Genomic DNA, 63,115 nt, shown 5'->3' on the forward strand with positions numbered 1-63,115 from the left:
TACATTCTAGTCATGGCATCAAAAGATTTAGAGCAGTTTCTAAGGATGATGAGAACCATCAACTTCAGGCATAACGTCGAACAGACAAGATTTGTCATCTTCCCGGGAGAGACTCCTAACATGTCAGTTCTTGTGACAGTCCTAGAGTCCATGGGCATTGAATGGGACATTGCATATTATCATTGCAATCCTGTAGTACTACAAGGTATGTGTAATATTAAAACTGTTATATATCGTGTGCATCATTCCCTTGTGCAGTGATTTTTTTAATTTTCATACTTATGAAATCACAAAGAAAGAAGAATGGTTGTATAAAGAGAAAGTTATGAAGTTTTATGCATCACATGCTTTCTCCAGTATAACCTAAAATGCTAGCATATCAGTAAGGTGCTCCATGCCATCAGACCTTGAATGCCATACAACCTCATACTGTGAGCATTCATAATTTGTGTTGTTTCTTGCAGAGAGCTGTTCCTTGACAAAGTCAACACACCCTCTCATTTGACAAAAACATGTCAACCAATCAAAGGAGATGACCTATTCACGCAGTCTGCAGATGAGTTCTTTGCAGAAAAAGACACTGGAATCACCCACCAAAGGCAATTTAAGCCAGTTAAATTGTATGTAAAATTGCTAAACCTTTTTGTACAGGACAAAACTCTATATGTAGTTGATGCCTGCGGAGGTTCAGGATCATATGTGCCTTAGCTTGCCAAGAACTTGGTGTAAAATGCCTAGTTCTTGACAGGTCTGCTATTAAAGTGAGATTAATCCAGCAGAGGGAGGGCTAAATAAATCAGGTAAACCCAGCAAATACAGTATGTACCTGACAGTAGTGATCTTAATATGTTGTTTTTTTTGAAAGTGTGTATGGTAGAGTTGCTGTTCATTGCCGTACCAGCTTCTATGTTAAGCTCAAGAATGTATTTTATTAATGTAATTTATTTAATTAATTAATTATATGATTAATTGAACAATTTCCTAACAGTTAATATTGTATTGTTATATTGTAATTATTATATTGTATTATTATATCATAATATTGTATATTTTCTCTAAATCAGGCAAGGCTTCGAGATCTCGAAACCAGGCAAAGGCTTCGAGATCTCGAAACCAGGCAAAGGCTTCGAGATCTCGAAACCAGGCAAAGGCTTCAAGATCTCCAAACCAGGCAAAGGCTTCGAGATCTCGAAACCAGGCAAGGCTTTCGAGATCTCGAAACCAGAAAAGGTTTGCTTTGTGATATTGGACATGCTGTAAATCAATTTTCCATTATAATTGTGGCAAATTTGCCAAATACCACACTGTGCTGAATCAATCTTCATTTTAGTGGCAAAATACCTCAAAATAGCAAGATGATTAATGTATCTGCCACGTATTTAAATAAAATGTGTTTCATTAACTGTTTTTATCATGTATTATTATATGGCCTGCTAAATGATGAGATTTTTTATAATTTATCAATAGACAATTGGTACAGTTTATGCAATTTGGGGTGATTTTACATCATATTGACCACTAACAGCTAGCATTGTATTTTTTTGTGGAAATTAAAAAAAATAGCAAAACCTTCAATATTTAGAACTTAGAGAAAAATTGATAAAACGTCCCAAGTTAGCAATGCAAACATTCTTGTTTTGTAAATTTTACACGTTCTGATCAAATTCAACAACAAAATGTTTTTTTTCTTGCTGTATTTGGCTTTAATGTGGCATTTTGTTAAGAAATGCACTAAACAGAATATCACACTTTACTCTGGAACGTGTTTTAAACGGTAGATAAGTTCAAAATAGAAGGCAAGTCTATCGTTTGATTCAACAAGCAAACTAAATGTTTTTTACCTTAATGCAAAATACTGTTTACAACTAAATATTCAGTGCATAATATTCAAGTTGACTCATTCAAGAGAGATGTAAGAGTGTTATTCAATTTTGACTTATCGGCCGTTTAAGCTAGCTAAACTGGCTGGATACAACCGGCCCTGAAAAACATTTCTCGCGTTTGCAACGCTACAAAACTCTACAAGTAAATTCATTGCAATATTTAGGGCCCAGACCAAGGTGACAGACCATAGTGTGGGGTCTCCCCCGATATTTAGCTTTGTTGTGATGAAGAGTATTATATTTCGTTTAAGAGGAGATATTTGTCTTTATGTCTATTTCTATGTTTAAGTCAAAACTCCAGTTATATCTTCATGCAACAGCACTAAAATTTTCAGCATTAAAAATGTTTTGCAAACCTGAAAAGCATCCGCAAAGTATGTTTACTGTATAATCTCAAAATATTGTGAAAATGAAAAGATTTCTCGGGATACGCCGAGAAGAAAATGACACTTGAATCGAAGCTTTTTTTGTATTCATTTCAGTTATAGCCCTAATCGCGTTGACATTATAACATTGTTGATAGCCGCATTATATTTTGTAATAACTCCTATGTTTGGTGTTTTGCGTTCACCAAATACAGTTTAAACTTAGTTCACAACATAATGTAAAGAGTATAGGTAAAATAAATTAATTTTGAGCGGTACGCCGAAAAGATTTTAGGTTTTGAGCGTTTTCCCGCCAAAATACGCGACATAATAAAAACTCTCCTCTTAATATTCAAAATCAACAGGCACCCTAACACAATGCACCATTGAAAGTTCATATAACAAATCAATATACACGCACATCTTAACATTATTAGGTAAAATTATTAAGTAACTCTAGTAACATTACTAGCTAAATTGATTGGTTTTAAATTTGGTTGCCGTTAGGCCCTCGGACACCTGTCCTGTCAATCCCAACAGCATTTGGTCAGACAGTTGAAATTTGCTCACCGAAAACATTCTTTGCAATTTATCAGTTTGTTCTAAAGGTTAAATATTTTCACTCCAAGAATTGTAGCTATTTTCATCATACCTGCTGAGTGATTTTTTGATTCAGGCAGATTGCTCTTTGGGTCAGGTTTTGGAGGTATCTACATAAACAAGACCATGTCGCGTTAAACTCGTGCAATTTTCTTCCCAGAACACTCTTGCATTACACGTTATTGGTATATATGCATGCATGCACAACTATAACGGATAAACAGATATTCTAAAAATATTTTTTCTAACACTGAGCATAATATAGCTTTGCTTTTCAGTAAATATAAATCCATGGTCTCTGTGACAGAATTAAGCATTTAGTTAATTTATGTAATTTTAAATTGGGCTTAATTTACTCTTCTCCCAACTTTTTTAATTATCAGTCTTTTTGAAGCAGGAAGCGGCAAAGTATTTTCCTAAAGCTTGTCTTTTTTTTCTAATTACTACGTACTACAGTATGGAGTCGTAATCATTGTAAGACTACAAAATTTAGTGGAAATTAAACGTGGACTGCAATACCACAAACAATATATAAAACAGGAATATGTGGGTTTATAGGGCGTATTTTGTTGAATTATGTATCTTTAGAATTCTTTTCTTACCTGTTTGATTATGTACATATGTATGAACTCGGGGTTACTGAACATGCTCCTATTTTGATCATCGTCAGATGTTTTTTGCAGGGCCTTGCTGTTGAGCTCACATCGACCTTTACCGCTTCCAGAAATTTTGTAGTTAACCGACACGCATAATCCATGAGCAACGCAATGCATACCGCATTCTAACTCGGTTTCAGCGTGTTTTGTTTCGATGACATGATTCGCTAAGTATTTGCCATCATTTTTGCGGAATAAGGCTTGGACGGTTGGGCATTCTCCCAGCAGGAATAGTCTTGATAGAAAGAGTAACGCACATATGCTTGAGACAGCCATTTTAACACTAAACACACAAGCCTTCTACTCTTCTTTTAAGTTAGCAGATCATTAATTATGTAATGTATTATGGGTATTGTTCACCGTTCTTATATCAATGTACTTCGCTGAGCAATCATTTGATGGCCGTGTATAAATTGCATGCCTATAGCTATAGGGTAAAGAGATAAGAATGTTTCCAGATTGCCATCTTTGTCATAGTAAGTGAATTTCCTTTTCTAGATCGATTTTGAGGCTTTTCTTCTGTACTTCAAAAATATTTTTTTTATTTAGACAATGTTGCTCATACATAGACATGCAAATATTTTAATCGCGTTTGCCACCTACGCCTTTTGACGAAACTCGTAGTCGTTTGGCTTTTGAATACGAAATTAACCAACCAACTCCTACTCAAAAGCTCGTCGGCTACGAGTTTTAGCAGATGGCGTCAGCAAACAACACGCAAGAATTACGAATCATTTTGTCATGAAGGTACTGCCCCTCTGCTTTAGCAGAAAGGTACGAAGCTACTGTTATGGCTCAATTCCTTGCAGTTCAATCCTATATAATTTTGTAGTTTGTGTATTTTGATTCGTCCATACCCGAGTATAGAAATTCTAACATTTCTTTTTTAAGTTTTGCGGGGTTATAAGTACCACTCGTATACTTTTCTTCGAATTTCTTATTTATAACTGCGGACAAAAGTCAATACTAAAGTCAAAGTTTATTTGCTCTCCACCGGCACACTTGTTGTTGCTATACGTAGTTATCTTTTGCAAAAGTACAATTAATTTTCAACTAGGCACTTAATTCAATAAATCACATTGACAGATGTGCAAATTATTTATGGTTATTTGTATATTCCATGTCTGCGATTTCCGGCCATCTCGTGCAGCAACAGAGACGTTCAAAATGTTTCGTGTTTATGCCGTAACAAGCTCTCAGTTGCGACCTGAATGCAATGATTGGAGCATATTTCCCCACTTGCGAGAGTGTGGTTTGCCATCCAATACCAACCCCATAATGCTGCTATTGTCATACGGCGCTTTCCTTTATACGAAAAACGGCCAAACCGATCCCGTTGAATTTCAGTACATGCAGATAACTGGTATTTTAAGGATTTAAAAACTTTGTATTCAAGTATATCGTTATTTATACATCTGCCTAACAAGGTAAATACAAGTGCACCAATATATTTTTAACGAAATGCTCTATTTCAATTTCAAACATAACGCGTTTGACCATTTTGGCCGCTTAAAGGAGAACGCCCATAAAATGCCGTCCTTCGCTAAACACCTTTTGGTTTTGTATTAGAAAATGAGCTCAAGCCCTCTCTATGATAGACAACGAAAACTTGATAATTCTTCCTCTCTCTCTTAACCTCACTCAATGAGTGATAAAATTGTCTTAAATTGCCAGATCATTATTACTGAAATCCTTCTGTTTATGACCTTTTAGTGCACTTTCTCCATGCAATTTTGTAAGGGCGATTATATTCGAGGTAACATGCATTTCATTAACATTTAAATTCGAAACAGAGAAAAAAATTTTTAACATGGGAATGTTTTTTTAATTTCTTCTTCTAGAAAAATAATGGTAATTTTTCTGCATACCAGCATGTATGTGCGGTGTGTGCGGTAATGGACTCCCTACTCTTGTATTTGGGGTGATAACTGAGATGGGAGCTGTCTATTAAGGTATGTAATAACTTTTAAACAATGACTTACACGCTTGCACGAAGGTAGATATAGACACGCTGCAATCTTTTAAAACTGAAATATTGCAACAAAAAGTAGAACTTCGTCCTTCTTTGACAATATTTTTTGGGCCCTGCCATTGTACATTCTCTTGAGTACTGCATGCATGTATAAGCATCACCCATTTTACATAATTATATGTTCTACTTTTGGCGTACTTACAAAGTATAATTATTTACTCGATATCTATCAAAGAAGAACAGAGGGGGTTAAACTTTCTCGCAGAAATGTCAGTAAGACTTGCATAACATTAGTTGTTATAGGTTAGGGAATTTTAAATTTTCGTGATCGAGTATACCAATCTCTCCAGCCATAAAAGTGATTTACCGCAGAGATTCACATAATTCGCAAAGAGGCTTGCTTTATATTTTTGATATCATTTTTCATTATTCTTAATCTTTTATGGCATTAATAGAAACCTCTTTTGATTATCTTTTATCTCATATTAATATGTTGTTAATGAGTTCGCCTTTCCCACTAGTAAATCTCTTGAGCAAAATGTAAAAGTACTTTCAGATCATTCTTCGCCGAAAGAAACGTCCATATTACTCACTACTCACTAGCCCATCGACGGTCGATTCCAGTAAAAAAGTTATAAATAATGACAAAAAACTGCAAATTACTACTTCTTCAGAAATCGGTGAATACGGTTATCTCTTAAACTTTATATATTGCAAGAGAAATTTACATATATGCTTTATTAGTTTAACCGTACTGACAAGGAATAAATATTTACTCTATATGCATCAAAGCGAACAGCTAGAGGGCGGTTTGACTTCCTCGCCAAGACCTCCACAACATTCATAGGTTAGAAAAATTTAAATTTTTGTCATCAAGTACACCAATCTTTCTAGCCATAACTGTAAATTTAACTGAAGGATTCAATATTGCAAGGAGGTTTCTCAGTAACGGTTAAAAATCTCTCTCCCGACATCACGAACCCCCTAATGTGCGTCATATGTGCATGTTTACTACCTAGAAAGCTCGTTCTAAGTCTAGTTTCAGTCATCTACAGTATTGACAGTTCGAAAAAAGCAATATGCAGCCTCAAAGTTGCAGGCGCTCTAATGTAAACGACAGTAAATCTGTCTTATTTAATTACTTTTGTCAAACAGACTTATTTTTAAACCTACAAGACAATACACAAGTACATGTTCATACAATTTCATGAAAGCGTTAAGGAACCTGAGGCATCGGGTGTTACTTCTTAACCCCAGCATCGTAATTTCCCAAGTGTATAAAAACCATATTCATCTTCATTGTTACCTAAAGATATACCAGTATCACCAAATCTTAGTTCAGCAACAGGAAGCGTGTTCTTGTCCGTAAGGTATCCACTGTCTTCACGTAATACTGCGTCATCTTCGTCACAATTACATTTGTGTCCACCTACACAGCTGTATGTCATTCCACAGGCACATTTTCCACTGTCGACTGCCGCTCCACCCCAGTAATTCATCTTTGAACCTTGACGTGATACCCACCAACTCTTTCGTTCACCCTTTTGTACGAATGCGCTTCCATAACACTGAAACTTTATAAACTGCTCACAATTCTTGGACTGGTTCATAATGACAACGATTTGCTCCATGGGAATTTCATATTTCATGGTTTTGTAGTAAGCACCTGGAGCTTCATATCCGTCCACAAGTGTTGTTAATTCACTATCATGTCCAATCTCTGTCACACCAACACCATTTTTTGAAGTCATATCGCAAAATAATTCAATCGACAGATTGAGTCCATTGGGCTTCATAGTGTACATTCCACTGACCGCTGAGTGATTTTTCGTACGTATAGCCGTGCAAGAAGTCTCTATTGAATGTGATTTGTTGCCTTGATTCAAAATACCTGTAGAATTAAGGAAAGTATATACACTTACTGTTGCCTTCGAGGGAAATAGTGAATTTTGTTTGTTTTGTTATATATCAAAGCGGAATAACAATAGCGTGCCGCGTTGTGGAGGTATATGAAGTCTGACACCCTGCGTATTAGCCAACATAATTGACAGAATACTTGGAACATAACGCCAAACACGCCGAAAAGTGAGGATTCCAGATCAGGTATAGGCCTGGTTTAGGGCAGAAAAATAACGTTCAAACCTAACCCTAGACGTAATCCAGCTAGGCCAGGTCGAAGCACTTAGTGCATGTAAAGACAGCTTAAGAGACGCTGGTTATGGTTGCATGCTTTTAAAACATTAAAAGTAAAGTTTAAAACATTCAATGAAAAGAAGAACGTTGAAGGCTATTTAAAAGGGGATTGGAAACATGTAGATATAGGATATTTCCTTTTCTCAAAAATACCTTGGAAGACAACACGCATTAAGTTGTTTAATAATCCGTATTTCATTGTTGTACTGGGTCACTAAAGAAATGTTACTACACTAGAAATACATGCATGCAGTTACTTATCGCTAATTTAATCCAAACAACCAATTACCTAAGCTTATATAAGCTATAATACTTAAGCTATATGATGACATGATAAAAAATGAGTCGGCAACTGATTTACTGTTATTCGGATTTCGGAATAAAATGGATAATCAAATATAGTCATAGGACTGAAGTTGACATCAACCGCTTTTTAGCTGCTTGAACCTGGAAATTTATTAGTCTATGCCCCAGTTACAATTTATGGACTAGCTCTTACAGCTTAGTAATGGTTAAAACTCAACCTTCAAAACGTCAAAACAGTACAAAATCTTCAGACACTAAACGTCCAATGTTATAATTTGAATATGCTGCGAATATTTGCAGCCAACTTTAAAAGCTTTGTTTTATCAAAAATTCAAATTTCAACTTTAAAAAACCATTTCCAAGCTGAAACAATAGTGTGATAGCTTTTCGTAGTCGGTTTTATCTTTAAAACAACATACAGTATCAAGCTCATTATATAGCCTAAGTTTTTTTCAATACAGCAAAATCATATTTTCAATACAGAAAAATAATATGGAATAAACAAAATAGACGCCTACACCGCTACACGCATGTTTAAAACACTTGATATATAGCTGATATAGATTATATATCATTTTCCTTTAATTGCTCAGTCCTAAATTTTATCCCTTTTTTAAAAAAGTATGCATGAACAAAAAAATGTGCTCATTTTACTTTGTGAAATATTTTTACAAAATAGTTCGGGAAATGACAGTTTGCAAATAAATACCAACATTCCGCCTTAGCCAAACAGGACGTTGCTGATTTCCAGTCTACTCGCCTAAAATTTACGCATGCGCACCACTTACAAAATCATCCAACGTCGACCGTCTCTAGCTATGACATAGAATTTGGACAACTTTGGATTCCGCTATGTTCTGTCAAAATACCCGGGTGTATTTAATCTCGCAGCGGAGTTAGTACCGCATCATACCTGCTGCTTGATTTTTTGACTCCTGCGCCGAATTGCTTGTTGGGCCTGTTTTCGGTGGTATCTAGTGGAAAACCATGGTGCATAATGTTAAGGCTGCTTTCCAGTCACGCGTTTTTCATTCGCACGTACACGCACGTAAAAGTCTAAATCCTTATAGATGTTATCTTTGAAAAAACTAAGTAAATAAATCGAAAGAACTTAGTTTTCCGCATATTTTAGTATGCACTTGTAGACCTTGATGTTAAATAATAAAAATTTAAAAGCATTTAAAAATTTCCGTGCGTGTACGTGCGTATAAAAAACGCGTAACTGGAAAGCAGCCCTTAATAGACACATGGAACTCTTCTTCCCAAAACCTTATATTCATCATACATGCAACTATATTAATTAAGGACTCGATATAACCAGGAAGCAGCGTGGCAGCGTCTTCAAACAACTTAGCATCAAATGTGGTATAACAGCTGCCTAAAATATACAAAACATTTCGACGTTTTGACCTGAGGGCCTTTGTCAGGAGAGTTACTAACTATATTAAAGACTGCTTTCCACCGTACGCACGTAAAAGCCTAAAACCTTCTATGTTGTTGTATAATTCTATACTAGAAAAAACACCAAACCATCAACAGAATCTAATTATGCCAAAACCCTGTGCATCTATTAAATCGCTGATTTCATAAGTATAATTTAAATGATTTTAATATACGTACGTACAGAAAACGCAACAGTGGAAAACAGCCTCAGACGTGGACACACTATAGACGCGATTCGCCAACGCGACGCGAATTTCCAGTTTTTTTAAGCAAATAAATTCACTTCAGGAAGGAAATTTTGAGAGTTACGCGCCCCATACAGACATGTGGAAATGTGCCATTCTTTAGTATTTATAAAGAACATCATAACATGATCAAACGTAGTTACTTTTGAGATGTCAAAAAATCGTAAAAATCGTGCGTTGCGATGGCTAAATAATACCAACCTTCTTGAATTACCAGTTTCATTGAACAGAGAAACAGTAAATGAATGGTAGTAAGAGTTTTATAAGAAGTATTTTGTTGACGAGATTCCCTCTATTACACAGACGCTAAAGAAAATTCATGCTCCTCACCTGTTTGATCATGTACATGTATCTGAACTCGGGATTGCTTAACTCACTCCGTTTTCGATAATCTTGAGACGTGTCTTGAATGGTTTTGTTGTTGAGCTCACATCGACCTTTACCGATTCCCGCAATTTTGTAGTTAACCGACAAACATGTTTCATGGCCAACGCAATGCATACCGCATTCTAACTCTGTTTCAGTGTATTTTATTTCTATGACATGATTCGCTAAGTATTTGCCATCATTTTTGTGGAAGAAGGCTTGGACGGTTAGGCATTCGCCTGGCTGGAATATTTTCGTAAGGAAGACTAACGCACAAATGCTTGATAAGACAGCCGCCATTCTGACAATGAACATACAAGGCTTTTACCTCTGTTTTAATTAAGTTATCATGCAGATCATGAATTATGTAAGATGTGGGTTTTATTAATGCACTCTTTATTAGCCAGCCTGATGATTTTGTCGCGTTATGTAAATTTTGAATTATCACAATTATTCATGTATTTACAAATTTTTGTTTCACTTAAACATGAACCAAAATATTAGCATAGCGTGACAAATTGGCTACGCGCTACTGCGATTTTGTGCATTTTGACTCGTCCATACCCGAGTATATAGAAACGTTTGTCTTAAGTTATGCGATCCGGTAATGAAGAACACTCATACTCTTCTTTATATTTTTTTCATTGAAATTACAGGCAAAAGTCAAAACAAAAGCCAAAGTTTATTGGGCAACACTTTGTGTTGTTGCTATAGCAACGTTACAATTATAGGCACATCAAAAACATTGAATCATGGTTGGGCCGAAATAAAATTTCTCAACTCATTACACTAACTCTTATATAGCAAAACGTTATAATACTCGTTATAGCTTTTATGGTGTTAAAATTATTTTAGCAACCAACGAGAGATATACTTGCATTAAAAGGCCACCTGTTCGTTGCTAATAATTAAATAGAGACAAAAATTACGTTTATTTAGACAACGCGTTTGCGCTAAATAAGACAGCTGTAAGAGAGGTTTATTGACGTCCAAAACCTAAAGGTTAGGCAATGCAAAAGGTTTTCAAAGCTCGTAAATATTAATTTGTTTTTTTTACCTCTCATGCAGTTTCATTATAATAATGCTGATAACATATTTTTCTGTATTAAGACTAAATTACTTTTTTCCAAAAGCAATGACATGATAAAGAGCGAGGGTATAACAAATGTCAATACTCAATAGGATGATTTTCTTTGTTAACGTTTGCAATTATGTTTTCAACCCGCCACGTTCGGCAATTTCTGCTATAAGAGCACATACATAAGAACCACTTTTATATGAGCGAAAATAAGCTGCGGCTTAAATAAGCCCTAGATCATACGGTAATGAAGAACACTCGTACTTTTTTTAATATTTTTTTCATTGTAATTACAGGCAAAAGTCAAAACAAAAGCCAAAGTTTATTGGGCAACACTTTAAGTGTTTTCGCTATAGCAACGTTACAATTATAGGCACATCAAAAACGCCGAATCATAGTTTAGCAGAAATAAAATTTCTCAACTCATTGCACTAACTTTCTTTTATATAGATAAACGTCGTGCAAAACGTTATAATACTCAGTATAGCTTTTATGGAGTTAAAATTATTTTAACAACCAACCGGAGAAATTCATGCATTAAAAGGCCCCCTGTTCATTGCTAATAATTAGATAGAGACAGAAATTACGTTTATTTGACAACATTTGCGCTTAATAAGGCTGCTGTAAGAGAGGTTTATTGACGTCCATAACCTAGAGGTTAGACAATGCAAATGGTTTTTCAAAGCTCGTAAATATTAATTTGTATTTTTTTACCTCTCATGCACTTTCATTATAATAATGCGGATAACATATTTTTTCTATATTAAGACTAAATTACTTTTTTCCAAAAGCAATGACATGATAAAGACCGAGGGTATAACAAGTGTCAATACTCAATAAGACGATTTTCTTTGTTAACGTTTGCAATTATGTTTTCAACCCGCCACGTTCGCCAATTTCTGCTATAAGAGTACATACATAAGAGCCACTTTTATATGAGCGAAAATAAGCTGCGGCTTAAATAAGCCCTAGATCATACGGTAATAAAGAACACTCGTACTTTTTTTCAATATTTTTTTCATTATAATTACAGGCAAAAGTCAAAACAAAAGCCAAAGTTTATTGGGCAACACTTTAAGTGTTTTTGCTATAGCAACGTTACAATTAGAGGCACATCAAAATCATGGTTTGGCAGAAGTAAAATTTCTCAACTCATTACACTAACTTTCTTTTTTATAGATAAATGTCGTGCTAAACGTTATAATACTCGGTATAGCTTTTATGGAGTTAAAATTATTTTAACAACCAACTTGGAGAAATACTTGCATTAAAAGGCCACCTGTTCATTGCTAATAATTAGATAGAGACAAAAGTAACGTTTGCGCTTTAGCTAAATAAGACAGCTGTAAGAGAGATTATTGACGTCCAAAAACCTAAAGGTAGGCAATGCAAAAGATTTTTCTATTTTTTTACCTCTCATGCAGTTTAATTATAATAATGCTGATAACATATTTTTTCTATATTAAGACTAAATTATTACTAAATAAATTACCTTTTTTTTGTAATGACATGATAAAGAGCGAGGGTATAACAAGTGTCAATACTCAATAGGCCGATTTCCTTTGTCAACGATTGCAATTATTTTTTCAACCTGCCTTTAAAAATGACTTACATGCTTGCAAGAAACATGAATGATATTATACGAATTCGTCTTCGCTTTTTAAGGTTTCATCCCCTTAGTGTCCCCTAGCTTTCTCCAATTTTGACGCATTTTTTGTGATAAACTCGTCCGTTTCCTACAATATTTTTTGGACTTTGCCCTTCAACATTCTCTAGAGTACTGCATAAGCACAGCCTCGTTCCCAGGCTCTTTGAAGCACTTCGCGTAATAAACATATATGTTCTGGTTTTACCGTACTTACAAAGAATAATTTACAAAGAATAATTTACAAAGAATAATTTACAAAGAATAATTTACTCTATATCCATCAGAGACGACACGTTGAGAAGTTGCTAGGACTTATATATCATTAATATAGGTTAGAAAATTTTAAATTTTCATCATCAAATACAACAATTTCTCCAGCCAAAAAAGTAATTTACCGCAGTGAGTCACATAAAGCGGAAGCCGGGGGCTTGTTCTCGGTAATGATTTAAAACCAATTCCCCGACACCACAAGTACCCTCGGCACGCCCCTGATGAACGCCAATATGGTAGTATTTTTCGTATAATCTTAGCAAAAAACATTACAAAAAACATTAAAATGATTTACAAACGTTTAACTTACTTCAATATATTTTATGAACACTTAACTATTTCATATAGTCACTCATTTTTCGTTTAGTGGTTCACTCTTCTTAATCGTGTTCAAAACAATCTTTGTATTCACCAGCACTGTTATATTTTTTTTTCAAAAAAAATCCCAACGATCGCAAATCTATATTTTTTTCAAATTCAACCTTGTTTTGCCGATGTTTTTTGTCCATAATTGAGTAGAATTTCCTCCATGACCCGCGTCAAGGTAACATTTGTGGACAAATATGGGCAAAACCAAACTGCTCCGAAGTAATAAGTTTGTGCTCATGTAAATACTTGTTGACTGTGGACAATGCGCTCCATAATTTTGTTCAGTTTTGAGTAGCCATTTGCCACTTTTTTATCCACATATAACTTTGCACGACAACTTTAGTGTTCAACAGTTTTATTCACTGCAGTAATACAAGACAAAATTACATCTAAATACAAGCGATTATACATTATAATATATTTGGGATGGATAACATTACATTTTACATTTGTGTCACCATATTTGGTTTACCATTGGGGAATCATTGCTACACTTGCATCTATGGAATCTATGGAATTATTGATCAAATTTAAATCTATTTACAGTTGATTGATAGCACTATAATAGAGCATACTTTAACAAATTTTGCTTAAGATGGGTAAAATAGTGATAGGTCTATAGTTGTTGGGTGCTTTTGGATCGTTGAATTTGAAGAGGGGAATAATTTTTCCTCTTTTCCAAACATCTGGTAATGTGTGTGAGAGTGATTCGCATTCACGGAATCTTGGAAGTACTTAGATTTAGCGAGCTTGATTTGGTTATTAACATGGTTGAGTTCACGGAAATGTTGCCAATGATACCCGAGTTAGTTTTATGTGCTAGATTTTGATGATAGTCTCGTTCGCGCATTAGCTCAGTAAGTTCAGGTGTGATCTAATGGGATTTACTCGTACATTTAATTCGCTTGGTTTTGATAGGAGCATGCATATGTTCGTCTGCAATTTTTGAAAATTCATTGCACCAAGTGTTAACAGCATTATTGAAATCAGATACGGAATCTGTGAAGGACCAGTCAACATTCTTAAGATCGTAATTGAAACTTTCTACAATTTTCTACAATTTTTCTACTTGGGTCAAGGTACAAATCAACGTTTTCTTTCATTTTTAAACCTATAAGACTACATACAAGAACATGTGTACACAATCTCATCACAGCGTTAAAAACTATCAGGTGGCCCGTTCTACCTCTTATCTCCAGCATCGTAATTTCCCAAGTGTATAATAAACAAGCTCCTTTATGGTGGTACCATAAACCACATCAGCATCACCGAATCTCAATTCAGCAACAGGCAGCGTGTTCTTGTCTGTCAGGTATCCACTGTCTTCACGCCATGTTTCATCATTCATGTCACAATTACATTTGTATCCATTTGCACAGCTGTTGTTCACAGCACATCCGCATTGTCCACTGTCGATGGCCGCTCCACCCCAGTAATTCATCTTTGAACCTTGACGTGATACCCACCAACTCTGTCGCTCACCCTTATATACAAACGTGCTTCCAAGGCATTCATTTTTTATAAACTGGTCACAATTCTTAGACTCGTTCATAATGACAACGATCTGCTCCATGGAAATTTCATATTTGATGGTTTTGTTGTAAGAACCTGCTTTTTCATATCCGCTCACCCGTGTCTTGATTCACTGTCATGTCCAATCTCTGTCACACCAACACCATTCTTAGAAGTCATATCACAATATAAGTTGAACGACAGATTGAGTCCACGGGGCTTGATAGAATACATTCCACTGTCAGCTGTAGGGTTTTTCATACGAATGGCCGTGCAGGAAGACTGTATTGGATGTAATTGTTTGGTATGATTTAAAGTACCTGAATCGAAAAGAAATTTACACTTAATTCATGCCCGCAAAAAATAGTATATTTTATTTGTTTTGTTATACAGGGTGTGTAAAAATAAACTGACACCTTTGAAATTCAAATTAGCTGCAATGTGTCTGTAATCGGCTGTAATGAGACAGAAGTTGCCTAAAATATCTTATGGGTATACGAAGCATACGAAATAAGTGAACCAACTTGCCTGTTATATATGTATATATATATATATAACATATATATAGCATATATATATATATATATATACACCCATTTGCAAAAACGTTGGCCGCAGATAGATAGATAGATAGATACTCGAAGTCTAATTAGAATTGCATATGATTACATTTGCATGGGATTTCTATAATATTACACAACATATGCAATTCTAATTAGATTTCAAGTATCTATCTATATATCTATCTGCGGCCAACGTTTTTGCAAATGGGTATATATATATATATATATATATATATATATATATATATATATATAAATATATATATATATATATATATATATATATATATATATATAACACATATATATAACATATATATATATATATATATATATATATATATATATATATATAACACATATATATAACATATATATATATATATATATATATATATATATATATATACATATATATATATATATATATATATATATATATATATATATATATATATATATATATATATATAACATATATATATATTCCATCTATAGATAGCGCATCTTTAACGCATGATAACAAAACCGTTTTAATAAACTTGTAAATAGTCTCTGACGAAGGTCGCAGGGAGCGGCCGAAAATTTAGTCTTTTAACATTTTAATAAATTTTTCGACCAGATACAAACCTAACTATATATATATATGAGCAGAGTGCTTGATATACCAAATAAAATACAGTAAACTTTAATCACTGAAACTTTGATCACAGTGATCAAAATTTTTAAATAAAAAAGATTGAATATAGGTCTAGACGGACAATGTAGTGACTTCTTCTCATTTAATTGCTAACAACCGAAGGTGTTACTTTTTACGGGGGGGGGGGACTTTTTTAGAGCCCCTGTATAAGGTATTGAGCACACTCTAGTATTTTGTTAACCAAACGACATTATTATTTCTCGTATGTATTTATTGTATGTATTTATATCTAATAATTAAAGCCAAGCGAAACATGACATAATCGGCAAAATAACATAATGGGCTAAATTCCATTCCATTCCATTGTAGATCTAACTCACAAATTCAAATTACATACAAAATTCGAATGTCCAATTGCATTTATTCTAAATTAAGTTGCTGTTTGGCTCTCGGACACCTGCGATGTCAACCCGAACGACATTTGGTCATTTCAGTGTAATTTGTTTTTTCTTCTACTTAAAGATTAAATCTTATCACATAAAGAGTTGTATATGCATCATACCTGCTGAGTGATCTTTTGATTCCGGCGGGTTACTCGTTGGGTCAGGTTTCGGAGGTATCTACATGTAAAAGAGATGACTATGTCGTTAATATACCCATGCAACTTTCCTCTTAGACCACTCTTGCAGGACACGTTATTCGTATTGGCCATATATATTCATGTGCCATGTACAACTATACTATAACAGATGTTCTAAAAATACTCGTATAACACTGTCACTAAGCATAGCTTCACTTTTCAGTAAATATAAAACCCCGGCCTCTTTGACAGAATGGATTCTTTCCTTTAATATGAGCAATTAATATCAAACTCATTTGCTATGGAACCGCGGACATTTGCTCAGGCTTCGTGCCAGTTTTCCAAAATAATTAATTAATTAATTAATTAATTTAACGTTTTAAATTTCAACATGGCGCAAAGACCAGCGAGGGTGAAGAAAATCTATAGACTATGTTAAAACATAAAATATCATAGCTCATTTACTTGTTGATTTTAAACGTGTAAACAGGTGGTGTAAAGTGTTTCGTTTGAGTGCCTTTCGTTGCCTTCCTCTTCCCATACAGCTTCCATACTTATTCAGCATGCAATGAGTACAAAATTAATAAAGTTTTCGAAGGCCTTTTGACGGGCCTGGAATTTGCATAAACCGGCAGTGTTTAGCATCAAAATGTTCGAAATTTATTGTGCTGTTCAGATTTCGATGTATAAATTGGCTGTAGATATTGCCTTGGATGTGTATTACTGAAGAAATGCCCCCAGCACAAGCGCTTTAGAAATTTTCTCACCTGTTTGATTATGTACATGTGTCTGAACTCGGGGTTACTGAACCTACTTCTCTTCATATCATCGTCAGATGTATCTTGAAGGGTTTTGCTGTTGAGCTCACAGCGACCTTTACCGATTCCAGAAATTCTGTAGTTGACCGACACGCATGATCCATGAGCAACGCAATGCATACCGCATTCTAACTCAGTTTCAGCGTGTTTTGTTTCGATGACATGATTCGCTAAATATTTACCATCATCTTTGCGGAAAAATGCTTGGACAGTTGTGCATTCGCCTCGAAAGAATATGCTTGACATGAAGAATAACGCGCATATGCTTGATAAGACAGCCATTTTGACACTAAACATACAAACCTTCTACCCTTGTTTCAAGTTAGTAGATCATTAATTATGTAATAGGTATTATTGTATAGCACTTGTCAAAGTTTTGTTTTCGTAGCGTTTCATTGGTCGAGAGCGAATCACGCGAGAGTGACGAAATTTTGATGTCGCCAGCGCGACCCCCTGCAGAGTGAGATAACGTATTATCTCATGGGAATAACAACTTTATCCATTTGAATTTATGTCTTTTATGAATAGATATTTCGTTGTTTACCTTGTAGTTTGGTTTTTCTTTGACAAGTGGTATATAATAAAAAACTTATTTACTGAGAACTCAGAAAGTGTTAATTGTTCACTGTTGTTATATCAATGTACTTTGCTGAGCAATCATTTGATGGCCGTGTATAAAATGCCCTGCCAATAGCAATATAGGGTGGATGGATAAGATTATTTCCAGACTGCCATCTTTGTCATTGAAAGTGAATTTCCTTTTCTAAATCAATTTTGAGGCTTTTCTTCTATCCTTCAAAGAGCCTTTTTTATTTTGACAATGTTGCTCACATACATAGACATACATATAATTTAACCGTGTTTGCCTACGCTTTCTAGTTTAGTTTAGTTTAATTTAGTTTAATAACTTCATCATCAAAAACGAGTTACAACACGCAGATGATAGGTGAGCAGACAGAGCATAGCCCCATGCAATTGAACCTGCCTACCTCAATTACAAAGTTACGTGCGAGTTACATTAACAATACAAATTAGCAACTAAAGTTCAGTAAAACATTATGGAAAATACAAAAATACAGTTTCTGACGAAACTCGTAGTCGTTTTGCTTCTCAATACGAAATTAATCAGCAAACTCGTACGGAAAAGCTCGGCGACTACGAGTTTTGGCTAATGGAGTAATGGCGTAGACAAACAACACGCAAGAATGATAAATCCTGTATTCGTAGTCGTGCACGATCGCATAGTCGTACTTGTACTCACTGCTAAAGCTCCCTATACTAATTCAGCACGATACGAAGCTACTGTTATGGCCCTATCCTGTGCAGTTCAATATACGCCAGTTATTTGGTTAAAAATACTTAAATAATTTCGAGCTTGTATATTTTGACACTCGATTCCCGAGTATAGTCTTTAGAACATTTCTTTTTAAGTTTTGCGGGGTGATAAATATATCACTCATACTTTTCTTCATATCTTTTCTCATTATAATTACGGGCGAAATTCAATTCAAAAGCCAAAGTATATTGGCTTTTCAATATTTTTGTTTCTTTTTCCAACACTTAGTGTTGTTGCTATAGCAACGTTAATTTGGCTTGTCAATGTTATATGCACGTCCAGGCACTTCAAAAACCTCTAATGATGGTTTGGCAATAATAAAATTTCTCAACCCAATACACTTAACTTTCTTTTAGAGAAACGTCGCGCAAAACGTTAAAATACTCGGTATAGATTTCATGGGGAAATACTTGCATTAAAAGGCTTCATAAATAGATAGAGACAATAAAACTACGTTTATTTGGCACCGCTTGCGCTAAATAGCACGGCTCCATGTAAAAGTGGTTTATCGACGTTCAAAACTTATAACAAGTGTCAAGAGGCCGCTTTCCTTTGTTGACATTTGGAATTATGTTTTAAACCTGTCACGTTCGGCAATTTCTGCTATAAGAGCAAATACATAAGGGCTATTTTCATACGAGCGAATATAAGCTTAAATAATTAGGTCGCAAACTGTCGTATATAAAAACGCTCCATTTGTTCGCGACTAAAATAAGCCGCGGCCTATAAATTAGGCCTGGATTCAGAGGTCGTCGCGTAGTTCTCCTAAAAACTGTTACTTGCATTAAACACCATTTGTTAAACAAAAACCGTCTCAGTGGCTGTAACCTGCGTCTTACGACATTCTGGTCGAGATATTTCAATTCGTTGAGTGCCGACGTGCATGTGCATGACCAGACATTTTTTGCAAAATTTTGCATCGAGAGAGGAGATGTAAATATCCATAATGTTCCTAATTCTTCTGTGAAAATTCTTAAATCACGTGATAAAAACCACTCCTTGCGTTTTTTTCATTATTGATATCGACAAAAGTCAACGCTTATGGATCTTGCAGTAGCGCACTCAGCGTCAGGAAGGTTAAGTTGACTGGTCAAAGTGAGTCCATAATTTATAAACGAAACGTCCACAATGATTGTTATGAAGAAAAAAATTCTCAAACCATTTCACAATAACTTTCTGATAGAAACATCTCGCAAACAAATTGTGATTCTTATTGTATAGTTTTCTGTTTGGATCATATACAGGAACTAATGGGAGAAATTCTTGCATTAAAAGACCACCTGCTCAGTGTTTGTGTATAAACAGTGATCAATAAGCTACGTTTGTTTCGATCGAAACGCTGACGCTAATTAACCTGCTTTGTTAATTTTACTCGAGTTTTACTGGCGTCTAAAAGCTTAATTAAGATTAGGGCGAGAACACGACAGGTTTACCTACCTTTACGATCATGTGATAAAAACCACTCAAACCTCCCTTGAATTTTTTTCGGTATTAGTGCAAACAATTATGTCAATACAAAAATCAACGTTTATAGGCTCTGCACCGTCAAACCAGTCAAACCCAGCGCTGTTGTTAGCAGCATTGAGTTTGCTGGCCCAAGCCCAATTAAAGATACACTAAGTACTCCCAGGAACCCCTAATTCATCTCAACGCCTAACTTTCTTTTGAAGAAACCTCGCGCAAAACGTTATAGGATTCTCGATCGGTTAATTAAAACGTCGCATTTTGGTACAATGCAATTCAAACAATATAATTGCAATAAATAAAGGCAGCTATGACAGCCTGTTTATTATCTCATTGTTGTAGTATTTAAGAGTTATTTCATGTCATCATTTGCTGGTAAAGAGCGATAGTCTAGGACCTGTAAAGGGGTTTGTATGCATTTATTTCATTTAGGACAGACTATCTCAACTGTTTTAGGGTAACATTAGCATAACCACACCCAGAAATGGCATAGTTTACATAGCTCTAAGTCCTGAATCAAAGCTACAGTCTTTCTGAATTGTTTATATGGTTCAGAATGGTTGCTTTTAGGCGTGGTCACTAACTGAACCATGAACTTAGTCTAAGTTTCATACTTTACAACAAAATGAATGTTTATCATTCCAGCTAAACTGCTAATTATGCATAAACTGATTACAGATTCACCTGGCAAAGTCTAATCTTTCCTATTCTCTAAAAATTTTTGTCATATGATAAAAAAATGTTAATTTTAGTATATTTATTATAAATTTCCTACGAAATAACAATATTTTGTTGCGTTATTTCACTGACCCCCCGCCAGAACACGATTTCAGCCAATTTGATCGCCTTTTTTTGCCGTGCATCGCAAACAACATCGAATTATTGTACTTTAAAACGATTCTCGTTGACTAAAGAATTATTCAACCAATTTTCGATGTGTTTTGAAGCAGTGCCATGTCAGGAAATTTTAATTTGTCATCATTTATTCCGAAACCTTAGGTAAAAAAAGTTACTATTTTTATAACTGCAAAGTTACTATTTTTTTGAAATTTAAACTTTTGTGGCAGCGTTGATCACGTGAAGTTTGGTGTTCAACACATCAACCCCAGCATCGTAATTTTCCAAGTGTGTGATAACCATACTCATCCTCTTTGGTACCCTTACGTACATCAGTATCACCAAATCTCAGTTCAGCAACAGGTAGGGTGTTTTTGTCCGTCAGGTATCCACTGTCTTCACGCCATACTTGATCATTTTCGTCACAGTTACATATGTTTCCACCTACACAGTTGAAGTCATGTTACAAAATACTTGAATCGAGGAGTTTAGTACTTGGGGCTTTATGGAATAAATTGCACTTTCAGCTGAAGTACTTTTTGTGCGTATAGTCGTACAAGATTTCTCGATGACCATTGGATGCGATGAGTTAGTATAATCTAAAATACCTGAAGAAATAACAGTCTTTAGTACGGAACTCGATTGACCTTGCACACGCTCGATTTGAACGCGTTTGTTTCACGCTATTCAGTTTTCTCTTATTAAGAGAAAAGTATTTAAAATACTTTAGTTGTTAACGACGAAGTATAACCTCGTTTCTTCAACTCCTCATATACCAAAAGGTCTTCGTCCAGTGTACTCTAAAATACGTTAGTATGTTAGTAGTTTGGCGAGGATCCATACTGAGTAAGTTTGTGTATTTATCGAAACGCGTCAAAACCAGGAATCCTTCAGTGCGTGGTGTTAAAATGACTTTTTTTTGGCGCCAGCTTAGAAACGTTTAGAAACGTCACAGTTTCCCCTAGCAACGTCAACATATGGGCGTTAAACGTGTATGTTTCAAGCGTTCTAAGCACGAAAGAAGTGTGTTTCAATCGCGAGTGCAATTAAGGTCAATCGGGTTCCGTAGTAATCGTCACTGCCATACAACGATTCAAATATGCTTGCAACAATTTTACATTGCAGATCGACCATTAATAAACTCTCTAATAATAAACAACCATGCAGTTTATACTTTATAGTTATAGGTACACTATGTGACTTAAGCTTTGGGGGAATAAATGATTGCGGTGAACCCAACCCACATAGTGATAATGTAACATCTTTACAGGGTTAGAAGCATTTCACTTTAATGATATATGAATGTTCCTTTTCTAAAACAGCTGCTAGCTTTAATTAAAAATAATTTAAAGCAGGCTTTATACATGTATAATTCTGTAGGATATCTCGACAAACGTTTATTCTGTTGATTCATGCAAGGTCTTCTTTTAATGCCTAAATTTTACAATAATTACCTTTGGATGTCTGTGAAATGGTGCTTGTTAGATCTAGTTTTGGACGTTTCTATAGAAGGAGGAAGAATATATATCAACCCTGTACAACTCGAACGTTATTTTTATATGTTCCAAATAAAGGTGAACTATGCAAGTTCAAAGAGGGAATTGACCTACCTTATTTCCTACGTTGTCAAATACATGAAGATGTTCATACTCGGGGTTACTTATACTTCCATCGTCGTCAGATAAATCGTGAATGGTCTTGCTGTTGAGCTCACATCGACCTTTACCGATTCCAAAGACTTTGTAATTAGCCGAGACACATGATCCATATTCAACACAGGACACACCGCATTCAAATTCTGTTTCAGCATGTTTTGTTTCGATAACGTAATTCGATAAATATTTGCAATCGTATATACGAAGGAAAGCTTGGACGTTTGAGCTTGCTAAGGCGGCCATTCTGTGACTGAATATAGAAGTCTTTGCAGCTTCTTTAAAACTGCTAGTATACTGTAATTATATGTGGCATAAAATAATGTATTGATATATAATGAATATAAATTATTAATATTATATATTAATATAATATATAGGCCAATATTATTGTATTTTTATATCAATTATTTACGCCTACTCGTCGTGCACATCCCAATTAAGATATTTTTATTCGAGACTATTTTAATTTCACATCAAAATGTCGTTTCAAACAATTGTTTCAAATATTTTTTTAATTTTCTCTACCGGACAACGTTGTATCTTGGCTTATTTTACAGTGCAAAAATAACACATGCGGTTGCGGTTCGGTTCCAGTCGGCTGATAGATATCGCAGACCATCCATGCACTGTAAGGGGAAAAAATACAATCGCGGAATGTTATGAACTCTGAGAACGACAAAACAATAATCAAATCGAAAACGTCTTAAGAAATGTCTGTCTGACCGAGGTTCGACTGAGGTTCAACCGCGGTTTTTGTTAGGTTATTTCTGGACAGTATTGTATTGTATTGTTGCAGTATTTTATTTTTCATTTTGACCTTTTTTCCTTAAACGAAGAAATTAATCTTTCTATTGGTTTAACCTAAATTCAAGGTATTGATCAATATAACAATGCTAAAGTTCTCGGTCAAGCCACACGGACAAACTCTTTACAAGAAAGTCCGTTTCATTTAATACTGTTTTGCTTATCATACAGTTAGTCTGATATTGAAAATTAAGTTTTAGGTCTTAACGCATTAAATTGGATAATCAGTATTTTTAAATAAGTCATAATTTAATATCTATATATTGTTTAATAATAACTGACCGTTCCTTAATGCAATATGCCAGCTTTCAATATTGATTTAATCTGCAAGATATACCAATCATATACCAGGGAAAATTATGAGACTTGATTCCCGTTCGTCTTCATCTGGCGTAAACATGGAGAATTCAAAGGACATTGCATAGAAATAAAAATTAACTTCGCCTTATTTTAAAGAGACATTCATGTTGATACTAATTCATCGATAATGTTATTTAATTTACTCATAGGCTTGCTATACAACAGCATTCTATTCGTATTAAAACGATTCCCGCGCGTTCATAATTTTTTCCCTGGTTGTGACGTCATTTAATTAGATCTAATTATAAGACAAGATGGCGGACAGCTCGTTAATTCCAACCTATTATTTCAAGAACTAAGCAAGATATGAAAAATTGATGATAAAACTCATTATTATATGGCACGCGATCTCGTGATTAAAATGGCGTGCGCTGATTGGTTCTTTGTCGGTCTGGAATCCCCCAGTATTAGACCGTTGCCGTAGTAACGGTCCAACTCTCATATTTTTGAACAAAAACAAGCTTGCACTTTTATTTTTGACACGAAAAATTTCGACGAAGAATGGACGAAGAAGAGCATTATTTGGTACATGTGAATATTATATTTATTTATCTTTGATTTTTGTTTATATTACTGTATCATTCTTATTTAACGAGTAGAAAAACAAAGTTTTGGAAGCCACTTCAGTGCTTGCTTGGCGACTGGCTGGCGAAAGAGCTGGCAAGAATGCAGCGCATTGTATAAATAAATAAACTAAATACTGTATGCCATATAATGAATCCCTTATTAACCGAATACGTTCGGTCCGTACTGGAAAAATATCAGACCTCGGTCTTTTATGTACGGACCTCGCTATCGCTCGGTCCGTACTATCAAGACCTCGGTCTGATATTTTTCTAGTACGGACCCAAATTCGGTTAATAAGTGGTATATATGATTATATTTTTCGGAGTTCTTTTAAATAATGACAAGTTAATTTTTATTGCCAATATCTTTTAAAAGGCCGTAAAACATGGGTCTATTGTTCCATAAAAAGCCAAGAAAATTTTGACACTACATAATTATATAAAACTATATAACATGTATTATTTAACATACCTATAGTACGCGCGTGCCGATCGATTGCTCGAGAGGAATGTTTCTTTGACTATATAGAATTAAAAACGCGAAAAATTTCCTGCATCGCAGTTTTAAATTTAAAAACTTAAAAAATAGTGCTTGTTTATACATTAGAACTCAAGGAACCTCTGAAAAGACTCCCTCGAACTAGACTCACCATCGCGCATTCACGAAGCACAAAATGTAATGCATCGTTCATGTATGTAAATAATGTTATGATAATTCATAAATAAACCAAAATTTGGGAGTTTGTAAGAACTCGAAAACGTGAAAAACATGCAATCGTAAAGGTGACTCGGCAAGCTTCAAACGCGCTACCGGCACTACGAGACAACATGCTTCCCGGCAAAGCGGACTAACTGCAGGGTGAAGTCGCTTCATGTAATTGGACCCTAAAAGTGCTCAGTTGAAAGCTGAAAAGCTGATAAGATTGAACATGGGTCAACCTAAGTCCCATTTTAATCTCATTGCTAATAAATCAATGAAAAAACGATGATGGAAACAGGATTGATCTTTAACACGTTAACGATTATTTTACCATTTTTGCATGAGGCACTTTTGTGGCATGTGACTACTAAAGCTACTACTCTCTCAGACAGCGTGATCAAAGCAGCGATCCGGCATAGTTGTATTTTGACAATTTGTTTAACTATAATATATCATCAGGATAGGAGATGTGTAAGCCGAGCCCAGAGTCATCAGGCACCCAACCGATTGGGCAATAACTGGCTCAAAATGTTTAAAATTAATTTGAATTGGTTTGCTGTATGCTCTTCATGCTGTGGGGAGGTTAGGGGAGCACAAGCCATTGAAAACAGTGCTATATAGAACTTATAAACAAAAAAATCGTGTATTTGGTGACAGCGTTAACCACGCGAGGCTTGTTGTTCAACTCCTCAACCCCAGCATCGTAATTTACCAAGTGTATGATAACCATACTCATCAGCCAAGCTACCTTTATTCAAACCAGTATCACCAAATCTTAGTTCAGCAACAGGCAGCGTGTTCTTGTCTGTCAGGTATCCACTGTCTTCACGCAATACTTGATCATTTTCGTCACAATTACATTTGCGTCCACCTGCACAGCTGTTGTTCACTGCACAGGCACACTGTTCACTGTCGACTGCCGCTCCACCCCAGTAATTCATCTTTGAACCTTGACGTGATACCCACCAACTATTTCTATCACGAGCATATACGAATGGGCTGTCCAGACACTCATATTTTATAAACTGCTCACAATTCTTAGACTGGTTGATAATAGCAACGATCTGCTCCATGGAAATTTCATATTTAATTGTTTTCCTATAAGAGCCTGGATCTTCATATCCGTCCACAAATGTTCTTGATTGACTGTCATGTCCAATCTCTGTCACACCAGAGTCATTCTTTGAAGTCATGTTACAAAATACTTGAACCGAGGATTCGAGTCCTTCAGGCTTTATAGAGTATATCCCACTTTCAGCTGAAGTATTTTTTCTGCGTATAATCGTACAAGATTTCTCCATCATCATTGGGTGTGATGTGCTAAGATGACCTGAAAAAAGGTCTTTGTTACTGCCACACACATTTTGTATTTAAAGCAAGGAGACTATGGAGGAGAACTATAACATCTTTTGTTATAGTATATATAGCTATTTCAATGAAGATGGTTTTCCACAAGCGCGAAGCGAGATTTTACTTTTGTTTCAGAGCTCTCAACTGCAACCATCTGGAAAAAATTGCTCAAATACAAAAGAATAAAGTCGCTATATATAGTGCGGAAAATATCGCCCGTGGAAAACCGGGTTTAGTCATGCACCGACATGTGCGAGGATTAAACTCCGCCCAGAGATTTAAAATTACATCCGGGTTGCTCAATTTAAAGTGGGCAAAATCCTATGTCATTTTGTCACCTTTCTGTAAAAGCTTTCTTTGACGATATGTACCAAAAAATGTTTAAAAACAAGAGTTATGTCTAATGATTTCGATAGAACAAATGTCCTTAATAGCTTTTAGAGACGATCGACTGCAAATAAATATCCCACAAATAACACTTAGCGATTAGTTTTCATGAATTTTTAGTGTTTTGATGGTTTGAAGCCTGGAATTTAAACATTTACTAAAGCTATACTTAAGAGTCAACTGTCTTCTCGATGGAGGGAAAAACGGGTTGTGTTTACTCCACTTTAGTTAATATTTTTACCGAATGATAGAAATATTAGCCACCAACTTATTTGAGTCATTTCATAATATAAGTTTAGGACTGGCTTGCTCCGAAAATTGTTTGCTTCGTGTGAAATGAAATATTACCGGAAACCTAAAGTTCTTTTACAGAATGATTGAAAACCTGCCGTTATTTGGAGTTCTGGTTGAACTATTTGTGTTTTTTGTTGTCCCAATAATGCGAACGTCATATACAGGGTGAGTAAAAAAACACTGGGCGAAAAGCTGCGTATTCCCAAGTATTCCACTCTCTATACGGGTCGGAATAAAATACATATTCCAATACCGTATAGCGAGTCAGAATACGGTAAGAATATCCATAATATTCCGTAGTATTACCAACTACTATACGGTTTGGAATACTGATGAAATTCTGTGGTATTCGTTAAACGGAATACGTCTAGAATACAACGGCTTAATAATCCAGAGCCGGTTGTTCCAAATGCACTTAGATTAAACGGCTAATAATTTGGCGATGCCGCGATGGGTATTTACACGGTTGTTCCAAGGTGTGTAAATAAATTTGGGGGATGAGCCATTTTCGTGTGCAGTCTGTTCGCAGGTTAATTGTTCAACGTATTAGGCTTTAGTATATAGCTAAATCGAAGCGAAGACTATTTTTTTGCAGCTACTTTTTACTGCTGTAAACAATACCCCAAGGTAAACTGAAGGTATTTAGAAAAAACTGGCTTGAAAGCAGCAGTTCTGAACTGATTTGTTTTCTGGGCAAATTAGAGGCATGCAACTAAAATAAAACAGATCACATTTTTGGATAAAATAATGGCAATGTGCTAAAGCACATGCCGATTTAATTAAGTCAAAAGTAACAAATTATAGTTAATTGTTACAACGTTCGTATTTTAATACAGCACAGAAAAGATGGGGTGATAAAAACGCCCACACCAGCATAACTACATAGAAATTATCGTAGCACACCACCTATAGAAAGAGAGGGAGGGTGTGGGGAAAACTTTCGAATTGCTTCGACGGCAGCCAGATATAAATGACCTGGAACTCTTCGGAACGTTTCAGTTTATATAGGTACGCTGACCTTGCACTTGAAACATGCTCAACGCACGTGAGGGGAATATTACTTAACTGTAGCAATGAATCGCCAACGAAGTGCGAATCGCCTTGAAGTTTTTAATCCTGCTAGGAATAAATCAGGAGAGCACGTTCTCCAAATCGTAACAAAATTTCCCTGTACTTAAATCTTGATAAGCAAGTTGCTCTAGAAGTGGGCTACTATTAAGCAAGTTGCTCTATAAGTGGGCTACGTTAGCTTCGAATAACTAATCACAATGCACGGAAGCAATAAATTAATTATTCGCTTCAGCAAATCTCTCTCTCTTTCTATATATATATATATATATATATATATATATATATATATATATATATATATATATATATATATATATATATATTTTAGTATGCAATTGTAGACCTAAATAATAAACATTTAGAAGCATTTATAAAATTTTTCGTGCGTGTGCCTACGAAAAACGCGTGACTGGAAAGCAACTTTATGCATGTGGACTCCTCAGCGGGAAATAGGGCTGGCTCTGGTCAATTTCACTTACAAGTTTAATGCTCTTTGAATGATGACAAACAAAGCGACATCAAGGCATCTTTGATAAAAAAATTCCTTTTTGCTAGGAGTTATTTAATATATGTATATCATAATTTACCTGAATTCGTGTACACGTGTGTATAGAGGACCAGAATAATTAAACAATAACCTGTTTTAGGCTGACTTATTTACTATAAGTTGCATGGTGATAGCCCGAATTTCCGCATCCGGTAGATTAGATGTTCATAATTATTTATTTAATATAGTGCTACAATTGTGACCTATTTAGCGGACAGTGGGGCATATACAATCTACAAAAAATTACCTACTTAACTTAAGCTTTTCCAATGAATTCTCAATCTCATGCATATTTGGCCTATTTAGTTCTGAAATGTTCTTACACGAGTGATAAAGTGAAGATAGTTCCCTATTTTCGAGACTGTGGCTGACGACTTTCATTAAATATCCAAATGAATAAACATCAGTGCGTACTGTTTGTTTCCCTCCACCTGATTTAAGTTCTGGTGCCAAGTATGGGTACTTCCTCTCATACTTTTCTCGCTCCTTCTCGCCAAATTCTGGGTAGCTCTTGCCATTGTTAGCTGCAGTTGCTTTGCCAAAGTCAATGAGAACTGCAGTAAAGCATTTGCCGTGCTTCTCTATGACCACGTTATTCGTCTTAATATCGTTGTGAATTATATTCTTCTCGTGAATATAACAAATGGCCATAGAGAGGTCGTGCAATATGGCCAACCAGTGTGGACGAAGGTCGGAACTTACAATGTTTTCAGACAAGGCAGTGCACATTGTAGTAGATAGTAAGGCGTCTTCAGTTTCGACACTGTGGTAGGTTGTAATGATGAGAAAAGGACTTTTCTGGAAACAGACGCCGAGAAGCAAAGGGAGATTAGGATGACGTAGGCTATGTAGTATCTCAGCTTCTCTGGTGATTTTCTCGTTTAAACTTTCGCTCTTTATTTCTTTGACTGCCACTTTGAGAGATCCATACTTTGCCAAAAAACAGTTTCCAAATGTTCCTTCCCCGACTTTTCCATCTACATGTAGATGCTTTCTGTCAAGTTCTATTAATTTTGGTTGGCATTTCGTCTTAGTTTCCTCTTGGCTTTTTTTCCATCGGTAGTGGAAGTACACTGCATGCTTGTGCAGACGACTGTTTTCCTCTTCTAGCTTTTTAATGTTTTCTAAATGTGTAGGATTTTCACCGCTTGTATGCCTAACCTCGTTCGCTAAACCAGTGCCAATGGTATCATTCGAAATGTTGTTTGTTTGTTTGCTTCCTTCATCCTTCGCCAATTTACGCAATTTTCTTTTTATTTCTCGTCTACGACGAGTATTTTCCCTCCTATTGCCGAGAGAGCGCTTATGATGAGCATTATTTGATTTGTTTTTCCTTTCCATTGGATAAATGTCACAGCCTGCATGAACGATTAAGTTCTATCTTCACAACCATGCATATCACAATTTAATTGCATGCATATGGCACAATTATCACAATATAATTGCAAAATCATGGCCAATTTCCGCTTAGGTGTAAAGTTTGGCTAATTGGATTCAGTCCTTTCAATTTTAGGGCCTGTTTATATGGAACGTGTAATCCCGACTAGGCGAAACAAACACACTCTGTTTATACACTATACCCGATTTGCATGGCCATGACATCAAATTAGCCATGTGAAGTCATGTAAAACTCTCCTTAAACCTTTTTTGCGTTTACCTTTGGTTGATATAAACATATAACATGCACCTCATACACGTCATAAATTTTGACAGATAAAGATGCAACAGAGTGTTGATACATCAAAACACCATGTTTATAGCCTTTGATTATGTACAAATCTTGTACAAATTGATTTATAATTCATACTTACGCCTGTTGGCGCTTTACCAAAGGCGGGCACATTTTATCTAAAGGACCGTTTACACTACACGCAATTTATTGACACGGCACGGCTAAAACGGCCCAATTTTATTGTTGTTCAGACTACCAAAACAAAGACCGGGCATATAAATATAAATAAATTAAGAGTAGTGTAAACTTGGGCTTAGGTCGTGTATAATTTGTTCCAAACATTCATACAGATATCATGCGTCAACAAGAATTTTATTGGCAGAATACTGGTTTTTTGTCAGCATACATATAATGGATAATTTCATGCATAAATTATACTCTATAGTAGCTACAATCATAAAATATCATCCAGTTTGGTGTCATTTAAGCCCGATTCACACTACACTCAATTTATTGGCACGGCAGGACTAAAATGGGTATCCGTGTCGAATTAATATTATTAGTGTCCAGACTACCAAAACAAAGGCCGGACACTAATAAAATGGGTACCCATTTTAAATCGTCGTGTAAACAGAGCTTTAAAACAAGAAATGTTTTTATTCCTGCAATATGCAGATTCGTGTACATTTTGCTTGAATACTATTTTCATGGAACATTTCATCTTTCATGTGTACAAATGAAAACAGACATAGCAGTATGAAAGCGATAAAAAATTCGCATCAAATAACAAAATAAACCGAAAAATATATATCTACGTTTCGATTTAAGTCGACCCTTTTAGATCAAAACATCCTAGAGTTTTTTTTTGTCTATATTAAGCAGTTGTTTCACTACATTTGATGTTAATTGTTTTCAAGGTGTTATTGAAAAATTATTATAATCACCGATAATCAGGTTTGCGAGTTCTTTAATACAATGTTTCCACCAAGCAATGCCGGGTAATGCTATTTTTTGCCACTATTCTAGTATTATTATTCTATGAGTTCTGTTCCTTACTATTCTGCAGCCCACTTCTGTTGTAAAGGATTAACAATTAAAACATTCTCGAGTTGGTTTCCGAGGAGTGGAACTTTACCTTGAACAGGACAGAATCTTCCAAAAATTCGTCCAACAGGTAAAAATGATGCTGGACCCGAATCTTCAAACATATCTCTACACCATACTTCCAATGGCGACTTGAAATAGTTTTTTTTTTCGTGGTCCTTAAACCATGAAACACATGCCAGAAGATACGTTTCTTGTTTTTTCTCACCATTGGCGCGATTAAATTCAAGAGTGTGCTTTAGGAAGAACCTTACTATAGCTGGCCGGAAATGTGGGTCACTACAAAGAGCTATATTGTTATCATGAAACCAAGACGCCGTGACGTGGTTAGCTCTTGGTGATTTACAGCATGATGAGTCGTAAATTTCACCATATATTTTCATTCTTTCCACTTGCAGATAACTGGAAGACACATAAATCTCGTCAGTTTCTTCGTTTACGGGTAAAATAGACTTGTACATATTCTTTAGGTCCTCGCAATCCTCTTCGTCTAAGACTTTGGTTTTAAATGGCGGAATAGGTTCCTGAGTTGCGTTATCTTCTTCCCACGAGACGTCGCGTGGATGAACCTGGCTTATGTGGCATCTCGTTTGGAAACCTGCGCTAAAAACCTGTTTTAATGTCCCTGAAAGCTTTTCATTTTCACTGCTAACCAAGTTTGCAAAGTGCTTCAAGAACATCGGATATTCTTGGGTGGTTGATGCTGACGAAAGATAGTCTTCTTCTAAAAACTTTTTCATCATTTGGACTGGAACCGCCTTGTTGTTATGCTGGTATCCACCAAGAATTCCGTTATACCTTTCGAAAGAAAAGCACCAAAAAGCATAAACTGGACCGTAATCCTCAATACATTGCGCGAGGTGTCCATGTAGATGCATGTTTGGGGTCACAAACTCCTCGGAATAGAGGCTTTCGGCCTTGTTACAAAATGCAAGTAAATTCTGATCCGCTTGTTTTAATTCACTTCGATTTATCGTTCTTGCGCACATCAGCCGACAAGCAGAAACAAAAAGCATCCAACACTCATAATGGGCTTTAGGCAGAAAAGTGGACAAGATGTAAGGTGAATACACCAATGTCCAATTCTTCCACTGGTCAGCAGTCATCCCAGAGGAACCAGATTCTATTTTGTTTGGAATTCGTCCTAAATCTGGAGGGACAACGATTTCATCAATGTGGACTTGGATCTTTTTCAGATCATCCTGCTTTAACAGTCCTAAATCTACCCATTTATGGAATAGACATTTTGCTGTGCCTAATAGCAAGTTATGCATAGGATCTATCACGACAAATCGTACACCATCATAGTACGGTAGTCTTAATAGTTCAGTGTATCGACTACCAAGAGAGCTTTCAAGTTTCTTTCGTTGACTGGATGACGTACATTTCAAAGTTTTTTTCGCATTTTTGCGATGAGATCTTGAGTCCCGTTTTGGCCAGGAATTTCTTTCAAAGCCCGAATAATTTGGTTTTGCACCGAAGTGTTTTACAGGGAACTCTTTTAGGCACCTCGAGCAACCACGGGTAGCGTTATGTGCCATAAACCCCGCAACTTTTCTTGCTGCCGGAACATCGCAGGCAATACATAGAAGGGCGACACGTACAAAAAAGCATCTCCAGCCTTGGTGAAACATATGTCCTTTCCAAAGCGTCAAAAGTTCGTCAACGGCTGGCTTGAGAATGGAATTTAAATCGTGTTTGGGTTCACCTTCAATGAGACCGAGTAACACTACATTTTCTCTCTTGTATCTTTCTTGTCGCGGCAAATTTGCGAAAACACAGTAAATAGCTCCTACAGATCCTGGTGCATGCTTGAATGGGTTAAACCAGTCAACATTCATGATTAATGCGAGGTTGTTCCGATCTTTTAGAAAAGGTTGTTCTTCAAAGGTCTGAAAGTCCTTCCAAACTTTGCCGTCATGAATGTCACACATTTCTTCTAATTCAACATCATTTTCAGTCTGCCTCCATTGATTACATATTTCGAAAAAGTTCTTTCGAAATATAAACTTTTTTAGCGAGCTGAACAGGCTTCGGTACACGTAGACTTTTCGAGGATACCAAAAAACATTTCCAGTCTTTCCTCTCACTTTCTTCATTAATTTTTCTCCGCATGCATCACGTTTCCGTATCTGTGGGTGATTTGGCCACTGTACATGCGCACAGGAGTTGCTAACTACACGACCATCGGGCAACGTTTTTGTACAATGTTCTTTGGAGTACAATGTGTAACATTTTGGACAGGCAGTGTAGACAGTGAAGTCATCAGTGCTAGCCCCAACTAAAGCGCGAACAGTTGCCAAACTTACTGGAAATGATTCCGCAATATTCTTTATAATTTCTGAACCACTTACATCAGCGAGAATACCAATCAGGCTTTTTAAGAATTTCAGAAGCACAACGATTGCTGACCCAGAAATGCCAAACGAAGCTTGCCATAACAATAGAAAAAGGGACATGGCCCCAATTATTGACGTTGTAGGCAGGGCACATGATTTTTCTTCGGGCGCGTTGTCTTCCCTGTTTTCAGTTGTATCTGGTACATCTTCAGCCTCCCAGATCTCTTCATCCGTGCTGCTACTCTCAGATTTGCTATCATCATTGCTGCTAGTGTCGTCTGCTATGTCATTTTGTTGTGTCCCTGCTAAATTCTCTTGGAATTGGAATTCCACTTCATTCTCAATATCTTGCAGGGCATTATCTTCACATAATGTTGAAGATTCCCCTTCTCCAAAAAGTACTTGAAATTTCGAACTTACTGGAAAATTTACGGAACCTTCGCCTATAAAATAGAGGAAGGAAATTTAGGGGTGATTTCACTGATGACATGAAACTTTCCAAACAAACATGCATTATTTCATAATTTTCATTTTACTCCCACTTTATCAAGAGTGCATATCATTGTTCACAACTGACTTCAGAGTAAAACAAACAACCTATGTATAGGTTTAAGGTTTCTAAAACTGATTTTACTGATAGCGCTAAGGTTTGTCAATGCGAATGTTTATGCAATATGCAAGTTGAACATCATAAATTATTATAAAGGTATTATACTGGGTTAATTGTGTATGCTAACTGGCAAGTGGTTTTCTTCAATCCATCATAAAAAAACAATGCTGAATTATATACTACATATATACGTACCTTCATATACGTCATTGATGTTAGAACTATCCACTCTCCACTTCCCTCTTTGATTATCAAAAAAGCGCATTCGGTGTTGTCGATATGTAGAGTAGCTAACATTTTGATTACAATGTGGACAATGCTGCCTTGCACGTACCTTTCCCATGAAGTGTTTATTACTAACAGTATATTATGACTATTATCGCAATAACTCGTTTTTACACACGCTTTATCGGTAATGCAGTAATTCTATCGCTTTTTTGCATCCGAAGCTTTGTCAAGTTTGGCTTAAAAGACTTGCGTGATATGTGAAATCTATAATCCGATTTGTTCATTGCGCGCTGAAAGCGCTCTAATTATTGATGAATTTCAGTGAGTTTCGTAATTTGATAAACTAGGTGTACAATTGATAAAAACAAACCGTACATTTCATTTTTTGGTCGAACACGCGGGCTTGGAGGATGTTATAAGGCTTTATTGGGTTTTGACTAGGGCCAAATGTATAAAAAGTCCATTTTTGTATAGGTATAAATAGGGTTAGGGTTGTTGTGATATTGGTATGTTTTGAATGATATGTAAGTTTATGGACACGGCAGCAAAGTTCGGTTTTATGCAAAGTTCGGTTAGGTGATTTTGAGTATATTACACATACTTTACCCATTTCTTAACGGTGTACAATTTAGATATGAAAACATGCATATACACTTGTCACTATTATAATTATAAGAACATGCGTGCATGCATGTATAGGGAGGCAGCGATGACAAAAATATCGCCCTTGTTTTAAGTGGTATTTTTGGTCAGTCTCCAAACCTCGACATCCGACAGGTGGTTCGTTGCAACCCAGAATATCCGCATGTTTGTATATCAATTAGCATGAATGCACGGATAAAGGCATGTCGCTTTAATGAATATATATATATATATATATATATATATATATATATATATATATATATATATATATATTAAAAGGCTTAAAACATACAAACTCAGGTGCATATAACCCACCTGTGAAGGTTTTTAAAAACTGTTATGTCTATGAAATTCATATATATCTGCGACAGTTTTGTACGAGCAGATTATATGACTATATAGGACATAGCTATACTGTTGGAAGTGATAAATGATAAAAGCTGGCACACCGCCCTGCCTACGGCAAATTTATTTCGTTACACAAAGTCACAAACACATTTGAAATCGCTTCAGTTGAGTGTTGCTTACATCGCGCTAAAGGTTTGAAAAAAACTGCTCAGTGCTAAACCGGTTTGCCTTTAAAATAATGTCGGATCAGTCAAGCGAACAGTCTGATCATGATTCAATTGGCAATGAATCTATTTCAAATGAGCATACAGACGATGAATCAATAGTTCCTGATGATTCTGTTAAGGAGAGCGAAATGTCGGTCATTTTTCGAGGGATCTTGGAGCAGCAAATGGCAATGAATGAGGTATGTATAGGCTATAAGTAAAATATTGTACAATAATTATTAATATATATATATATATATATATATATATATATATATATATATATATATATATATATTATATAATATATATATATAGACTAAAACCTGGTTTTGTTAATCCACGGGTGTGTGCTTTCTTTTTTTAACAGAAGTTGGACAAACAAAAAGAGGAGAATGATCGTATGCGCGATACTTTGGGAGGCCTGTCTAAATCAGTGGTGGCTATTGAACAGCGCCTCAAACAGTTTGAGGAAAAGAACAATACAAGTGTGAAGCGGAGTCGCAAAGCTAAAGTACCTGCTGATATAAAGGTTGGGTTTTATTTTAAAAATAACTCTCTTTAAAAGGGGCTATTATCCGGCATGCAAAGTTTGCATGTCAAAAAAATTCTTGTCACATGCATGCCTCAGGTGAAATTTGAATTGAATATATCTTGAATATATCATGCATCACGTGAAATTTGAATTGAATATATCTTGAATATATCATGCATCACGTGAAATTTGAATTGAATATATCTTGAATATATCATGCATCACGTGAAATTTGAATTTGTATCGAATACGTCGTGTTTCATGATTAAAAGGGAGCATTAGCTACATATGTATAAACTGTGCTGTATCATTATACAACATACAATCATAGATTATGTAAATTTAAGAGCGGCTTGTCTGTCCGGTACCGAATGGAATGAATTTCATACCAATAATCACAAAGAAAACATGCCAAAGCTCACTAATTTTGGCTTGAAACTTGAACGAAAATAAAATGAAACATTTCGGCATTGACGAACAAGCGCATGATATCATATGGGATTAAAAAATTGCGTGACTATCATAATCCATTTTATTATTAATCGTGCAATAATCAATTTAGAGCACTGTCAGAACAATAATTAAGCAAAAAGAAGACCAAGACGGTTTGGAAACATTCGACGTGGAAGAAAGGTATTATGTGTTCACTTTCTGTAATTTTAACGCTGTGGTCACCGTATACAAGGAATAAAAAGGAAACTGTGAACCTAAACAAAAAATGGGAAAAATTGTGTTTGGTTATAGCCTCCGGCTGCATGCATGCATGGGCTAAATTTGCCAATTAAGTTATTTTTCTATGCTATGTTTAGCACGGTGATTATATATGAACTACAGGGATACAACCAAACCAAAATCTTTCATTATAGCATTGTCATAGACTAAGTCCCATTTTTCAATGCAGTTTTTTGTATTTCGTATAACAAATACCCCAAATACCGACTGTATCGAAAGCCATGCATGCATTTTAATTATCGCGCGCCTTGAGTCAGTTGAGTGGCTATATTAATTTGAAAATATGCTTTGTATGTACTTTATCATCAATACATACGTATACGTATATTACAAGGAACAAGTGTATATTATATTATAAATATAGAAAATGGTTTTAGAAAGGCAACAGGTTATGCTTGAATACAGTCAGTTGCGTATAAGTGACGCATAAAGTGATTACTAATGTTTCAAACCCTTTTCCTAATTGATGTAGATTTCCTTTCATTTTTGATTTCAGAGCAGACTCCCCAACGAATCAGATGAAGATTAAGAGTCTCGCAAGAGAGGTTTATCTCGCAGAAAAAAACTTGGGAAAAAAGACTTCTTTTGAGACGGCAAAAGGTTTGTGTATGCAGTTTTTATACCATGCATGCAATAATTGGGAACCAGGAAAGACAGCAGATTAGCTAGATATTTCATTAATACGTGTGCTTCTCCTCTACCCAGCTCTTTACAAGGTGACCATTACATGATGTATATATTAAGTATTTCAATTTGATAAGCGCGAACGTAATATCTGCACTTCTCTATAGGATAACTAAATTGTTATGGAAAATCTGGCTCGTGTCCTGATGTTTAGTGTGAATGCACAGGTTGACCATTACATGATGTATATATTAAGTATTTCAATTTGATAAGCGCGAACGTATATATCTGCACTTCTCTATAGGATAACTAAATTGTTATGGAAAATCTGGCTCGTGTCCTGATGTTTAGTGTGAATGCACACAGGTTGACCATTGCATGATGTATATATTAAATATTTTAATTTGATAAGCGCAGAAGTATATATCTGCACTTCTCTATTATAGGATAACTAAATTGTAATGTGAAAATCTGGCTCGTGTCCTGATGTTTCGTCTGAATGCACACAGATTGATCATTGCATGATGTATATATTAAATATTTTAATTTGATAAGCGCAGAAGTATATATCTGCACTTCTCTATTATAGGATAACTAAATTGTAATGTGAAAATCTGGCTCGTGTCCTGATGTTTCGTCTGAATGCACACAGATTGATCATTGCATGATGTATATATTAAATATTTTAATTTGATAAGCGCAGAAGTATATATCTGCACTTCTCTATTATAGGATAACTAAATTGTAATGTGAAAATCTGGCTCGTGTCCTGATGTTTCGTCTGAATGCACACAGATTGATCATTGCATCATGTATATATTAAATATCTTAATTTGATGAGCGCAGAAGTATACATCTGCACTTCTCTATAGGATGACTAAATTGTAATGTGAAAATCTGGCTCGTGTCCTGATGTTTCGTCTGAATGCACACAGATTGCCATTGCATGATGTATATATTAAATATTTTAATTTGATAAGCGCAGAAGTATATATCTGCACTTCTCTATAGGATAACTAAATTGTAATGTGAAAATCTGGCTCGTGTCCTGATGTTTCGTCTGAATGCACACGGATTGATCATTGCATGATGTATATATTAAATATTTTAATTTGATAAGTGCAGAAGTATATATCTGCACTTCTCTATAGGATGACTAAATTGTAATGTGAAAATCTGGCTCGTGTCCTGATGTTTCGTCTGAATGCACACAGATTGCCATTGCATGATGTATATATTAAATATTTTAATTTGATAAGCGCAGAAGTAATATCTGCACTTCTCTATTATAGGATAACTAAATTGTAATGTGAAAATCTGGCTCGTGTCCTGATGTTTCGTCTGAATGCACACGGATTGATCATTGCATGATGTATATATCAAATATTTTAATTTGATGAGCGCAGACGTATATATCTGCACTTCTCTATAGGATAACTAAATTGTAATGGAAAATCTGGCTCGTGTCCTGATGTTTCGTCTGAATGCACACAGATTGACCATTGCATGATGTATATATTAAATATTTTAATTTGATAAGCGCAGAAGTATATATCTGCACTTTTCTCTTATAGGATAACTAAATTGTAATGTGAAAATCTGGCTCGTGTCCTGATGTTTCGTCTGAATGCACACAGATTGATCATTGCATGATGTATATATTAAATATTTTAATTTAATAAGTGCAGAAGTATATATCTGCACTTCTCTATAGGATAACTAAATTGTAATGGAAAATCTGGCTCGTGTCCTGATGTTTCGTCTGAATGCACACAGATTGATCATTGCATGATGTATATATTAAATATTTTAATTTGATAAGCGCAGAAGTATATATCTGCACTTCTCTATTATAGGATAACTAAATTGTAATGTGAAAATCTGGCTCGTGTCTGATGTTTCGTCTGAATGCACACAGATTGATCATTGCATGATGTATATATCAAATATTTTAATTTGATGAGCGCAGACGTATATATCTGCACTTCTCTATAGGATAACCAAAATGTAATGTGAAAATCTGGCTCGTGTCCTGCATGATGTTTCGTCTGAATGCACACAGTTTGACCATTGCATGATGTATATATTTATAGTCTTTCACATGATCATGATCATGCCTGCAGGCTACTTGTTTTCGTGTAGAAGCGGTCAAGATCCACTTTCAATCCCGAAAGAAATTGGCGCGCAATCCCATCACGCCAAGGAAAAAGAGAAGAATGTGCATGCGAAGCAGAAGGGAAAGGGTATGTCAAAATCGTTTTCCAGAAGAAGCAACGATACGTTTAATATAATTTATTCCGTTGATAATGACTTTTTTGTTTTGTGTGACTTATTTAGTTGTTGGAAAGGCGATTAAAAGTTGTAACAGATGAAGAACAGGAAGAATTTGGCGCAATTCTGAAAGTAGGGTACATGTCAGAGGATGAAGATGACACTGATGGGGAAGGTTGGCGCCACTTGGAATTGCCTTGGAGAGCGAACAATGTGACGCAGTTCCTTAGGACTTTGGACAGTCGAATTAAGGATACGAAGAAAGAATTTATGAAAGAACGGACAAAGAGAACCAGTTCTGGGTTATCTTTTAAGAAAGCGCCTAAAGATGCTCCTACATGGGCTGTGAAGCAATCTCTGCGGACAGAATTTAATAAGTCAGCCAGTGCATCTCGTGGGGGAACTGCGTTACGGACGCGAGGAGGGAGGGGTGTAAGAACGCGCGGAGGTGTGCGACGATCTATTTCGTACTCTGCAAAAGACGTACTTAGCTCTTTTACTGATTAATCTGTATATCTGCAAATTAAATGGCAAAAAATTACTTTAGAAAATTATGTGTTTACATGCATGAATTGAGGTTGCAACAGAATAATATTTCGGGATTTTTTGTATACTATTTTTGGTTTACTAGTAAGTAATTTTTGAGTTAAGTGCATGTTCATCATTATAGCTTAAGATTTGATTTCCACTACAACTACAGTATAAGTATCAGTAATCGATTGATTTCGTGATTGCATAGTTAGTGTGATAGAACTATCGTATTTGATTGCATGGTTTCCTTTATTTTTGTGGTATGGTAGTGGATTGCAAGTCTAAACCGTGCTTTAAATGTGGTAGGTGCTGTTTACTTTAAATGTGATTGATTCATTCGTAGTCACATGACTTTCAAAAAATGCAATGTTTCCCGTCTGGGAAACAAGTGAAAAATTTTTGCGTGCATATTGTCATAGCAACGTTTTTTGAAAAGAAATTGTCGTTATGCAAAACTCACTATTTCCCTCTGGAGCATACATTAAGTGTATATTGTGTATAGGTGCTGTATATTATAAATGTGATTGGTTCATTCGCAATCACATGACTTTATATAAATGCAATGTTTCCCGTGATGCAGGGAAACAAGTGAAAAATTGATGCCCGTATATTGTCATAACAAAGTTTTGTGAAATGAATTGTCGTGTAACATGAATGTTTTTTCCTATGGCAAAACACTTAATGTACGCTACACCTCGGGAAATAGTATGAGTTTTGTTTTCCCTCGAGTCTTAATTCTTTAAACATTCAGACTCTTGGGAAAACAAAACTCACTATTCCCTCGGGAGCATACATTAAGTGTATAATATACAGAGGGTGGTAAAAAAAGAAGCCCCCAACGAAATGTAGCACACATGTATCTTTTCACCATTAATCTATAAATGAAGGTAGCAGAAATAAAAATTATGTGTTTGAGCATAATATATTTCCTCATTATTATATTTATTATATTATATCTTTCTATACTCATTATGTTTCATCTGGGTAGGGAATATCTATCAGTCTGCCAAGCATTTTTATACTGCTTGGACTTTAAATTCGTATAATCAATTTCTTTAAACTTGGTTGATTCGGAATAATTTTTCTGCCCGCCTGTGTGCATGATCATGAATCGTTTCCCACCAGCTTATATATATAGTTGATTCATAAACTGCGGATGATGGACAATACAGTAACGATCAAAATGGAGATAAAGACCTTTCAAAGTAGGATACCTATTTCACCCATTATTACCCCCTTCGGAAATTTCGTTATGAAAATTTGAATTCGCGAAGAGAAATATTACTTCCAAACATAATTTCGTAATTAGGGACAGACTTTTACTAATCAATGATATTTGAAATCGGCCGGACTCGGCGAGCTTTAATCGCTAAATTTATCTACTAGGTCTTATATGCCTCTTTGCGTAGAACGCACAATACATCGGAGGTTGCAGAAGGCTCGGCGGCAGAACTTCCATTCAACATTTACAATTCTTCATGTTATATGCTACTTTACTTACCCTTTGTAACATTTCGAGTTTGGTACTTGGTAACATTTTTTGCAAGAGCGCCTGTATCCATTTGTCAATGAAAATGCATGACAATATTTATCTGAATATCAGAGAAATCTTGTACACTTTATGCACCCAAAGATAATCTTGCTCTATACGATTATCAGGGCTATTGGTCATTTATATAATGAAATGAAAGTCTAATAAAATGAATGTACAAAAATTTTGTACTAATTCAAGTGAATCACATTGTAACTAACATGACGTGCAAGGCTGTATTTAGCAAAATATACGCATAACTCAACAACTGCTATCCCGACGATATTCTGCCACGGAATATCAGGTGTATTTTATTCCGACGTATTCTGCGCGCAATACTACCAGTATTCCGGAAATATTCCGAAGGAATACCCCAGAATATCTAGGAATATCAATAATATTCCCGATCATATTGCGTGGTATAGAGGGCGGAATATGCGGCTTTTCGCCCAGTGAAAACTGACACCTTTGAAATTCAAATTAGCTGGGAACTTATGGCAGGAGTATGACAATTCCCATGTACACTCAACAAAAACGATTTGATAAACTGTTCTTTTGTATTTACAGAGCTTAGAATGCATTTTAACTCCCATTGAGAACAAACTTAATGCTTTAGGTTAAGTAATATGATATGCTTCGTATACGTATGAAATATTTTAAGCAACTTCTGCCACATTACAGCCGCTATGCGACTAATTTGAATTTCAAAGGTGTCAGTTTTTTTTTACTCACCCTGTATAATTACCTCGAACGTCATATATAATTACCTGTGGGAATACTTTGCGATGATACATGTAGGTTGCTGCTTGTGAGTAGTGTTGTGGGATCTAGTTTCGGAAGCACCTACAATGAAGAAAAAGTTCAGAGATTTGATTTATAACAAAGATTTCGGTTAGTGCTTTTTGGTTCGACAACAATTATGCCCAGAAACTCGGCATTATATTTCTCTCGCTTTCTCGCGCCATCCAAGCGGCCAGTGTCAAGCGAAATTTATGACTTACTGCTTCAAGGTAACAATGATTATATTTAGGTATATGTAAACAGTTACACAACAGTTCTCTGCGTTGTATTTATTTGGTTAATGTTTTAAGGAAACATGGTAATCATTATACAAGTAAAAATATTTTTCATTGCTTGACTATTTTTCATGTCAGTGATGTTCAAATAATTGCTTCAGGCCAAAATTTTTTTAGTATAATTAAAAAAGGTGATTATTGAAAATTCTGGTCTCGGATTGGTCGATCGACCTTGGATTATTACGCGATACTCAGTACTGAATCACCTTATTTTGACGAGAATATCGTACCTGAAAGAGCAAAAGGAGTGAAAAAATTAGGCATAAAATTATTTTCAAGGTAACAACTACTTTGTAGAACGCCTTTCAGCTTTATTTCGAAAACATTTTAGTTTTATTTAAATTGCCGCAATACCGTCGAGATATTTGTTTACTTTTGTAAAACATGTGTATTTTCTACAACAGATTCATTTTTTCAAAAATTTACCTTTGTAACTATACTAAAACAATCATTCACCTCAGGCTCCTGAATATCGGCGAATAAAAAAACCTCGACTTCGTCTCGGTTTTCATTTAACGATATTCGTTATTATTATTTTTATTATTTTATTTCGCCCAAGAGAAAAGAGAATAAAATTTGCATTTTTAATAAATAAAAGGATAAAGGCCCTGGGTTTATTATTTTAGCTATATAAAAACACGTTACAGTTCGAGTGTTTGTAAAAGTCTTTGTAAATTATGTTATGACAATTTATTACTTTTTTCCCTATATGTTTCTATGCACTTAAAGAAATACTTGCAACTAACGTGATTATTTCGAGTTCCCTGATTACTTACCATGTATATGGAAAATGTTTTCTGTTTCTTATTTATCGATTAGTCTGCTATATGATATAATGCAGCAACATTCCCAGAGGTAATAAATTAAATAGTTGAAAGTGGACTTTCCTAGGCCTCAGTTTTTCTTCAAAAATTTAAACTACTACCATACCTTTTCAATAACACGAAGGTGTTTGAACTCGGGGTCATTTGTACTTTCATCATCGCCAGCTAAACCTTGAAGGGTCTTGCTGTTGAGCTCACATCGACCTTTGCCAATTCCTGAAATTTTGTAATTCGCTGACATACAAGATCCATGTTTAGTGCAATACATACTGCATTCCAACTCAGTTTCAGCATGTTTTGTTTCGATGACATGATTCGCTAAGTATTTGCCATAATTTTTACCGAAGACAGCTTGGACGGTAGAACAATCGCCGGGCTGTAGTATTCTTGAAGTGCAAATTAACACAGCACAAATACCTGCTAAGACAGCCATTCTTATAATGAATTGAAACGTCTTTGAGGCTTCTATTAATATGGTAGAGTTTATATTTGCTTGACACGCATATTAATGAAATATCAATAATTAAAGCATACTCTTCATCGTGAATTAGGATATTTTGATTTGAGACCACTCTTTAGCATAGTTTCCTTTCACATCCAAACATAATCTGGATGTGGAGGGTAATTTATCAAACTTTTTTTCGAATAATTCATTGCACGAACATCTCCATCTCACGCAGTTTTGCTATGCAAAATTGATATTCCTCTTTACGTTCCCTGCATGCATGCAGCTAATTATTGATGTAGTTCAGCAGTGTTGATGCATGACATTGTGTGATATTAATTATAACAGCGGCGAGCGTACTTGTTTTAATGAAAATGTAAATTGAAGGTCTCGAAGAATATTCTCGAAAAGAGTCGAAATATTTTTGTTTTCCAATATTACAGAATCCTTTAGCAGGTTGTGCCTTACGATTTTCGTTCACGTACGAAGCATGAACTATTTGATATTTGAAATTTTTAATGTAATGAATTTTGATCTAATTGTTTACCTTTAAACGAAAAAGTTCACACATTAAAATATCACTTTTTATTATATACTTTTTACTGGCGAATCCGCCATTGTGAAAAGCGATAATAACACGTGTGCGATCCATTAATCAGGAGTCAGTTAGGTATACACTGGGGATAAAAAAATTAAAAAAAAAACAGTTTCCAGTTTTTTTATTATAATTATGATAAAAACAAAAATACATGGATGTTTCATTATATGGAATTTATTTCTCGTGTTGAGAATAATATGTTACTTGTTCGCTGCGCTCACCCGCTCAATACTCAAAATAGATAGAGTAAATTCCATATTATCGCACTACCGGTATACATGCATTATTCTAAATATAACCTTAACTAAATGCCACATGTTGATCTTCACAATTGGTCTAATCTACATATTAATGTATGAAAGCAATAAATGAAATATCAACAATTTACGCACAATTATCAATTTTTTTTAATTATTAATTTTTCATTTAGTGGAGGAGCAAAATCTAAATTTAAAGCAATTGTTTTAAAACTTTTTTTTTCAATTTCCAATTGCATAACCACGTTTATAAAGCGTTTAGCAGTGCATCACCTGTTCATGTATTATTTCTAAACGTTTAACAGCGTCGAGTGTTTTAGTGCTAATAGTGCAATTGTGATAATAACATTCACCGAAGGCGTTAAACGAACGTAAATTTAGTTATGTTCGCGTTCCGTACGTAAGCAAGCAAGCGTTCAGTTCTCCAAGCTGGAAAATTTCGTGCGAATAAATTAAGCCGAACGTTATTAAACGTTTGTCCAATAAGAGCTTGCTATTCTACGGATTCAGCGCTGTTAGCCAATGGGAAACTGTATTTTAAAGGTTGTTTCGATGAGACTTTGCGTTCGTTTAACGGCTTCGGTGAATGTTAACTAATGAAAATGTTAATTGAAATGATGTCTCCATAAAACATTCCCAATAAAGGCTTTCAAAAAAAGATACAATTTTGACCGTTAAACTATAATTCGTCCGAAAATGCAAGGAATATGTCCACAGAAAAAGTTTTCCTAAGCTTGCGGATTTTTCGAGACCCGCTTCCATGCGTACTGAAAACACAAATTGTCAACATTTCGTTACATCAGAGATGTTAAATATAGTGGTAAGCCTTCAAAATGTGAGTGTTAAAAATGTCCATGGAGTGTTATAAGCACAGAAGATTCATATTTGCTAAATTTATATCTCTCAAAAATAAAATTATACTGCAAGTTGCATAAAAAGTTGCACCCGGTAACAAGCCTAATATTTGGAAGTTATCTAAATTCGGTCTTAAAAGAAGGTGTCAAACTTTTGATTGTAACTAAAGTGCATTGCATTTCGCTTGGATGTTCTAATCGTATCTTAATCTCAAACACCCCCGGAGGATTGTAACTTTAACATAGCAGAATCCTATTGACCGCCAGTGTGGGAGCTGCTTCAGATAATGAAAAATTGGAAAGGCTGAAAGACCAAAAATATCATGCTAAAAGTCTCCAAAGTTCTGTGGTCAAAATTCATATAATTCAGTTCATGCAACTGCAAATACAACGTTGTGCAAAGAAGAATCTAAAAAAAGGCGGAAATATCTTGAGAATAGTCAGGAACCGTATAAACAACACACATGATATATCTACGTTTACCATTTAATATAATATAATTAATATAATATAATATAATATAATTTATAATATAATATATTTACCCTGTAGTTTCCTAAAGTAAATCATTTAATCAATTTTAAACATAATTATTATAAAACACGTTCCCACTCAAGTGCATTTTAAATCTGCGAGGGATGATAAAGCCTGGTTATCATATGTCGTAATTAATCCAGGATATTCTACGGTCCATGGTCAGTTACCAATGAAGTAATATTTTTTTCGATAGACCAATGGCGATATATGAGAACCAGGTCTAAAATTGTACTCGTGCAGAGGAATTTTCACTGGCGACAAAGTAATTGATTTTTAAATCAATTACTCTATTTTATATGTGAATTGCTTAAGCAACTATTAAAGGTGCACAATCTGAAGCAAAAATTCCAAATATATTGATCTAACTCAAAACCTCCATACGTATTATGGTGTCTGTTTAGTCTATCTTAACCCCAACAACGCAATTTTCCTAGGGTGTGATAATCTTTCTCAATACCAGGGTTAAAATTAACTAGTATTCGCAGCTCAGTAACAGGAAGTGTGTTTTTGTCCGTCAGGTATCCACTGTCTTCACGCCATGTGTTTTCATTCGTGTTACAATTACAGTTTCCTCCACCTGCACAGCTGTTGGTCATTCCACAGGCACATTTTTTACTGTTGACTGCCGCTCCACCCCAGTAATTCATCGTTGAACCTTGACGTGATACCCACAACCCAAAATATTCAATTGTGTAGCTCAAAAAGGACTTTTTGTGGAAGCATTCATATCTTATAAACTGCTCACATTTTTTCGACTTCTGTATAATGGCAACGATTGCCACCATGGGAAGTTCATACCTAATATTTCTTTGGTAAGAGCCTGGAGAACTTGACTGCTTCACAGGTGTTCTTGATTCGCTGTCATGGCCAATCTCTGTCACGCCAACACCATTCTTCGAAGTCATATTACAAAATACTGAAACCGATAAGTTAAGTCCTTGTGGCTTTAGAGAATACATTCCACTATCAGCTGAAGGGTTCTTTGTTCGCAAAACGGTGCAGGAATTGTAGGTATCTCTCAAGACATCTGTAATAACAATGGTCTTTGTTACTACAAGATAATACATAATTAATTTTATTGATTTAAACACGGTTTTAAACCGCGATGGCTTCACATGTGTAAGGTGTGTGAAAAATAATTGTAGTCGTGCGTTGCCACAAATTATGATAATCGGTAACGTCGAAGCCCGTACAGCCTCTTTTCGACTGCAACCGTATCGTAGCGATAGGTAGCGTATCTCATTGTTTTGAAGCATAAAGTTACGCTACGTTACGCTATGATACGATTGAAGTGGAAACGGCATTAAACGTCCAACAGAGGGCACTAATTTTATCAACTAAAAATGACAAGTTAAAAAAAATTATGTTATTAGTTGTTCATATTGAGTAGGTATAATTGTACTGCACTGTAACTTTCAGAAATGGAGTGATTCTGGTGTATGTTCGGATGTAAGGCAAACGGCAGAGTTTTGTCTTAAACTTCTCTCGTATTCTCCCAACATTCCCCCACGCGAATCGTTTTTTAATTCTTAATTATAATTTCTGCATGAATATTTTCATTTTTCAATGTTTGAAAGTTTCTTCAAGCATTTCATAAGTAATATTCTTTTCTTAAAAGAAGAATTTTTTGTTGTGTGACTCACAACTCATTGTAGCCTGGGCGTGGCCAGACATATTTATGCCCCAATTACTTTCGTAAGACAACCTCATTTGAAAAAGTCTAATATTGTCCGGCAAATTGTTCATTTTACCACAGTTATTAAAAACGTCAAAAGTTTAGTCTAAAAATCAACCATGAGATATTTGAAAACAGCTGCAGAGACAGTTTGCAAATATCAAACACCGATTTAATTGCCCGACATTTACGCCCTCTTGAAACGTGGGAAGGTAGACTGCGCTGCTTCTCCCAAATGGGCACATTGCATGGCATCTCGACGAGCGCCATCGCTGTTTATACGGTGAATTTATATATACTTGTATATTAAGTATTGAAAAGAGACGTAATTATGGAGTGTTAAGATTTACACTTTTGCAGCTGTCTCTACACTTCAGCCACATCGATAATCAGTTCAAATTAAAAACTGGTCATTATTGCAAACTGGTGATTAATGTTAACTATAATTATAGTTATGAAAAATATGTGAAGTAATTTGTATGAAGGGTTGTATGACAGGAAGATGCATTATTGCATATAAGACGTTATAATGGATTTTTTTCTCAGGATTCGTTCGCGGAAACCGGCATTCATTTTAGAAGTAGTTCCTTGCCATTTATACCTGATGTAAAATATCTACCTGTTGAGTGATTTTTTGATGTCCTTGCAACACTTGTCTGATCCTGTTTCTGTGGTCTCTATATATGAAAAAAAAACCAACTAGCTATTGCAGGCTATAATTAATGCATGATGTCGTTAATATGTACGTACTTATCATCGCATCATTCATCCTAAACCGGAATACTTTTCGGTGCATGTAGGCTATACGGTGGGACGATTTTTTGGCGCTATGTTACTGATTTCGATTTTTTATTATTATTCATGCCTGTCTTTAAAAATTTATTGTTTTCACAGTCAATGAACACCCAATTATTAGCATAGCGTGACAATTCGTCAGGCTGGCCACGCTACTGAGCACGGCAGAAAAAATGCGCGAGTTCTTTTTTTCTTTGTTCTTTGATAAAACGAAGTTCCGAGAGCTGTCTTTAAATGTGCTGGCAAAATTAGCTCTAATTTTGCTCTCGCCATAAACCCAACATTTTTTAATTATCAGTCTGCATGATTAAACCGAGAATAAAGCGCCGTAATGCCCTGACCAATTAAGTAAAGTCTTCTTAGGATTACTTTAAATTCCACAGGTTCCAAATCCACATGTGAAATCTCACACATGAGAAATCATGTGGATTTTGTAAGGGAATATATTGTTATTAACGTTTTGGAAATCTTTCTTTTTTTACCTTTTTAACTATGTACATGTGCCTGAACTCGTGTTTAATGAACTTGTCCGTACTTCCATCATAATCAGCTGTGTCTCGAAGAGCCTTGTTGTTTAGTTCACAGCGACCTTTTTCGCTTCCAGAAATTTTGTAGTTAACCGACAAACAAGATTCATGGCCGGCGCAATGCATACCGCATTCCAACTCTGTTTCAGCATGTTTAGTTTCGATGACATGATTCGCTAAATATTTACCATCATTTATACGAAAGAAAGCTTCAGCGATTAGGCATTCTCCCGACTGGAGTATCGTTGATGTAAGAATTAACGCACTAATACTTGATAAGGCAGACATTTTGAGGCTGGACATACAGGGCAGGTCTTTGAACCATGCCTTTATACATTACAGGTTTATTAATAATGCGTTTGATATTATAGGTTCTTACTGATGATTGGCCATCACAAATTGCCCATATAAAGGATGGCAATACTTATTTGTATGTTGGCCACGGGGCAAGATTAAAAGTTTATTTTCAAATTTGACGAGTTAGCATACTAAACGATCCTTAGATTTTTATCTTTTGAGCGTCGAGTTCTATTTTCATCCTCTTCTTTGTCGTTTTTTCGGCTATGTTTTTAATAGAAAGCGAGAAATATATCTGTATAATTTATAAACTTTATATATGCATCTGCCAATATAAAATGTGACGATGATAAAAAGAAAAATTATTACAGAAACACAAATACACCTGTAGTCTATTTAAGTCCTCATGTTTATGTATACTGCAATATAAAGACTGAATATTAATTTTGACAGGTGTGTGCGACAGAAAGGAATATAGTGTTAAAGCATGTAGTTATGGTTGAAACTAACAGGAATTAGCGTAAAAATAAAGCATTTATAAAAGTAGCTACTTTCAGTTAAAATCAGTATTCGAATTCGTTGGCTTGTTCCTAAAAATACAAAACCAAATCTTCTGCTTTCTGACATTACATTGATTTTTAACGCATTTTCAAGTGTATATTTTTTATTAGTTCAGTTGCTCAGTTCTTATGATTGTTATAAGTTTTTTTTAATGTTATATTTACGCGAGGTAGGAGATCTTTACAAGGGTTTACTAAAGTTCAATAATGTTCTCTTCTTTCTCCGTTCTTCTCTTCTCTTCTATTCAAATTTTCGTCCTTTCGGAACTTCGTCGTTTTCTGTTCTTGTCTTGGCTGTCCGTTCTGTCAGGTTGAGCTTCCTAACGTTTCATATGCTTTTTACTCCGCTAGTCCACTGAAGGTTGGGGTGTTGTGCACGCCCTTTTATAGTAACGGTTGAGGGACATCTGTAAACGTCATCAACCAGAGTGGGCTGATCCTTATCCAACCAATCAGCGTTGTTAGTTAGAAATGGGGGTTGGCATTAGAAGCTCGTTCCAGCTCTCATATCTTGTTTGTATAAGGCGTTGACGCACTAGTCGAGTTGGTCTTTAGCTCTATCGATCAATACTTTTTAATGTTCACAACTTAAAATATTTATCATCAACAAGCATTAAAATTATCAAACATTGTTTCTGTGAACCTTATTTTATAACTTAACTATTTATTCTACTATTTTAATCGAATTAAACTTTCTGTGACGTAATCCTTAAAATGCTCGACCGCGCATTATAAAAAACACATTTGATTGACATAAAGGCTTCGCAGCTGCCTCAAGCATGCATATTTTCAATTATGACAATTAAACTTGGCAACGACATACGACTGTTGATCCAGATGCGCACGTTCTGACAGGATGATTGATATTTTCACCTTACTACTTTATTCAAAATATAACATAAAATAACCCCCTTCCTGATATTCAGTGACTTAAAATTTTGACTAGGGTTCGACAACCTTAGATCCGCCCCTTTATATACCAAATTTTATAAACTTTCGAATCGTGCGCATAATTTGCATGAAAGTGATCTTCAGTTGTGACCTGTAACTGAGAAGTTACGTGAGATCATTTTCTTTCATTTATGACTTATTCGACGCATCGAGTCTTTATATATAGTCATACAAATATTTACTAACTCAGTTGGTATTCTTTCCACATTTATTGTCAATCTAAAAACATGCATATTTATAATATTATTCAAACCTTGTGCTTTTCCATAAAATATGAAACAATATGGAAAAACCAACCTCAACGTTGATTCCTTTATGGTATGAACAGATGTCACGGTTTATGAACGATTAATGCAGATTTATTGATATACAAACAGCATTCGAAAGTCTGTAATACTTTTTTAGTCTCTATTCAGAAATTTATCTAATTTCTTTTTAGGTGACTGCATGGTTCTATACTGGATATCAAAAAGAAAAAGAGGTATAGCTGATAGTAATTATTTTTTGATAAGGAAACGTGCAGAACACTGTTAGTTTTTAATTCAAAGTTCACGAAAATTTTCCCAAATTTCTTATGTTTTCAATTTTTCTCATCAAGAACACTAGTTCATATTCATTTAAAGGCATAAAGCAAACTTAAATTTTGTTAGATATTCAGACAAAACAATGTAAAAAGCCCCTTGTTTTCATACGGACTTGACTCTCACTTTAAAATCTTTGTTTATACTATATTTTGAGTTTAATCTTTGGGTTTTGTTTTCTTTTGTATTTTTTGAAAATTATTGGCTGGTATTCCTTTTTGTATCTACTGCGCATGCGCGAGTAGATACTATGCTATCGCCTGTGTAAGTTAAGTTAAGTTAAGTTAAGTTAAGTTAAGTTAAGTTAAGTTAAGTTAAGTTAAGTTAAGTTAAGTTAAGTTAAGTTAAGTTAAGTTAAGTTTTTTTGTTAAGTTAACACCCAAAATAATAATGCTACATCAAGTATTCCATTGCTTTGCCTTCGGAGCCAATCAGAATGCAGAGATGGCGACGAAAGTTTACGAAAGATAGTCGATACATCGTCGATCGTATACACACAGGAAAACACATGGCATATTGGCATATAAATATAAATGCTTTTTTAAAATATCTTCACCGATTCCTTCGTTGATTTTGAACTGAGAGTACAAACCATAGGAACTATTTGGTAAGTTTTCTGTATTTTCTACCTAATTATTTGATTAATTTACTATCCTTTTGACATTTACTATTTAGTCAACTATCCTTGTACGATATCCTATAAATATACAATGTAGGTGAGACGGGACGAAGTCGAAGATCGCCCTTAATATAATATATCAAATTATATCGCACACAAACTTGGTAAGTACATACTGTACATATTTTGCTTGTATTTATTTGTGGTTAGGTCAGTCCATTTGTTGACTGAAAGCAATCAGGACAGACCAGGTTCAAGGCATATGAAAGCAACGGTGCAGTGGCTTGAACTTAGATGTGCCTATCGCCACAACTCAAAATAATGACTCTTTGGAGGAAGCTTATCATTCCTCTGCAGGGGAAACTAATCAGGCCTCTTCAGGGGAAACTTATCAGGCCCCTTGGGGTGAAAACTAACGTGCTTCTGCATGGTAAATTTATCTTGTTTCCTTTAAGGAAAGTTGCAATGTTTGTCAGCCATCATAAATATTAAAATAAAATTCAGAATAAAACCACATAGGCACAATATTCCTTGTGGTATCCCATTAAGTCATGTAATGTTTCAGAACATGATATGAGCAGTTACCCTATGCTTATGTGCAACAATTATATCAGGGTCAGTCTTCTAGTGTGTGGTGATATTGAATCAAACCCTGGTCCTATTCAACATAACAGAGAAGCTGATACTGCAATAACTTCCAATGTATCATTATTAGAACAAAGATTATATTTATTTAATTTAAGACCATTTGATGTTGGTGGTGGGGGTGATTGTTTTTTCAGAGCTGTTTCACATCAGTTATTTGATGATCCGTCTTATTACTTTGATATCAGAGCTGCTGGTTTAACCTTTGAAGGTAATAATAAAATTATAATTTAAACTTTTAGGTCATTCTTCATCTATTCCAATGGACCGAACCCAAAGAGCAACCTGATGATCAAGGTTAAATATAAAACTATATGAAATAAATAAAAGTAAAAACTTAAAAGCACTAATAAATTAAACATATTAAATTGTAAATATTGTTATTTAATTCCTGAAAAAATTTCCACTTTATTATAAACTTTTATTGTTTATTTGTGGTATGTTTATTTAAGTAGATGTAAATAATGTATATATACCATATATGTTTTAAACGCCTTTCAAAAAAAAGTTGTATTGACTAATCGATTTATATATTGTTTCGTGTTGTATTGAAGAATCATTTGTGAGCATTAATATATTTGTGTGAATAGTTCATTACCATGTTCCGTATTATCTATTGCTTGTGCAGTCTTAATTGTGAGTCGTCTAGTTCACTTTTGGCAAGTCTCTCAATTTTAAGTGGTGAACAAATATCATGAACTTACAAATTCGACTTGCCTGCTTCAAACAATAATTATGCAGTTCACCATCACCCTTGAACGCAGTAGATACATGCGCGCCTCAGCGAGCCTATTTTTTGATATTGTATTTCATCAAATATAGGGAAATATTTACATTAAAGCTTGCGTAAGGTGGAATAAATGCTTTATACTGTTGCCTTATTGAGGTTCAGAAAGGACTGAGGACAGTTATAATAGGGATGATTTGGATAAAACTTAAAATTTAATTTAAATGTTTTTATTATTTATTATTTTATTATTATAATAAAGGGAATTAATGGAGAAGAAATAGATAAAAAATCTCTCGACGACTCGACATAAAAATCTTCGGCAGGAGAACCATGCTAACTCTCCTGACAAAAGCTCTAGGCCGAGTAGCTTTCTGCACGTGTTTTGACTCATAGTGACTCTCGTAAGTAATTAGGATGTTTAGATTATATTATTTAATTGGGATCGGAGGGGAAATTTTTCAAGGGCCCGTTTGCATGGAGCGAGTTGTTCGGGCTATAGAGGCGAGGTGATAACTGCATATAATGAATAACTAATCAGGTTAAGCCTTTGATGTGATGCGCTGTTTGAGTTTGCTGAAAAATTCTAGTAGAATCAGACCAGTACCTATATCACACCAATGAATTCACGCCCTCGCCCTGACACTGATAAATCACGTAAATGAATTATATATACATGTAGTCTTATATCTTCCTTAGGTAATGCTTCCATTTTTAATCTATGTAACAGCAGACGTGACGTTAAAATGTCAGAGAATTGCCGATGTTTTATAAACTAGGATTTTACACATCTCCGGACTGTTTAATGTTTTCTAATATGGTCAGTTAATCTCTTCATCCTAACCCCAACAACGCAACTTTCCCAGTGTGTGATATCCTTCCTCTATATCAGCTACTTCTTTCACAGTATCTCCAAATCTTAGTTCAGTAACAGGCAGTGTGTTCTTGTCTGTCAGGTATCCACTGTCTTCACGCCATGTTTCGTCATTTTTGTTACAATTACATTTCCATCCACCTGCACAGCTGTTGTTCATTCCACAGGCACATTCTCCACTGTCGATCGCTGCTCCTCCCCAATAATTCATCTTTGAGCCTTGACGCGATACCCACCAACCATAATGTACCTTTGTGGTTTTGAACCAGATAACGCTATGATAACATTCGTATTTTATAAACTGCTCACAATTTTTTGACTGTTGAATAATGGCAACGATCACCTCCATGGGAATTTCGTAGTTAATACTTCTGTTATACGAGCCTGGAGAACCATACCCCTTCACAAATGTCCTCGATTCACTGTCATGTCCAATCTCTGTCACGCCAATACTATTCTTTGAGGTCATATTACAAAATACCGAAACCGATAAGTTAAGTCCTTGTGGTTTTAGAGAATAAATTCCACTATCAGCTGAAGGATCCTTTGTTCGTAAAACGGTGCAAGAATTGTAGGTATTTCTCAAAATACCTGTAATGAAATACAGTCTTTGTTACTACTACACGAAATTTGAAAATAACTTTGATCAGATATATGAGGTTTATTAGGTATTATGTTTGAATTATGAAAGCTTTTCATGTTTTTAAGATGTGGATGAATTGCAGTCCCACGACAACGTTGCCAAAACTCCTATGATATTCGACGATATGAAAGTAGCTGAAACGTGATTGGTGTTTTAGAACTTGATCAAAACGGAAATTTCAGCTAGCTAAACGTTTGTATGAAGTGATTTTTACTTTTTGCAAGTATTAAACTGACATTTATCGGTAGTATTAAGTATTACTGCACTAATTACATTCACACTCTCCTCCGCGGTTTTACTTGTTAAATGTTAATATTTTATACCTGAGGAAGAATTTTTCGATGCCTGAAAACTTTCTGTTGGATTCGGGTTTGCAGGAATCTATATAAAAGAAAAAGTGTTACCTAAGTAGTGGGGCAACTAATTTCCTCTGGGACCCATTCGTTAGAACAACTACAAACATGTAATGTGTGAATATTTTTTCTGATCAATATTTTATTTTCTTTTAATATCAGAAAGTTTCACCCTGAGACCGTTGAAAATCGCCAAATCAAGCGTGAATAGGTAAGTGAGTAATCATCGAAACTGATCTGCTCACTGATTGGTCGAGCGACTCGGGATTATTAAAACAATAAAGTTGATGTGATGTTCGCGGGCATAAATATGTTTTTGGTCCGACTCTGAACTCATATTAATTTCAAAGGGCAATTTTTGTATTATAATTGCCATAATTCCGCTGATTGAAAACGTAGACAATGTCCAATATAATAAGGTTTCAGTGCAAAAAATTTAATTTTCGTATCTTGCAGTGCCTTAACTAGAATGATAATTGGGGATGCGGAGTATTCATATAAGCTACCGCACTTACAAAATAAATCCATCAGGCAGAATTGAATGCATGAATAAAAACCCCCCTCTTTCCATCTTTCCAATCACGCCCCAGTTACCTTGAGATTTTTGAATTAAAAAACGCTGTCGGTTTAAAAGTTTTATTTATCGTAGCTTGTTCTAGACTAAGGCCTTTGACGTTGATGTAGGATAAAAAATTTGAAAGTAATTTCCATTGTGCTTAATGTCTACCAACACCACACTTTGTTGAGCGACAAACAAACTACCCTACAAATAGCGAACTCATGCACTATTATACACACTACGAACTATTTCTTTAATCAAGGTTTATAGCAATTTTTGAGACTGAGAAGAATGTCCTGGTTACTTCTTGTGTCTCTTACCTTGTTGATTATATGAAGATGTTTGAACTCAGGGTTACTACAACTTCCGTCGTCGTCAGATGTGTCTTGAATGGTCTTGCTGTTCAGCTCACATCGACCTTTACCGTTTCCTGAGATTTTGTAATTTGCCGACATACAAGATCCATGTTCAAGGCAATGCATACTGCATTCCAACTCGGTTTCAGCGTGTTTTGTTTCAATAACATGATTCGCTAAATATTTGCCAGTAGTTTTACTGAAGACGGCTTGGGCGAATGAGCAATCGCCTGGCTGTAGTATTCCTGAGATGAAAATTAACGCAGAGATGCCTCGAAGGACAGCCATTTTGATAATGACGGGACGATCTCTGACACTCGTTTAATTTTCAAATTAATTAGGTCAAATGTTGTTTGTTATAACGAATTTATGTTTTGATTTAATTATTTCATAGCCGGTGTTTCGGGATCGCTAAAGGCGGTGCAATTTGTCTTGCAACTTGCAATGCGATTTTGTAAGTGAAAGAAACGTTCATGCATGGGGAGTAATAAACACAGACATTTTGAAGTTGTCAAATTTACAACTCTCAAAAATAGAATTGAATAATTGTAATTTGCATGAAAAATTGCGCCTTATTACTGCATGAAAGTGACCCAATCTCGGTCGGAAAAAAAAGTGTCAGCTTGCATTTTGCAGAGATGTTCAAATCGCATCTCAGTCTTAAACACTGTGACTTATATTACAACTCTAACATAAAATTATATAACAGCAGGTAATATTGCATTTATTACAGATAATTAAAAATTGGAAAGGCTGATAAGATGTTAAGTTTCCACCAAAATATCTCAATTTGCGCAGAGCCAGACTAAAAATATGATCCTAAAAGCCTCCAAGCATTAGTTGACGAAATTTGCATCATTTTTAGCTATCAATTATCGATGTGCGGTAGAATAATATGAAATAAGCCCGAAGGAATTAAATAATTTCCCATAGCAAAAATGCAATTAAGCAAATTACATAATTCCAGTTATTCTGCCTTTTTAATTACGATCATTTCCCCCTTTATTTTGTTTAATTTAAAAATTAGTTCTTTGTTATTACAAACTATATCGGACAAAGGGATGATTTGTACAGCTGCAATTGTTTTAGTATGCATAGCCAATATTAATATATTATTCTCAACTTAGGCTGCGCATGCATGTTAAATACGCTGTCAGTTGATAGTGATAAAAACAAAATCAGAAAACCGACGTTCACATGTTCATGTTTCCACCCCTGAGATACATAATTCATCTTTATCGCTCATAGAGCTCACTTCTGAGGTATGGAATGTGGTTGCCGCTCATATGCATTGTGAGTTAACGGACTATAAAATATATCAAAAATGAATAAGATCCAATTAAATGGATCGGGTGAACTGACTTTGATGCTAACTGGGTGTTTCTAGCGTTGCCTGACGCGAGTTTGTTGACAATTTGTAATTTACCTCTATAATTGATGGGGTATTATCTCCCCTGTTAATTATACCTGTTCATAAAAAGGCAAGGGGGGCAACTATTTCGTTTTAAACTAATCGCCATATTTATCCACATTTTTAGGTAAAGCCAATCAGAGTGCTAAATTTTGAATACTTCATGTAAAATGGTATATATTGTACTTTTTATCAAAATGTATGCGTTCTGATTGGGTTACTGAAAATGTAAACAAACTTGCTGATTGGTCTAAAACGAAATTAATCCCCTCTTGTTCGGACTGCTTCATAATGGCAAAAATGGCCGCCATAGAAACTGCGTAGGCAATTTTTTCGTGTAAAGAACCGGGTGGACCATATCCTGCCACATAGGTTCTCGACTCACTATCATGTCCAATCTCTGTCACACCAACACCACCCTTTCAAATCATGTTACAAAATACTTCAGTCGAGAAGTTGTGTCCTTGTGGTTTTATAGAGTACATTCTACCTGCTGAAGGGGATTGTTTATTAAACTGGTTCAAGATTTCTTCTCATATTTCAAGTTACCTGTTGAATAAGTTCATGAGAAATTGGGAAAAGTATTGATACTTCCGATACCAATAAAAGGTACTGGTATCTTCGATATCTATGAGCCTGTGTTGTTTTGTCCTTGTTAACGTACAAACTATAGTCAGATACTTCATTCTTTATCGTCAATGTTGAACTGGAATTAATTAAACTTTCATATTCACTTTCTCCCTTTTTCCAGGGAGCAGCGAGAAATAAAATCATCTAAGCGGTAATTGCAAGCTTCTGTCTTGCAGCTGAAATTTTACATACAATATATTTCCCAGCGAAGAACGTCTTGAAAACGCCACAGGCCCACCGTCTCTCAAAAGGCGTACTGCATGGCGTCGTCGAGTTTCAGCGCTGTTTGTACGTCAAATTTATATACTAACTTTTATTATTAAATACCTTAACCTATGTATCTATATGCAGTTTTATGATGTATGATTTATACGTTTGCAGCTGGGCATACATTTCCTTGAGCCACCTCTATATAAATACCAGAGAGGTGCTGAAATCACCTAACGCTCGCCTGCACTGTTTGTCTAGAATAAGGCTAAACTCTGTATGAAAGGTATCTGTATGAAGCACAAATTACCGATCTTTTTATTACAAATTACAAGGCTAAAATCCGCGTTGGAAGGTAATATTAAGCACAAACTTCAGATATTAGTTGTGACATCAGAATTACTGGCCAAAACTGGCCTCGGAATTACATTAGTTTTATTTGTGACCAATATTTCTTCCGTTTCTCGCAATCCGCGCAAGTGATATCAACAGGTAAGTTAACGGACCAGGCAAAAGTCCCTGCTTTAAGCCGGGCGCACACACAACGATTTTACGGTAGTTGGTCAATTCAGGTTTAGACATATAGGCAGCCCTTGCCCAGACATGTTTTCCTTCTCGCGGCACTCGCGCCTCGCGCGTGTACGCGAGTCTACTTGGTCTAATATTATGACCAAGTATAGATCGCCAGTCGCCACATTTTGATGAAAACATCCATCTAGACAATCTAGACAGGAATCGGCCGACTAAAATCGTCGTGTGTGCGCCTAGCTTTATGAAATAAACAAGATTGGATTTTTATATCTACACAAAAAAGGATTATGCATCAAACAACGAAAAGGTATAATATATTTGCATGTGTATCTACATATAAAATAATATGCAAGTAATATGCAAATAATATGCAAATAATATGCACATGCGTTGCCATTTGCCTTTGCATTCCGAGCCTATCGGCTTTCTACTTATAAATACTTATGTGCTAAAGCTTATATTTGCGAATTATCTGACAATATTCTTTAAACTTTAACGTTGGACTATGTTTTATATATTTTCACTCCCTGAATGATTTCTATATTAAGCGATTGAATTTTGATACGGCATGTCACAACTCACAACACAATCTCATAATTTATAATTGTACATGTACAATACAAACAAATGGTAGCATACAGGTGAAAATATTTGAAAGTTTCTCATTTGGCCTAGGGTTGTACAAATAGTTTCGTTAAATATGATTCAGCTACAACTTTGAACTAAAAAAAACAGGGCTACATAATAGCCCTGAAAATCGTAATGAGCGTGATAATTACTCTGGATAACTCTAACATTGACCTTATCATGATGCTAATAAGCTTAACATTTGCCTTATCATTTGATAATTTTGAGCAAAGCTCTCTTTATCATTGTATAAATGTGTACCAAATGGCACTGAATAGTCACAATGCATATCTATGACTTATATTTATGATGATTCCTCTGATGTAAAGCCATAATATTTAAAAAATATAGCATCTTAACATTGACCTTATCATTATGCTAATTAGCTTAACATTCACCTTATCATTTGATAATTTTGAACAAAATTCCCATTATTTTTGTTTAAATGTGTACTAAATGTCACCATATAGTCACAAGACATATCGATGAGCTATATTTATGATGAATCTTCTGATGCAAAGCCAAAATATTTAAAAAATATAACATCTTAACATTGACCTTATCATTATGCTAATTAGCTTAACATTCACCTTATCATTTGATAATTTTGAGCAAAACTCTCTTTATTATTGTATAAATGTGTACCAAATGGCAATAAATAGTCACAATGCATATTGATGACTTATATTGATAATGATTCCTTTGATGTAAAGCCAAAGTATACAAAAAATATAGCATTTTAACATTGACCTTATCATTATATTTTGTTGTATAATGTTCACTCCCCCCTGGTAAATGGTTCTTTTGCAACAAATAGACTCCTTAAGTAGGTAAGTTGAAAATAATGGGAAAATAAAAGTGGCATCTTAACATTCTACTTATCATGTAGTGTGGACGCGGACGGGGACGAGGACGGGGACGGGGACGGGGACGGGGACGGGGACGGGGACGGGGACGGGGACGGGGACGGGGACGGGACGGGACGGGGACGGGGACGGGGACGGGGACGGGACGGGGACGGGGACGGGGACGGGGACGGGGACGGGGACGGGGACGCGGACGGGGACGCCAAGACTATAGCAATAGCTCTCTTGCACTAAAGTGCAGGCGAGCTAAAAATACAAACTACAAACTAATAGTATTCGTATCCAATGTTATCAGACAGGTTAGAAAAATACAAAACAAAACAGATTTTGAGAATAGTCATCTTGTGTTCTTTATATTGAAGATAAAACAAGAGTATAAAAGTCATTGATATTTTTTGTCTTTATTCCAAAGGCATCGTCAGACTGACAGAAAGATGCAAGCTTCGCAAATTTTGGCAACGCTACTTTGAAATTTGAATGTCGCCTGTATTGATAATTAACGAATGATAAAAAAGGCAAATTTGGACAAGAAATACGAAAAAAAGATTAAAATTTTGATTATTCCCGCAAATTTCTTTCTGAAATATTTTAGCGGCGATCTTTGATTCGTTGTTTATAGATTTCATATTGTCAGACCGTTTAAATTAATTTCGCCTATTTTAAGCTTCTCCTTTAGCGGTTTCAAACTCGATGACTTTTATATTTATAATGTCGGCAAAATGCTGTTTATATTTACAGAAATCCCGCGTGAGATAATTCAAGGCATTCAAAGGTTTTAGTAGGCCTACGTATAACGTCCAACTTGACGCAGAGCCATAGTATCCCATTTATCCCATTATGCCTTTCGAGCGTAGACCACGAGGGAAATTTCAAATTTGAATACTTATTACTTATAGCCAAACCCATATTGAAGAATATTTTTTTATTGCAAATATGGCATTTGTATCTTGCTTATGAACTCTATATATTACCGGTAAAGATATGGACGTTTAGGATATGGGAAAATATACACTATATCGGCAAAAATTTGCGGTATTTCATAAGGTGAGTTGATGTTTCATGATGTAATATGCCAACATTCTGAGTGTGTTATTATACGACGTATAAGCCTTTATCCGTATCTATTATAGATCAAGGATTGTATTTATGTGTTTTTTCATCGTGCAATGATTTGGGCCATGATTTTATGTGTTATTATATGTTATATAGTTAAATAATTGGCTATAGCAGTGGCAGCTAAACGATAACTTAGGGGCTGTTTACATGAGCCCGGTTACCCAAGATTCAACGAAGCGTGAGATGATTTTGAGGTATTGAAATGAGCAGATAACATGATCCTGGGGTCGGTTGTTCAAAAGGCGTTTAGCTTAAACGGTGGATAAGCCAAAGTTTAAAAGTACTTTCACAGATCTTGTGAATGAATGAACCTGCATCTTATCGCTCGCAGAATAGCCCTGTTTCCGCTAGGCGGAATTAAAATTAAAAAATTCCGCCTGGTGGAAAACAGGCCTTAATTCTGCCTGAAAGCAAACAGACAATGAAAAATTCCACTTAGTGCTGCAGCCCTTAACCAATTTTCGAGATCATTGATATTATCGTTGAATATCATCATTATATGTTTATCCCACGGGGCCCAGTTAATTTAACGGTTCATTTAGGTTTTTGCTAAAATTGCATTTTATTAATTGCAATTAATCCAAAATGTTGTTGGCAAAGTCATCCGAATATTTTATCAACTATTGCACGCAATACCGCTAGTTAGCCTATATACCAGAAGTATGCTGACATGCTCAACTCTATGAAGTCAAAATAAAAATATGGCTTGCCGCCGTAACG

General features: G+C 35.3%; 4 protein-coding genes and 1 long non-coding RNA gene across 5 annotated transcripts; 2 read left to right on the forward strand and 3 right to left on the reverse strand.

Annotated features, from left to right (window-relative positions):
* Positions 1–15,020: 15,020 nt before the first annotated feature.
* On the reverse strand, positions 15,021–17,789 carry LOC114517608. The gene is made up of 3 exons (XM_028537396.1): positions 17,457–17,789; positions 16,672–16,729; positions 15,021–15,226 (listed from the first exon to the last, which is right to left on the reverse strand). Exons 1-3 carry the CDS (start codon positions 17,787–17,789, stop codon positions 15,021–15,023), a joined length of 597 nt encoding a protein of 198 aa, XP_028393197.1.
* Positions 17,790–29,121: 11,332 nt separating this feature from the next.
* LOC114517610 (probable CTD kinase subunit alpha homolog) lies at positions 29,122–30,219 on the reverse strand. Its single transcript, XM_028537397.1, has one exon. The coding sequence runs from the start codon at positions 30,217–30,219 to the stop codon at positions 29,122–29,124; it is 1,098 nt and encodes a 365-aa protein (XP_028393198.1).
* A 5,843-nt stretch (positions 30,220–36,062) lies between these two features.
* Positions 36,063–40,715, forward strand: LOC114517611. Its single transcript, XM_028537398.1, has 6 exons — positions 36,063–36,230; positions 36,401–36,562; positions 37,128–37,198; positions 37,794–37,897; positions 40,064–40,164; positions 40,259–40,715. The coding sequence occupies exons 1-6, from the start codon at positions 36,063–36,065 to the stop codon at positions 40,697–40,699; spliced, it is 1,047 nt and encodes a 348-aa protein (XP_028393199.1). The 3' UTR covers positions 40,700–40,715.
* An 11,873-nt stretch (positions 40,716–52,588) lies between these two features.
* Positions 52,589–53,863, forward strand: LOC114517805. The gene is made up of 3 exons (XR_003686433.1): positions 52,589–52,838; positions 52,948–53,014; positions 53,738–53,863. It is a non-coding gene; the product is annotated as an uncharacterized LOC114517805 (long non-coding RNA).
* Positions 53,864–54,946: 1,083 nt separating this feature from the next.
* LOC114517797 (neurexin-4-like) lies at positions 54,947–57,422 on the reverse strand. The gene is made up of 3 exons (XM_028537617.1): positions 56,972–57,422; positions 56,063–56,120; positions 54,947–55,687 (listed from the first exon to the last, which is right to left on the reverse strand). The coding sequence occupies exons 1-3, from the start codon at positions 57,293–57,295 to the stop codon at positions 55,062–55,064; spliced, it is 1,008 nt and encodes a 335-aa protein (XP_028393418.1). The 5' UTR covers positions 57,296–57,422; the 3' UTR covers positions 54,947–55,061.
* Positions 57,423–63,115: the final 5,693 nt, after the last annotated feature.

This window comes from Dendronephthya gigantea, unplaced genomic scaffold (genome assembly GCF_004324835.1).
Source record: "Dendronephthya gigantea isolate DGI-Jeju-01 unplaced genomic scaffold, DenGig_1.0 000009F, whole genome shotgun sequence".
NCBI lineage: Eukaryota > Metazoa > Cnidaria > Anthozoa > Malacalcyonacea > Nephtheidae > Dendronephthya > Dendronephthya gigantea.

Bases quoted from the DNA above. Each gene is read 5' to 3' on its own strand.
- LOC114517797 (XM_028537617.1), bottom strand. From the start codon at position 57,295: ATGGCTGTCCTTCGAGGCATCTCTGCGTTAATTTTCATCTCAGGAATA. The intron at 56,121-56,971 runs GTAAGAGACACA...TCTTTTATATAG, and splicing joins ATCTTCATATAATCAACAAG to ATTCCTGCAAACCCGAATCC. The intron at 55,688-56,062 runs GTATAAAATATT...ATTTCATTACAG, and splicing joins ATCGAAAAATTCTTCCTCAG to GTATTTTGAGAAATACCTAC.
- LOC114517610 (XM_028537397.1), bottom strand. From the start codon at position 30,219: ATGGAAAGGAAAAACAAATCAAATAATGCTCATCATAAGCGCTCTCTC.
- LOC114517608 (XM_028537396.1), bottom strand. From the start codon at position 17,789: ATGGCTGTCTTATCAAGCATATGCGCGTTATTCTTCATGTCAAGCATA. The intron at 16,730-17,456 runs GTGAGAAAATTT...TTTTACATGTAG, and splicing joins ACATGTACATAATCAAACAG to ATACCTCCGAAACCTGACCC. The intron at 15,227-16,671 runs GTATGATGCATA...TTTTCGATTCAG, and splicing joins ATCAAAAGATCACTCAGCAG to GTACTTTAAATCATACCAAA.
- LOC114517611 (XM_028537398.1), top strand. From the start codon at position 36,063: ATGTCGGATCAGTCAAGCGAACAGTCTGATCATGATTCAATTGGCAAT. The intron at 37,898-40,063 runs GTTTGTGTATGC...GTTTTCGTGTAG, and splicing joins TTCTTTTGAGACGGCAAAAG to AAGCGGTCAAGATCCACTTT. The intron at 40,165-40,258 runs GTATGTCAAAAT...TGACTTATTTAG, and splicing joins TGCGAAGCAGAAGGGAAAGG to TTGTTGGAAAGGCGATTAAA.